General features: G+C 40.3%; 1 protein-coding gene across 1 annotated transcript; it reads left to right on the top strand.

Moving 5' to 3' along the window:
• The first annotated feature begins 28635 nt into the window (after nt 1–28635).
• On the top strand, nt 28636–64209 carry GYPC (glycophorin C (Gerbich blood group)). The gene is made up of 3 exons (XM_076342918.1): nt 28636–28817; nt 55708–55758; nt 58327–64209. Exons 1-3 carry the CDS (start codon nt 28784–28786, stop codon nt 58521–58523), a joined length of 282 nt encoding a protein of 93 aa, XP_076199033.1. The 5' UTR covers nt 28636–28783; the 3' UTR covers nt 58524–64209.
• Nucleotides 64210–72089: the final 7880 nt, after the last annotated feature.

Below are 72089 nucleotides of genomic sequence, written 5' to 3'. Positions count from 1 at the left end.
AGCAGAGAGAGATTTTCTTCCTCCTGCGCTGTTACCCATTCATGTTATTTTAGATATAAAGATGCACATCTGAGAAACCACATTTATAAAAATACAAGGCAAGAATGAGAAGGTGAAAGGAAAACAACAATAACAACCTGGCATAATACAGAGGGGACAAATAACCACACAATGTCAAGTTCCACTCATTTCTACTTTTCTGATAAGAATGGGAGCAGGGGATTACATTTGCAGGTGCACTGCTGCTACCAACAGTAGATGTGTATTCTCAAAATGAAGAAAGCTTTGAGGTTTACTCGTACAGATATCTTTAGGAAGTAGAGTAAAATCAGAACACAGTGGGAAGGGAAGGATGGTATCACCACTGCCATTCAGAACTGGGCACCCCAGAGGAGTCAAGATATACCCAGAACAACATATTTAGAAGAAAGCATTGTTGTCCAGTGGGGAAAAGAGAGCACTCAGCAGCTCTGTGCTTAAGCACTGTTCAGACTGGAGCAGGACACGGTCACCTGAAGGACCATCTGTCCTGGGAAAAGAAGCACAGGTTCAACCACAGGCACAGCAAGTCCTACGACTCAAGCACTTCCCATCCAAACGTCTGCACAGCACAGGGTCACAGCCTCTCTGCAGCCTTGGGATGAGCTGAGCATAGGGTACCTGCTGGAGGACTGGGCTGCAACATCCGCAGCTCTGCTCATTGCTGCCATAGAAGAGTTCAGGCCAGTGCTGAATCTGGAATTATATAAAACTTGTGGAAGTCTGATCTTAGGAGACAGAAGAGGCTACAGTGTTTGCTGAAATCAGAAAACTGCATTTGGCTTTTCTTCTTTCATTTTTTCCAAATTGTAGGAAGACTTAGAAAGAATGGAGGGATGAGGCATAGGCTGAAGCTCTGACCTGACTGGACTAGAAATCTCACAAACACTGTTTTGAGTCAACCAACAGCCTCTAGCTATACTATTGCACTGCCAAGCCCAAGGAGCTCTCTTTGCTGTGTGGTTTGCTGTACTAGCTTCAGTCTTGTGCTGCCAAAATGTGACAGGGGATTTGAGCCATCTCATGTCCCACCAAGAGTCTGAGAAAAGTGAGTTTACTTCACCCCATATTAGATCATTTAGACAAAAGGCAAACTATGTTAGGAGATGTAAACTGCTAGTGGCTTTTTCATGTCTCTGATAATACTATGCCAACATGGAGACTTAGTGGTTGGGAAGGAGTTTCCTTTGTTTTGTTTTGCTTTGAAAATTATTTATTTTAATGTTTCTGTTTCATTAGAGGGTAAAAATTTTTTTTCTTTTTTTTTTTTTTTTTTTTTTTTGTGGGAGAATAAGATTTTAATTGTATTAGCAAAAAGCCGGAATCTTGGTTCTTGAATAAACAAGGACAATTATTCAAAATATTTGCGTATAATAAGAAGCATATTCATGTCAAGGGGGACATAAGGCACCAGCTTACCTTTCATTATAATCATGTAATTATTTTTTCCAGACCCAACATTTTACTAAAAGATATATGACTGACAGATGAAAAAGGAACTGCCAATGTTCTGTGTTTCTTTTTCTCCAAAAGGAATAAAAAATTGATGTGAACCCATTGACTAAAATGAGTTTGGCCATTTATAGAACATTTTTTTATGAGAGTAGAGTTTCTGTTTCCTTTTGTTAAATTTGATTAAAAAAATGAGCCTTCTCTAAGTCGCACTTAAGGGTGATTTCTTTCAAATCAGCGAGATTACAGGCAGCAAATTTCATTGATTCTTTCTAGTCATTAGGTTTAGGCCTGATGAGTGCAGAGGAAACTTTTACTTGCCTGCATAGGCTTTGCAGGAACTTTTGGATCTGTTCATTCCCTTTTCTGAACACAAAAAGGCTTTCATCAGTTTTTTAACTCAGTACCACAATTTAGGCCCCTGAGTAAGGGCAACTGAGCCACACTATGCCCTGCTGTGACAGTTCTGCAGTCCTGTCTGCTGGATGCACAGCTTGGCCATCTCCCAGCTGCACACAATGACAAAATCTGATGTGTTTCATTCCCTGGATTCCTCTGGGAGGACATCCCAACATAGTCACAGAGAGAACCTGGGTGGGCTAGTCTGGATGATCGGGGGACCAGGACTACCCAAGCTGCAGTGTAGACATAGCCATGATGCCCACATAACTGCCCTCTCGCTTACATTATCTGAGTCCTAGCACCACTGAAGCATTGTCACATGGCTCCGGGCAAGAAGGTGGTGTGCATCCTTGCCATCCTAAAACACCATCTAGTAACACCCGTCAGTATAAACATGACCAAAATATCCATGACCTTGGGAGGAAGTTCCTGTGGGCACGATCTTCTCCCTGTAACTTCATAGAGGCCACAGGATCAGGTCTGAAAACTTTGTTTGTATTGCTCAATGTGGAGTCCAAACGTTCAGCACTTGCAAGGAATGCTCTCTGCAAGCAGGTCTCGAGCCTTCACATTGTGACTTTCTGAACTATCTTCTGTATGTCCTTTAATTTTTCTTTGAAGTGCAGTTTACATCACAGGCAGCAGTGGGAAGCTGAGAATTCACAGATCCCACAGATTTAGTGTTAGTTTGCTTAGGAAAGGGATGGAGCAAAAATTGCCTAAAAACTAAATAAGCACTTTCAGATTAATAAATATTAATAGCAAAGCTTTGCACTTATAGAGCAGCTTCCATCTGGAGGTCTTGCCTGGCTTCATAAATATTAACAATCCAGTTCCATCAAAATTTTTCAGAATATTTCCACTGGGAGTCTACGAAAATGGGTCTCGGTGTTGGTTTTTATTGGTGATTATTATTTTTTATCCCTTCTTCTGACTCATAGCAATCCTGTTCCTCCTTGGATCTTGTCAGGCATTGGAGTACGTGCTCTGAACAGGCCTCCCTCTGAACATCTCTCTTTGATTTGTGAGCTTAATTAACCCTGAAGTGATTCTTTTTTCAAGAGGTGGTAACTCCCCATGTGTTTGTTTTTCCTCTCCTCTACAAGCAGGAGGGAGAGCTGGTCAGAAAAGTGTTATCATCAGGAGCAAGCATATCAGCTTCATCTGGAAGTACAGGCTATTCCTGAAAGCAGGATTCAAAGCCCTTCTTCTCTTATTTCCTGAACCCCCCTACCTGTTAACTATTTCCCTGCTGCCAGCGGTCCCCTGTGTTACAGAAGGGGTCTGATCAGAAGCAACATTAACATGAACATGAAACAGATCATCATTAAGAGAGTGCTCAAAATGAGAAGGTAGAAGGTGATGTAACACCTTGAAAAGAGTCATATCTGTTGAAATTGCAGACTTTTTTTTTTTTTTTTTGCTTGACTTTGCCTGAAGGCAGCACTTCTGTGAAGAGTCAAAACCCTGCACTGCAAGTTGTCTGGATGTATGCCTCTGGGAGAGTCACAAGATCCTGGATAGTTCCAAGGCATAACCAGAGGCAGAGCTGCTGCTTCCCATGACAGAAGGTGACATTTGAGTGGTGAAGTCAGCAAGACCCCAGAGCTGCCACCTCACATAGAAGCCAAATTTGGTCAGTCAAATAACATTTGTTTTCCCATTAGGGTACTTTTTTGTTTGCTTATGCAGGTTATTTGCTTGGTTTACTCTCTTGCCTTTTTTCTTGCTTCCTCAAATATCAATTAATTGAATAATTTCTCTCAGGGTACCCACAGTGCCAAAAGAAAGACTAGCATAATTCTGTGGAGAGGGAATTTTCTGCAGTCTGGTTTGTGGTTGATGAAGCGTTTGCTTTGTTTTCGTTTCATGGATGCAACCACTGCTCCAGACTGTGACACACTGCTGGACACTCTTCTGGTTTTGCAGTTTCCAAAGGAAAATATCTGGTTTAAAAATATGTTTTAAAAGACTTTTGACTTTTTTGGTATTAATTTTAAACAATTTGTTCTTTTAATGTTTGATTTACTTTATAGAAAAATAAATATTTGAGACTGGATGTTAGCAGGAAAGACTGTTTTCCCTTCTCCCACTTCCCTCATCTCTAAATGAACAAACACATGGTCAAGTAATGAGCTCATAGGATGACGTGGCAGTTATTTTGGAAAAAAGGAAAATGATGAAGAAAGGAGTATATTTGTTAAAAACGTCAAACAAATCATGACTCGTGCATTCAGACAGGAATGTAAGATTCAACCTTGATTTAAAAGAACCACATGCAAAACAACATTGTGGAGTAGTCTGATTCATCATGCTTTTAAAACAGAAAAATTCAAAGAAATTTAATAAAAGTCTTTTCAAAAAGTAAGTTCTACACCACAAAAGTCAGAATGCTAACACTGTCTGCAAGGTATCCAAACCTATAAAGTGGAACAGAAGCCAATATCCTTGCTAATAGGGAGAGAGTGGGAGGATCATTTCAGTTGCCTTGTCCTCAGTGCTTTGTGTTACGGTTTTGTCCTGAATAAATGGTTTCACAAGTGAGCTGTTGAAGTAAATTGCCTTTAAATGACATAAAAAATTAATTGTAAACAACAGGACCTTCACAGTTTAAAGGAGAAATGTTAGGTTTAGTTCTTTCCTTATTGTATCTGAAAGCCCTGAATATCTTGTAGAACAACACACATACAGTATAAATGCTGCAGCATCTTTATTTGCTTAGAGAATTTGCAGATTGACTCAGTATAAAGGCAATCCATCCTCAACTAAAACCCTGAGCCCAGGGTTTGAAATTATGTGATAACTTTCTACAGTACCTTCCATGGCTGAGGTTTACCTTTAAAATCTAAGCATTTTACCATCAATCACCTATCAAAAACGATTCTTATATTTTATGAAGTGGTAGCTAAAACCAAGCCACTCATGGCTACCAGAACAGCACACAACCTCCAAAGAGGGGTTAAAGGCTCTGCGCTTGTTTAGTCTAGCAAAAAGGAGGCTAAGAGGCTTGCTGGCAGTGATCACTATCTGCTCCTATTACAATACCTGTGTTGTCTTTTTGAACTAGGGAAACAGCAGCACAAACGTACTGGGACCAGGGGCCAGCCCCTCAGGTAAGTGTCAGAGATCCAGAGTCACGGACAACACAACTCAACCAACTTGACTTATTCGTTCCTTCTGCTGGCTGAAACTGCCAACTTTAATTCACACCAGAGAGCAGTCAGAGCAAGGAAGTCATTGCACATAGACCGGCCATCAGCTGCTGGGCACTAACAATGCTTGATTCTTACCTGACCCAACTCATTTCCTAGATATGAAAGAGTTTGCACTTCACTGACTCTTCTGTGGGCTAGCAGGTCCTGCCTTACAATCCTGCCTAGAAATATAAATAGCTTTAAAATAACACTTTTTTTTTTTAACTGCTCAGGATTTGACCTCTGACAGTGACAACACGAGGGGAGAGGCAGCCTTACATGAAAGTAAACAGCCTGAACCTTCTGAAAAGGGAATTCACTGCTGAAATTTCACTGTTAAGTTCATACCACAAAACCCAGTTTATGTACCTCTCTCTGCTCTCAGAAAAACATTTTCCGCACCCTTCCCAGGTGCCCTGGTGATTTTATAGGGATTCCTCCACAAAGGTCACTTTTTCCTTTTTCCGTTTTTCTTTTTTCCTTCTTCTTTTTTCTTTTTTTCTCTTTTTTTTTTCAAAAGAAAGAAAAGAAAACACAAAGCAGCTGAATGGCATTCGAACTCCAGGAACTCTCCTTTAGTCCCCCACTGGGACATTTATGCTCACATTCCTCCCTGGACTTCCTTTTCCTGCACCTCTGCAGGCTCATTTTAGCCACAACCACCACCACCTGTCACAAAGTATGGATTTTCAGCCCTTTTGCTGAAGCAGCACTAGCAGCAGCCACTGGGACTAGGGATATCTCTTCTTCCCAGTCAGGGTTAGTAAGAGCGGGAGTGCTGTGTCCTTGATTAATTGTGACATAAAAATGCTCCCTAGTAAAGGAAAGAGCAAAAGAGAGGGTACCAGGATCAGGCCTTTGTTGGAATGTATTTTCCTTCCTGTAACAATCCCTTGAGACCAAGGCTTGTGGGTGTGCGATGTGTGGCATCCTCTTCCTCCGCTGTGTTTATGCAGGGCTCATTCAGCCCCATGGACATCAAAACTAAAATCTCCCCTCGCAAAGCCTTTGTTGTGAGTCACCCACCTACCTAGTGCTTAGATGTGCATCGCAGGCTACCTGAAAGTCTCCCATGTAATAGAGGTGAGTTTATCCTTCTGTTCCTGGCCTTTTGGCTGTTGAAAGGTATCTTGTGCTACAATGCAGTGTCAGAGAGACATCCCAGCGCGCTTCTGATTCATGAGAGGACAGTCTTTGCGACAGAAGCTGAGGGCTTAAGCAATCTCTTTTCCCCTGCTGGTGACTAGACCTCTTGTTCTTAATGCTGCTTGCAGATACTCGTCCTCTGCACAAAACTGTCTTATCTTGCTCCCATAAAGGAGACTGTCTGAGATGCATCTGGGAGCGCTGGAGATGAATACATGTTTATCTGAGCCTGCCTTTTTCAAGATGCCTTAGCTCAGAGATAGGGGAAGGATGTTAGACCTTTTGTTTTCTCCTGTAAAGAAAAATCAAGGCTCTGAGAGGGGTTGAGACACTTTAAACAAGAAATAAGGAGGCTTGAGGGAATACGAAGAGTTCTCACTTTTTTCTTGAGAATAAGAAAACAGGAACGGAAGAAGTGGAACCGGGTAAAAAGGAAAAGAGTAAACAGGTATGATGGGCAATGGAGGGAGGTAATGAAACAAGGCCCGAGCTAGGAATGGAGAAAAGGAAAAGGAGATAGTTTTCCAGAGAGAAAGTGCAGGTCTAAATTCTGCAAGCCATTATCTCTTTCTGAAGGAAAATATCTAAACAGCAAAAAAACCCAAAGACACTGTGATATCCCCCTCAGAATGTCTTCCAGCGGAAGGCTGTATGGGGCTGCATCAGTAACAGGTTGCTGTCCTGTGTGAGCAGGGATGTGGTTGCGCAGGAAGCCCAGTGCATGCCTAGGAAGACGGGATGACTGCCCTTCTGCTCGCCCTGGCATTTTGGCCCTGATATTGGCTGGGGTCCCAGAGCTGCACAGGGAAAAACTGGGATGACAAAATGGTAAGGACATTTTTGGCTGGCTGTCTAGCTGGTTATCCAGGCACTGCTGTCTCCTTCCTCTTGCTCTTCCTGGAAATCAAGAGCCAAGCAGTGGCTGCCGAGGATTCCTTCCTGCCTCGGCGATTGCAAAGCTCCTCTCAGTGTAGTATAAGAGGAGAGGAAGGAGCCAGTGCAAGTGTTAGGGATCCCAGGACATCATCCTGACTCCTTTCCCTTTCCTTTCCTTTCCTTTCCTTTCCTTTCCTTTCCTTTCCTTTCCTTTCCTTTTCCTTTCCTTTCCTTTCCTTTCCTTTCCTTTCCTTTCCTTTCCTTTCCTTTCCTTTCCTTTCCTTTCCTTTCCTTTCCTTTCCTTTCCTTTCCTTTCCTTTCCTTTCCTTTCCTTTCCTTTCCTCTCCTTTCCTCTCCTTTCCTCTCCTTTCCTCTCCTTTCTCCTTTCCTCTCCTTTCCTCTCCTTTCCTCTCCTTTCCTCTCCTTTCCTCTCCTTTCCTTTCCTTTCCTTTCCTTTCCTTTCCTTTCCTCTCCTCTCCTCTCCTCTCCTCTCCTCTCCTCTCCTCTCCTCTCCTCTCCTCTCCTCTCCTCTCCTCTCCTCTCCTCTCCTCTCCTCTCCTCTCCTCTCCTCTCCTCTCCTCTCCTCTCCTCTCCTCTCCTCTCCTCTCCTCTCCTTTCCTCTCCTTTCCTCTCCTTTCCTTTCCTTTCCTTTCCTTTCCTTTCCTTTCCTTTCCTTTCCTTTCCTTTCCTTTCCTTTCCTTTCCTTTTCCTTTCCTTTCCTTTCCTTTCCTTTCCTTTCCTTTCCTTTCCTTTCCTTTCCTTTCCTTTCCTTTCCTTTCCTTTCCTTTCCTTTCCTCTCCTCTCCTCTCCTCTCCTCTCCTCTCCTCTCTCTCCTCTCCTCTCCTCTCCTCTCCTCTCCTCTCCTCTCCTCTCCTCTCCTCTCCTCTCCTCTCCTCTCCTCTCCTCTCCTCTCCTCTCCTCTCCTCTCCTCTCCTCTCCTCTCCTCTCCTCTCCTCTCCTCTCCTCTCCTCTCCTCTCCTCTCCTCTCCTCTCCTTTCCTTTCCTTTCCTTTCCTTTCCTTTCCTTTCCTTTCCTTTCCTTTCCTTTCCTTTCCTTTCCTTTCCTTTCCTTTCCTTTCCTTTCCTTTCCTTTCCTTTCCTCTCCTCTCCTTTCCTCTCCTTTCCTCTCCTTTCCTCTCCTTTCCTCTCCTTTCCTCTCCTTTCCTCTCCTTTCCTCTCCTTTCCTCTCCTTTCCTTTCCTTTCCTTTCCTTTCCTTTCCTTTCCTTTCCTTTCCTTTCCTCTCCTCTCCTCTCCTCTCCTCTCCTCTCCTCTCCTCTCCTCTCCTCTCCTCTCCTCTCCTCTCCTCTCCTCTCCTCTCCTTTCCCATGGAGATGATTCCAGCTGCTGTTCTTATTCTGTTTTAGCTTCAGGCTCCTTGTATTTGGGCCTCACCATGACAAAAGTTAGGGCTTCCAGTTCAAGTACAAAGAAAAGAGAAGGAGCAAATAGTAATAATAATAATAATAATAATAATAATAATAATTTGGAAGTTGTTATATGGTGCAGAATGAGTCAGAGATAAGAGAGCAGGAGATGAAAAAAGGGCGGGAAAATATTCTGATGTGTTTTTAAATACAAAGGCCTAAGATAATCAGGCCTTTTTCCCAGGGATTTTTGCTATCTTTCTGCTTTGGGTGCATTGTGTTTTCTTCCCAGTGCAAACAGAAACCCCAGAGCTCCTACTGACATGAAGAGATTCTTCAAAATAAATGTTAATATGATCTACCTCACCTCCCAGAGACAGGGTCTCATTTTGAACACAGTTTGTGATAGTCCCCAGTGTCACCCTCCAAACCACAGAACAAACTAATGCAAGCTACAACCTAGAAAGAGAAACGCCCACTTCTAAATTAAGGCTTTAAATTACTGTCTACAAGTACTACAACACAAGATTTGTGTTATTGTCATTATTATTACTTAATACATATCCGGGGAATCTAATCTAATATGCCACCCTGCCTTGTAATGTTGAAGTCCATCAAACCAAATTAATTAACCAAGTGGAATTAATTAATTCCTTTGATACTACCCAGTTTGAGAACTGAGTGTTTGGGGTTTTTTAAACCTTCAAACTGGCAGCTGGGAGAAATTATTTCTTTTAAACAAATACGCAAATCAAAAAATGTTCATACTGAAAAGAGTATTTATTCTGTCTTGATCTAAGATTATTTAGGCTTCCTTCTCATATTGTAATTTTCCCTATTATTATCTTTTTCTCTCTCTACCATTCTAGATGTTGGGGTAGAATATAAACATTATTTCAGGCCCAAATTAAGCCAAGGCAATAAAATGTTTAGAACGGAACCTAGGTATGGAATTAGTAATGGACTAAGGAGCCCTTTTCTTCTCCATTAACACTGGCTGGTGTAATATTGGCTCTCACATCACATAGTATTGTCATCATCAAGTGACTACATAGCCCTTTAGACTGGAACTGCATTTTGGTCCTGATACTTCTTGTCTTGGCTCTGCAACCATGGAAAACAGCAGCTTTATATGCATTTGTATATTTGTGATCATTTCTCTAGTCAGGCATCTTTTCTTTAGCCCAGGGGCCTAAACCACCTTTTTTTTTTCTCCCAACATTTTATCACAGGTCATGTTTACTAGAGCAGTGATCATTCACTAGGTCTCCCCTGAACTCTCTTCAATTGCTTCATATCTTTTCTGCAGTGCAGTATAGAAAGCTACACATGGTAGTTCATCTAAAGCCTTGTCAATGCTCAGATAATTTTCTATATTTTACAGGTGATACTCCTGCTTATATGTTTGCTTTTCCCATGACATCATGAACATGGCATGACTTGTTCAACTGTTACCACTCTTCAACTGTCTGAAGAACTGCTACCTATTCTCCATCTTCTGTTTGTGCACTTGATTTTTCCTTTCTCACTTTGGTATCTCATACATTCTATTTTTATATTATGTCATCCCAGATTTTTCCCAACCATGTCTCCAACATACCAGAATTCTTATCTTCTTCCCCAGTGTCTTTGCAAGTCCCTCACAGGTTACACCTATAGTTTTAAGAAACATAATTTCTATTGCATCAGGCAGGTTATTAATGAAAAATTTAAAAGATTTGGGTGATAGGTCTGCAGACTCACGTGCAAAATATTATTCTGTTTGAAGATGGAATCACTGAATCACTACTTTTTCTCTCAGTTGATACCCACTAGATATCAGTTTCACCACATCAGCTTCCCTCCCTCAATTTTCTTTTGCTGTCTCACAGAGTCCTTGTGTATCCCTTCCCCACTAGCACATTTTTTTCACAACTGAGGACAGAAGACAGGAACAGGAAAATGACCTATGAGGTTTGACTGTTCAGTGTTCCTCAATGCCTGCCCACAAGTCTGCCAGACCCAATTTCTCCTGCTTCTTCACTTTGCTGCTAGGCTCATATAAAGTGCACAAAGCATCACCTCATTTTTCCTGGGGCCTGGGAAAATACATCTTCCTATTAAAGAACATAAATAGCTTCCTAGTATTGTCCCACCAATGATGAATCCAGTCATTTCCTTCTTCCTGGATGTACAAAAATATTTGTCCAGCCATGCCAGATTCCCCCTGTCTTGTTATTCACGGATTATGGGTATGTGCTACTTGTGGGGGGAAAAAATCAAAACAAAAAATCTAGTCCAGATATATCAATAAAACTGAGCAGAACAAAGAATCGAAGTCTAGACTACTCAAAGACACCTCATCCAGTAAAATGTTTTTATTGTAATGTGCCAGTCACTGTGATTTTATTGTGCCTAATATATTTGCGTATATATACCGGCAAATCCTAGCTAACATTTCCAGACCACGTTCAGACCACCTACCGCAGCATCTAATGTAGATTTAGTCTATACTATTATATCTATTGCCAACAAGCAATGAGCGATACAGACACAGATGGTGAGAGTCATGTCATGGATGGTGGGATGCATGTCATCTAACTTGTAAAGTCTTCAAGGTTAGCATCCATATCTAAGGAAGGTAGTCTAGACTCTTTTTATGGAGAGTGGACAGAAATAGGAATTTCTCAATTGCAATTTGTCACAGCCTAAATTACATGTTTAAAAAAGATTAGGTGAATCATGGCCTGGAAACACCTATCGCTTTCCCTTAGTCATAAAAGGAATCAACATGATTGGTATATCCATCAATATTGCACATATCAAACTTGGAAAAGAAGGATCTCAGCAGAAAGCTTGGAGCTGACATATCCCAGACAATCCACAGACAGAAACAAAAGTTGTGTCCAGGTTATTGTCATGTCTTGTCCTATTTTCTTTGCTGACCTGATGGGAGTAAACACGGCCCCTGGAAGTGCCACCATTCCCTGGGACCTGGAGGCTGTATTAAGGGCTCAAGTCCCCTCCCTTTGTGCTAAATGGCAGCAGAGGGGTGAGACCCAGCTGGACAATGAGACTATTCTAACTTCCAAAACTGGGTCACAGAGGACAAAACACTAATTACAAGTTCATATGAGTAACTTTTCTCTAAGAAGCAACCTTCTGAGTTGCTAACTTAACTTGAAGTGGTGTTACCCAGAAAGTGAAGGCATTTATCAGGCAAGGATCTTTAAGAGTACATCACTTGAAAATAACGTAATACGTGGCTTTCAAGGCATAATACGGCATCCTTGGAAGTGCAGGGGACTGGATGTGACTTACACAGACTTCAGCAGGATCTTTAATACATCACTATGCATAGGCAGGTGGCAAACAAGATCAGTGAAGGCAGAGAAAAGGACCAACGCCTTAGTATGCAGAAGTCCAAAGATGTAACATTTAAGGATTGCAAGTACACAGAAATCATTGCTGGTAAACACAGCATGAGGATCTAGAAAAACGAGGGGTCTGTCATTATTTATCCGTGCTTTTCTTAGGCTTGATTCTGAATCAGTACAATTAATGGCAGCTCTTTGGAAAAAACAGGATTTGGTCGGGACATGCAGGATCAGGCTCTCAGTTTGGAGAAGCCAAATCTTAAGTGTACTACTTGAAACAATTAAAATATCAAATAATTGCAAATGGTATTTGCTAGCTGGGGAACAACAAGCTGATGAAGAGACAGATTTCCAAGGTTTCAGAAAGCATATGGCAATACATCAGAAGAAAGCAGACAAACAAGCCCTCAATTAAGCAAAAACCCTCAGTTTCTTCTAAAGGAACTGGTGAGGCTCTGAACAAGCAATTACATAACTATGTCCTACTCAATATTTTTGTGTTACCTATATACAGAACCATTAACAGCATCCAACGCAGAGCCAGGCCTCAATATCTAACAGACAATGATAGATGAATGGATAAAGAAAGAACAGGCTTATGGTCTGAAATGGGGAAAGTCTCCAAAAAGCTCAGGGGAATAGACATATTGCATTTAGGAAGGAAACTGCTAGGTGATTTCACTCCCATTTCAGATATCTTAAGGGAAAGTGCAGCCTTTAGAGTGACCCAGCTGGTTTGTCTCTGGGAATCCACTTAAATATTGCTCTTTCCTTTCATGGATCATCTCCAAAAAAAGTACAGGAAGCACAGATCTGCTGTTTTTAAAGTTTGTCTACTTCAACAGGAAAAAACAATGAGATGGTCTCTCATTTCCAAGGACATCCTGAAAACAGGCAGCAAGCACTCAGCTTACTTCACCAAATGGACAACACATTAGAGAATCCAGAAGAAACATAAAAAAAAGCTTCGGCACTCCTTTTGTTTTGGGACATTTCCTTTGTGTATCTTTCTGACCGGATATTTAACATTGTTCCATATCAAGTGGCTGCATATTCTACTGTATTAAAGGGCACAAGGCAGAGCCTTCAGCTTTTGTAAATTTTAATGGCTATTAGCATGGTGCTAAGCTACCACAGTGCAAATGTATGGCTACAGACATGACTGATTTGCAGCCAGTCAGGTGAGATATGAGATTACATGTCAGTCTTCAGCACTTAGAGGGGTTGAACTGTATAATACATCCTAAGAGATGCTGGCTGCTCTTCTGGCCTCTAGATTATGATACCACAAGAAAGAATAAGTCTCCCAGAACTGGAACTTGGTCCCAATGTGAATGTGATGTGTCGGACCTACATACGCAGAAAAGTAGGAGAAATAGTTGGGAGACTGATGTGCATACACAACTATTCTTTTGCATGTATAAAGTGTGTAATTACATTCACGTCATTTGCATGTTATATCCTAATTGACTATTGTATCAGCAAACCTCACAGATAAGATGATGAATTTTTGCCATATTTACAGACATGATCTTACCCTCAAAGTTTTCAGTGGTTTGGGGTCTTGTTATTTATTTCTTTTGTCTTCAGAAATTTCTGCACAGACAGGAATTACAGGAATTTCTAACTGTTTGGTATAGAATTATAAAGACCCAAAAGTTTTAAAAACATGAAAAATATTTATCATAGCAAAAGGAGGAATCAAAAACCTTTCAAAAGGCAAATTATGATTCAAACTTTTTGCCAAGACAGCTTTTATTGGTACACTCAGATAAGCAATAGCATAACTATATATGAAAAACTATAACAGGTTCCTCTACATAAAGGAATAATAAAATATCTGCTCTGACCTTGACAAAATAACCTTTTTCTAGTGAAGGCATCCATCAGCAGCAGTCTGGATTCATCATTGATATTGTTGGTTTGGGAGCCTCCTTTCTGTCAAAATGCTCTCAGTGACAGTTCATCCGCATTGGTCTCCATCTTTTTCTTCATTGTCTCCCAAGGATATATTCCGCTTCTGGTGAAATGTGTACATACAACTCAGACCTTTGAAGCCTACTTGCAAATCATCACCTGCAGTATATTACAAAGAGTTTTCCAAGAGGGTGGCATTTGGTTCCAGAGCCTGCAGCCCCGTTGTGGGGCACGTGGCACCACTTTGATACAAGCTCCTTCCAGAAACTTCAGTAGAATTGCACATCATATAATTCAAACTGAGTAAATTTAGTAACAGGTGCCCTCAGCTTTGAAAACAGGTGCCTCGTAAATAGCATCCAGACGTTAGAAAACCAGAGGACTCCTGAGGACTTCACAAAGCATAAAAGGAAGCAACATTAATACATGGTTTGGAGGAAACTGGTGCCAAAAAAAAAGAAGATATTAAAAGCAAACATCAAAAAGAAATAACAGTTGTTTTGAATAGTTGCTACCGTCTTAGGCATTGGGGAGCTGTAAAACTTCCTCAGCCATTCTTGTTGCTATCATTTTCTTACATTGTCACTAATCCCAAGCTACTGTAGTAATTTAATTTTACTTTATTGCAATGCTTTTCCAGCCCTGCTAATGAGATAAACATTTCTGACAGTGTTGAAACTTGAGGTGGCAACAATTTGCAAGACAGACCAGACACAGAGTATGAACTGCACAAGTTATAAACAAAAAGGAAGAGGGAAAAAAAAAGTATATTTTGCATTCCTTGGAGGCAGACCAGAGAAGAAGGACCCCAGTTCTCACTGCTGAGAGGTATTTGAGATAGTGGGGAGTTGGCTCAGCACACGACTATCCATAAAGTTTGGCTCCAAGACAAAACTGGCTTTCTTACTACATTAAACAAGAGGATGGCTGCCTTTGTGGTTCATGTACTTGAACTGTGCTCAGGAGGATGACCAGTTTGAACCTCATGGGTGACCTTTTACAGGGGACATAGAAAATGCCTACTTTGTGCGAGGAGGGTGCCATGAAAAGCTAGTTTATTTAGTAGCGCTATGTCCAGAAGCAATACAGCTGTGGAAGTACAGACCTTTGCCAGGGCTGCTTTCCTTTCTAGAAGAGCTCCACACAGTATTGGCACACCTACCCTGCTTCCTGACACCCTGAATGACAGAGACAGACAGACGGTCTCATTCAGAGGTAGCTTGATTTACTTTATTGCACCCTTACTCTGGACAGAATAGTCATTGTGTGTCTCTGCTCCTCCTTTGCCTGTTTCTAAAAGAAAGGAGAATTTCTTTCACACTCCTTTTTCTGGAGCTCTTCCCCACTTCATCTTTGTTCTGCAATATTACCTAATTTCCTTTTGTTTACTACAATGCTACATACTACAATACTTCAACTACTATTACTTTTTACTTTTTATATTGTTACCTTTTACTGAATCACATGATTACCTCCCACTTCTCACTTTCATACACCAAACCATCCTTGACCCCTTTGTTTGCCATATGTTTTGTCAGCATAATGTTTGTTGGTAATGCCACATTCTTTTGAGAGCATTTGCAGAAAGTAACAACAAGCAGGTTATTTTCGGTAGAGCACGTTTTGTCACACCAGGGAAGAAGAGGTTACATTGCAAGGACAAATGTGTCATGATTTCCAGGGGACACCAATCTGTTTAGAAGCCATAACTGCAGGTGCAAGAGAGCTCGTGGCATCGCACTAACGTCCACAGCAAGATAGCAGAGAAAGCCTGTAGTGAATGACTCTACAGTGAGAAACTTTGATGACTTAGGCTCATGCTGAGAAAAGCAGTTGTGTTGAAGTCATGGAATAAAGTAGAAAACAATATATCCTCTTACTCAATCGTTCTCTCCACGTAGTTTTTAAGTATTCTGAACCCCAGGTCAGAATCTCTTTTATTTCCAACTGAGCTCTATCATTTTGCATCAGCGGAGAATTTGGCCCTCTCTCCTTTTCACAGGGAAGGATTATCTTAAATTTAACACCCAGTATCACTCTCAGTTACATAGTGATAAATCTGAAGTTACTCTACTCTTTTGAGCTCAAAGTACCGAGTGCAAATCCAGTAGGTTTATTCCACTTTCACAGTGAGATAACAGAAAATAAGCTGTGCTTCAGGATATTAAGACCAGAAGTAACATACAGTAAAAGGACTAACCTTGGAAATAAATTATTGGGATTGTACAAATACAAGAAATAAAAATCTCCATAGGCAAGGATAGAAGAGTTAAGACACTCTGCCTGGAATTGCAATCTATTTTCTTCTCCCAGTAGAAGCTGTCCAGGACCTGATATGCCAGTTGCTGTCTCTGATATATGTCTCCTGTCTCCCCATATGCTTCACGTATATGCTTGCATATCGCTCTGCAGTCAGCCAGCAGCTTTAAAATGTCACACTGACAGCTCGCTTGGTGACACGCCCCACCCTCTGTGCTCATGACTTAATTTGTAGGTCTCAAGTCTACTTATACACACATAAAGGCAGAACCAAGGAGGTGGTTTACAGTGAATTTCTTGAGCAGTGCTGCAACAGCGAACGCTAGAGTGAGCTAATACAGATGGTTTCATTGGCCTGTGGCCTGTAGGGACAGAAAAGACATCACAATCATGTCATCAGATACTCTGCCCTTTACAGGCCATAGATTTTTCATTGGCTGATTCAAAGATTAATATCTTCAAGGCCACTCAGGCTACAGAAAGATATTGAACTAATAACTTCTGTTTGACTCATAAATCTTCCAGCAAGGTGTGTGTAAGATTTCAAGAAATAGAAAAATTCATACTTTTTCTCAGTACTTTGTTCCAAATCTTGATTGTTAAAAAATTGTATCTTTTTTCCTCATTTGTATTGTTACAGAGTAAATGCACAATTGTTAACTCTCATTAAACTTTACTCTACTAGATTCAAAACCCATTTTAGTACCTGATTTTTCCTTCCCATGGAGATAGTTGCAAGCAATAATCGTATTACCTCTTGATCTTCTTTTTGATAAGCTCAACAGAAGTATTTCTGCAGCAAGGCCTTGGCCTTGTATGAATCACAAACCATATATACTTAAAGATATCTGTCTTTCATGCTTTCAAAATGGAAAAGAAAAAGCTCCTCCATGATGCTTCTTGTTTTCCAAAATGTTGACACGACCACAGAAGTTAGCCAAGCCACCACAGTTCTCAGAAGAGGTGAGGTCAGCCATTGGTTGTTCATCTCAGACTTTTTACAAAGATCTGCAGCTGATGAGATTTTTTTAGAAGTGAAAGGACACATTTAGTTTCAAGCAGTCAAATGGCCTTCCCAGGGAATTCAGACACTGTGTAAGGGGGCAAAAGTCCGTGTACAGTCAATGGAGGAAAATTAAATGACACCAAAAGGCAAATTAGCATGCCTAAGAGAGGTACGCCTCCTTCTCTCCTTCAATAGGTAACCTCCATTTCTCCATGGGGTGGTCAGACCCTCTCACACTGAGTGGGTTCCCACATGGAACTCACATCATAGAAAAGGTGGGGCACAGGGGAGATCCAAACGTGAACTCAAATAAGTTCTGTATAGCAAATGTTCTGCATTCACAATGACAAATGCAGTATTCAAAACAGACGCCTGATAGTGAAAAAGTAAGGAAGAACCTAAATCATTTAGTGGCCAGAGTGCCTTCTCATGTACCCGGAGTACTCCTAAGGACTTTTCACCCTGGGAGCATGAAATCAGTGATCTCACTTGTTCACAATGAGCTCTAACCATAGTGTTATGCCATGACCCCAGTGGAAGATAACTTCTCGGCAGAGCCGAGGTTAAAAAAGTCAAGAGTTATCAATGTCTATCTGTGGCAAAGACATCAGTTAAGAGTAAAGTGGACATGCAGTGACTTCTCATTGCAGTTGCGTACATTTTACAAGGAGAGACTATGTTGATATAACTTTTAGTCTGACAGATTTGTCCACATTTTTACTTTCAGAATGTAAATGACATAAGATTACCTGATTTAGGTTAAAATAATGCGACTCCTAAATGGAGAAATGCCCTTCATATCTCAATATTATAAGTGTGCTTCTCTTTCTAGATGATATTTGCACTGCAGGATGCTTTTAAATCATTTTTTCCTCAGTGATCAAAAAACTCAACATTTCCAACCTTTTCTGTCAGTACCTTGTAGGTGATCTTCTGTTCCTCTAAGGAATCCAAATAATTTTTAGCTCTCTGCCAGCAAACTGCTATTTTGCGATATCAGCAGAGTATGGAGAATTGCTAGAAACATTCAGTCTTCCTTCTGCTATTAGGATAAACCCATGAATAGAATTACTGAATCTCCCCACATACCTTCCAAAATTTGAAAGACACTGACCTGACACTGTTAAGAAGTTGACTATAACCATAAATACTTTTTTTGTGTGTGTGTATGTATGTGTGGAATTAATATCTAGGTATTGCCCATGGCCATTCAATTTGCCATTGCATTGACTACTAAGTCAATGCTGACTTTAGTGGACAATATAAAAATGTTAACTGATATGATTACAACAGGGTTAGAGTGTTCATATACATGCACAGCTAATTTGTTATGAGGTACAGCTAACTGGATGTAGCTATTAACACACTCCGTGCCTGTGCTGGACTGACAGTAGGGTAGTTGTGTTGGATCACCCATGATTTAGGGGAAGTTAGATGGGAAGATTAACAGGTCAGGGCTAGCAGCAAAAGAAGCATATGGTAACACAAGAGAAAAACAACAATGTTATTTGGTGGAGGTGTTTCTGATTTTTTTCAGGTCAATTGCACATTTTGAATACCTTAGGAGTACAAAGTATCATCATAACCACTGTGAAACACAATGGCTTATACATAGACGGTATCTGGGTATTCTATTCAGTGAGATCAGATACCAGCAAGACACTACCATTTTATTTTTCATTTTATATTTTAGCTGAGATACGCTAAGATAGATCATTTACATGGGAATTAGGCCCAGATCCTCTAGATATCTTTAAGCATTTCTTTCTCTCCTTTATTTCTGCACCTACAAAAAGTACAGAGCAATATTTGTACAGATATAAAATGTGTGATCTTGCAGCCCAAAGATTAATCATTTTAGGCTATTAGGTACAGCAAAATTCCCAAACTTTGAAGGTACTACAGAAAAAAAAAATATTATTTAATGGTAGCTAGTGAAATTTAATTTCCTTGGGGTTATTCCCAGTTCTAAACTTGAAAGAAGATGGTCTTATATCCGATATATAAACAGAGGGACAACTTGTTAAGTATTTGCAATTACTCTTCTTTAGTAGAAGATACCTGCTTAATTTGAAAAAATTCTGCTCTTTTATTAGAACTTGTATACCTCCATCTCATTATCAAAAAGCATATCTAAAGTTGTATTCTAAATGTCTACTAACACAGTACTAATACAATATTGCTGAGAAAATTTCTGAATGTGTTAAAGCTGAGAGCAACCATTCTCACTGATACGAATATTAACAAGGATTACCGTGACTAGAAAACAGTAGATGTTTTCAGAGAAAGGTCAGGATTTGAATTAATGTAAAAAAAAATTAACCGACAGTAAAAGAAACAAAATAAGTCAGAATTTATTTGGCTGTAATTACTGTACTTTTCAAGCAATTAAAGCTTTTATGGCATTATGTATAATATGCAATAACACCACTTTATTTAAATTTATTTAAACTATAAGCAAGACATTTCAGAGGGCATCTGACAATTGTTTTTTGAAGTTAAAAAAAAGAAAACAACAGACGATGATGGCAGGTGAAATTTCAAATGATGGAATATTGATACAGAGTGTTAATTAACACAGAGTGTTTATTCATGCTACATGGTGCATATAATCAGTTACACTTACTAAATGAGGATTTGATTGCCCAGTATTCCAAAGCATACCAGCACTTTTACATGGTAAAAGTAGGGACTCTGTCCATTTGTATGTGCTAAGTACAAGAGGGACGGCCTCTGTGAGGAGCATGAAATGGTACCAGAATACAAATAGCAAATTTAAATATTCCTAGAAATGCTGCAACATCCTTTATGTCTGGATATCAGCAAAGAAGGGTGGTGTTTTTTTCCTTAGGGGGGAGACAAAATTATTGGATGTGATTTAGTTCATCACACCTAATTTTAGCCATAGAGTGAATCACCTTCTGGAAACCTTTATCTCCTCCTTTAACTCCAGAGGGAATGCAGAAGACTAGAATAGATTATGTGACTAACATCTCAATCACTGAAGTTACATAAAATTACACTAACCCCTTACCTTTACAAAGCTTCTTCAATAGACTGCCTCATATTAGAGTCTAATTAGGGAATTTAATCTGAATGATGTGGTAAGAGGAAGTGTCCATATATGAATATTTATAGGAAGCCTTCAGTAATCAGGAAAATCTTTAAGCATGCTTTCAACTTGGAATGAGACCTAAGCACGTGCTTAAAATTAAGAGCATGCTCAGTGCTTTCCTAATATGGCTTTAAGCTCCCAGAGACGAATCAGCAGTGTAGCACCAGTGCTACACAGAATTTCTCCAGCTCTTATTTCAGTGTTTGAAAAAAACTGACAAGATCCAGTGATCCTAGAGATTTCTGAACTTAGATCTTTCCAAAAACTTCCTGATCTAAACCAATTCCATTCCTGACTCTCCCTGTGAAATTTAGATCTCCTTTCAGCCTGACTGCACAAGCCAAAATTCATATTAATCTACTTGGTAGAGAAAAGATATGTTTAGATTATTCAGATATTCTTCCTGTAGTTATGTTTGTTGTCCTGACTTACAACTTCCTGGGCAGCTCTTTGATTTAGTAAGAAAGAAAACTATTTCTAAATAAAGCATTGCAGATTTCACAGTGAAGTATGTATCTATCAGTAGACTTCACTTGCAGCTCATTACAAGAAAGGAGTAATCTCTACATATTCTTTTTCAGCATCTCACCTTTTCCTTGCAGTGTAATGCCTACCATGACCAACAGGAACTTAGGAACGGTAAAAAGTACATCTGCAGGAGTGTTGCAGAATCGACAGCTGAAATTTTCAACCACGTTCACACATGTCATTTAAATAAGTTTCAAGAAGTCTGTGACATTGTATCCGGAGTCTGCATTTGGTCTCTGCATTAAAACAAAACAAAACTCATTGTATAATTTAGTCAGCAAAAGCATTCATTGTGTGTCCCAGTGACTGATTAGTTGTGAGTGGTTTTGGTGAGCTGTTGCAGTTGGGCTTGTTGCCATTCCAGCATGTGCAGTTTGAGAGTTTTTTGCTTTGTTTTGTTTTTTGCAGCTGTATATTCTTCTCCTGTTGAACATCAAAAATCTTGAAGTAGTGCCAATCAGATACAGCTGAATTGCCTTTGCTGCAGTAAAAAAAATGATCAGCATGCAATTTGTTATTAGAATAGACCGTTCTAAATTTTTACTCCCATCACAGCAGACAGTTATATCCATTTTTGTATAAAAACTTACTTAGCACAAATAAAAGGAACAGCAGATTAGCTGGTTTTAGAACCATATCCTATTTTAGCTGGACTCACTGGGGAGTGGACCTCAAGGGTAGGCACACCCAGTGCATTTAGTTGCACTTTGGGAGCTCTTTCTCTCCCACTCCCTGTACAAAGCTTGTAAAACAAATTTATTATCAGTGGCTTAGGAACCTCACTTAAGTGAGATGAATATTTTACTGTTTGAGAGAACTACAAACTACCCATTAAGCAGGGGTGGGTGAATTTCCTTTAAAATTAAAAGGAAAAATAAGGCACCCACTTGTGTCTTGCTAAAAGACAGTGGGGAATCACATGTCTAATGCTTGGTCTTGGCTTTGAGAGTCCTCCCTGGAGCTCTGGTTTTACAGTCACTTTCTCATCTGCTTAATTCCTGTGAACAGTCTTTTGAAAGCAATGGGAGGAACTGTCTGCAGGATGTTAGTAAATCCAGTCACGTGACTGCACTGGGAAGACACACGTGTTCATACGGCAGGGGTCAAAAACCAAGTGGTTTTTTCCTTCCAGTACACCCGTGAGCAGATGACAAAAATTTATTTCTATACTGTAGCTGTAAGTTTACACCAGGATTTTAGCCTGGGCTCCCTGGATCCTATGTCTATTAATTTAGGAATTGTTTAGAATAAGTTTTAATTAAAAAAAAAAAAACTAAAAAAACAAAACAAAAAAAAAAACACCCAAAAAATAACACTACCAGCATAAAAGTGTTCATTGCTTTGGGAGCTTCCAGATTTCATCTTTGTGGTCCTAAGGGGTGCCCTGCATGCAGGATATGGTAACCACTTGCCATTTTGGGAATGGACTCCAAGAGCCTAAGGATTTGCAAACACTACAGCCAGGGATCAGAGGAGAACACACCCTGAGGGAGCTTGGGAGGACCCAGATCTGTGCTAACTGCTTGTAAGCCCTTTCTTCCCACTGCAGTGCTGAGTTATTGGTGCGATTTTAATGAACTCCTTTAGGATTGCTGACTACATCTTCTAGTTATTTAATTAATCACTTAACAAAGGAAGCAACTTGACTAAGTCAGTAAACACAAACATCTTCATGATTGCTCAGACAAGTTGCAGAATGAAAGAGAAAACTATGTGAGTTTAAGGTTGTTTTAAAATAAAAACAACTAAAAACACGACTCACGATAAAAATGAAGTCCAACCCTCCCTTGGGATAGGAATTTTGTGGAGTTATTTTTAAAGTAGTGATAGGAGCAGTGTTAAGCGACAGGGTCTCAGGGTCATCACATACATCCTCATGGTGCCCTAGTTTCATTCAATGTAACTATGCCTTTATCACATGCCAGCTTTGTGCTCAGATAGTGGGTTGAAACATTAAACACTTCACTGACGTATCTCTGCATTTATAATTAATCCAAGGCTATGGAAAGCAGTCTGATAACCAAAGTGAAGACTGTTACAACATCAATATGATGAGGAAGATATCTAGCACAGTTATTGTAAAGTGTCCTTGTAAAAATTACCAGGACAGCATTAATTTCGTAGGATAAGTACCTTTGAGTAAATTTAGCCTGCAATTCTGCATAGAGACTGCCAGTTGTGGACTGACCAGGAGAAGAGAAGAGAAGAGAAGAGAAGAGAAGAGAAGAGAAGAGAAGAGAAGAGAAGAGAAGAGAAGAGAAGAGAAGAGAAGAGAAGAGAAGAGAGAAGAGAAGAGAAGAGAAGAGAAGAGAAGAGAAGAGAAGAGAAGAGAAGAGAAGAGAAGAGAAGAGAAGAGAAGAGAAGCAAGAGCTTTTTGCTCTTGCACCTATAGAAGAAAGTAGTCTTAATCTGATGCCTTCTTCTGCAGAGAGTATAGTACATGCAAGCTAAAAATGAAAGCAAATACCTCAGTGTTATTATATTTCATGAAATATCATCTTCCAATCTGACTGTGTCTGTGTGGCTCCATGTTGTTGCAATGTGGGAAGCAGACTCAGGAATGGATTTAAAGCACACACACATCCAACACCTTTGTTGGCCATACCCCAGCTACTGCTTTGATCAAAGCATTCACACTGTGATTAGAAAGATCTCAACTTTGGATGTGTCCCATCCGAGCCCGATCCATCCAGACTAGAAAGGGTAGAAAAGAGGCTGAAGCCCTTGCTAAAGTACAAGAAAGCTTAGGATCCAACCTCCCAGAGAGCTCAGGCTGAGACAAGCCCATAGTTCATGTTACACAAGGACAGTCCAGGTGATGGACAAGCAACCTTTGAGAGGATTTTACCTGCACTTAACTAGCAGTGAAAGCATAATTTAACACTTGGGTAACAAAACACGCCAGGCTCCACAGGCATCAGGACTCTTGACTCGATTTTCTGGCCATTTTGGAGTTGTGCAACAACCTAGTAAAAAACAACTTATTGAAATTACGCTACAGATAATACAATTCCAACTATGTAAACAAGAATGATTGTTTTCAGTCAAACTGAAGGTCTAACTATACCAGATCCCCTAGGAACAATGACTTCCAGTGTTTAATTCTGTTTTGTGTGAGCAAGTCTTACCTTTTGTTTGTTTTAAAGTTCAGCATGATTAGCTTTATTTTATTTATCTTTTAGTTCTTTTGTTATGAGAAATCCATGTACCAAAGCCTGCTCTCAGATTTCTTGAACTCAGCAAGAGCAGATAGTATGATTCACCTCCTCTACGTCTACCCAGCTTATGTTACCATTGTCCCAAACGTGCACTATCAAACAGCATGTCAACATCCTGTTGTCTGGTATAGAGCATGAGCAGATGATGTGCTTTTCAGCAGTATCGGGTATTAGACTGGAGAGGAGGCAGGAATCAGTGGCTCTAAGGCATCCTGTCTGATCTTTGGACATGACAACATTATAGATAGTCACAGAGAATCTGCAACACTTTGTCCACTGAGCTCTTGACTTTACCTATTTTCCCTCCATGGTGTCATTAAATGAACTACAGTTCATGGAAAGCCAAGCACAGGGCTGTAGAGAAGATGTAGAGTCTCCTTATATTTCCATTTCACAGAGCGATAGCATGTTTTGAGAAGGATTTGTATTGTAGTGACACTGGAGGTTCCCCTGAGAACAGAGATACTTTACAAATGGAAAAGAACTTGTCCCAAATAAACTAACAGCCTAAGTGGGGACACCTTAAACACAAACAGGCACACTACATCCTTTAACTGCAAATAGTTGCGAGATAAGGCAAAGCGGGGGGTACACTGTTTTCCAGGGATAGGAATATATCCCAAAGGTTCAAGTAGAAGTCAGAGGGGTGGTAAAAATAAAGACGTATGCCTGAGATACAAAGTAAGAAGGAGAGTGGATCTCTTATCTCCAGAGCAAATCCTTCTCTTTTGGCCTTATGTGAGGGTTGAGAACTTGTTCAGTAACAATTACTGTCACAACTGCAGACAGAAAATTCCTGCTCTGTGCCCCAAGGATTTCACAAGCTAGTTGCACTTACAGTCACTGGCAGCATAGGCACCACATAAAACATGAGTTATGCTAGCATCATAGTTCATCCTGGGTAATAAGTCCACTTTGATCCCTTTTGCATTGTCACAAAGTTTCATTCTCCATGACATTCTCCAGACGTTGAGTTGGCTCACACAGCAGATGGGTAGTCTATGGCCAGTAATCCCTACCCTCTTAGCACAAAAATAAATGGGAAACAGGAAGGAAACAAGAGGACTGAAGTCAGGGGGGAGACCCTACCACACAAGGTAACAAATAAGTAGACTATTATTCCTTCCAGAGATGGAGAGGAAGGTAATCAGTAGAAAAAGGATTTCACAGGGTGTCCAGAGCCAAATGCTTTCCTGAAGCATCTCTCATACAAAGTATGCCTGCTTCAGGATTCAGCCTAGTTTCTGCTGCACCATAGCTGCATCTCTCCTTGACCTGCAGAAAGTCTTCAGATTTTGGGATCCATCCCAACCACACATAGCTTACCAGCCTGGCGTGTTTAAGACAGCCTGAATTGTGTAGCCAGCAGAGGAGAGAAGAAAGCCAACACCAGCTCTCACGTCAGCTGACCAGGTGACCATGGCACGTGGCCTGGTGGGACACACCACTGGCTCGTGCCAATGTGGCCATCAGTATAGGCATGAGGCCCATCTTGAACTCACAACCAGGCAAGAACCGCTTCAGCCACTGCTACATCTTCTACTAAAAGGTCCAGGTGGTGGATCCAAACACCCTCTCCGAGGCTGGGAGGCTGCATAAGGTGGACAACAAAGACTATTACTGAGAGCTTTCCGTTCAGCCTCTTTCAATCTTGCCACAATTTTACAGGCTGAGATTACAGATTTTGCATTATGTTTTGGCATGAAAATCCAGCGAAGACAGGGATTTCTAGTCCGATGTCCTATTGTTGTCAGGCATAACTTCCTGAAAAGACACTTTTTCCTTTGGCTTATTTATTTATTTTCCTTCGAGTGCAGCCTAAACCCTCCCTTCCTGTTTGGAACAACAGCTGCAGCATACGGCATCGGCTTGCCAAGCCTGAATGACTGTGAAATATCATTTATCTTGGAGCAAGATAGTATCAAAGACAACAACCGTGTGGGCCTGACTATGAATTCATTACATAGCTGTGCTTAGGAGGAGTAGGATAAATTGCAGTATCAGAGGCAAAAGAGGTCCCACTTCCGAGCTAACAATCTTGGACCTGGAATGACTGTCACATCTGAAAGCACTACTTTGACAAAAAGGGAATTTTGGTTTCCTTGCTCAGAAAAACACTCTGAGCTTTCAAAGGTTGGAGATACAAAAGTATTCATCAGGGCAGGAAACCGATACTTCTGTAGGTTAATGGGAACATGGTGGCCCCAGAAGATCACGTAATTGGCTGATGAAAGCCACACAGCTGACACACAAACTTCCCAGCATACCTGCGTTATCCCACAGATCCGGTGGATCCTGTACGAATGCCACAGCTTGTAGATAAAAAATGTTTTCAGCTACCCTTCTGTTATCTTCGCCTTTCGCCTTTTTGTGTTTTTTTTTTTTTTGCCAGAAGCAACCGCTGTATTTAAAGTTTAGGAGAGAGTTCAGACAAGCCGGAAATTAATGATTAATCACATATTTTCCCCACCACCACTCCACTCCCATCTTTTGCTCTGGGTTCCTTTCGTGCGTCCTGTCCCCCAGGGGTGGCTGGCTGAGGGTCGGGGCAGGCAGAGAGCACTGGGCTGCTCTTTGTTTTGTGCCCCGGTCTCAGGCTCCTCCGGAAGCATGCTGGGCTGCGTGGAGCTGTCGTGCTCGCTGCCCTTTTCAACCTCACATATTTCCCATTAATGATGAGTGGGAAAGGTCAGGGAGGGTCTCTTAAATGGCCTGCTTAAGGGCAAGCAACAGCCTTGGGAAATGGCTCTCTGATATCCTGGGAATCCCAGGCTTTTCAATAAGCAAAGAAAGAATTCTTAAGAAAACTGAAGATACCAAGGTGTTAGAGGGGACTTTCCCATGTGGGCTTGGTTCTGCCAGAATCCTCTTCTGTAAACTGAGGTATAACTCTTCAATTGATTTTGGTGGTAGGAGAACAGCCTTAATAAGAACAAAGAAGACAGGTGCAGGAAGTGTTGCACAGATGCAAATGTGTTAAGCACTAGGAGGTAACCGGACTCTGTTTAGGGCAGCCCACTTGGGTGTGTGTATGCCATTTTTAGTAGTCTGCCACAAAACTCCTGGGAAGGGTCTAGACCACTGGCACTAACATAATGAAGGCATCGATACCTTACATCCTTCAGTTCAGCTGCAGCAGCTGAGAAGTCTTTTCTCAACAGCAGTTCTGAAATTTCTCAGGGATCAGGATGATGAAACATTTAAATGTAATAACTTTGCATGACAACAATTCTCATGCCCCAGGACAGAAAACCCCAATTTTACCTGTGCACACTGTGCTTCAAATATAGAGGAAGAAGTAATGGATAACATGCCCATCAGTATTTTCATAGAGAAGCTATATCTGGTGTAAATCAATGTTGTGTTATAGAGTTGAAGCCAGTGGAACAACGTCAGGAGTTTTTGCTATTATTTTTCCCTCTTTGTTTTGTGCCTTGCTTTGCTCTGTCTATCACTAAATGTTCCAGGGCTCTCTATCACAAGCCCAGAGTGTGGGAAATGCTGACCAAAGTCGTTTACTGCATCCATGCTCACAAACAAGCTGTTATTTGTTGTTGGCATGTAAATAAGTCACCGTTCTTTCCATCCTATAGCTGTTAAATAAATACTGGGAACGAAGTTCGCAGCACTGATTTCTTGTAGGAGGTCACTGAGATGATTTCACAGAAATATCCTGCGACAGTTTTGCAAAACAGGATGAGTCTCAGCCTGAATTTCATGAGTCTGGTTTTTTCCACTTCCATTCTGATGGTTACTGTGTTTTTGCTGTCACAGGCAGGCAGTTAATTCATCCTGATGCACAGACACCAGGAAAAGGGAAACTTTGTCCACTCTTAGTGTCTAAGACATATGCGTTATAAATTACTTGTATTTTGGTATGACCTAGTCCTAGCCCATGTCAACCACAGACTGACTCTGTGTGCACACTTACAACAACTCTATATCGCTGATTGCAGTATAGCATGCAGATAGCCAAACAGATAGCTTTAAATGGTAGCAATATAAACGAAGGAGCTGGTAGGCTAGTCCAGGCTGAAAAACTTGCTGCGGAGTATGAGTAAATTAGCCCATGCAGACCAATAAATATATCCTATTTATAAACAACGCCTGCCTGCATATTAAAATAAAAATACCCAGACTGGGAGGAAATCAGTTGTATTATCTTTATTCTACAGATGGCAAACTGAGGCAGAGATTAAATGCTTTGCCCAAGGTGCCATAAGAAACCTGTGTCAGAGCCAGGACTGGAGTTACCTGTACTTCAGCCTGTGCCGCAGCCACAAGTTCCTCCTTGTTCTGAGCACAGTGCAGAGTCATGCTATACACTGATGTAACTACTCTGACCCAAGAAATGTAATTCTCAATTTTCACCCGTTAAAAGGACAGAATCGGTTAGACTGTGAGTGTTAAGGATGCTGCTGGGCAATGAAAACTGAAAGCCCTACTTTTAATCTTACCCACTAATGACAGGCATTTTGGGAAGGGAGTCAGCAGCAAGTTCTGCACTTAAAAGAAATAATATCAACAGTGGTGGGTAGGGGTTTGGGAAGCAAATCTAATAGGTGCGTCTAGATTTGGCTAAGAATGAAAAGAGCATTTTCTTTCCACTGGTTGCTGGCTAGTAAAAGCGAAGGGGTGGAATACATCCAACTTGCAAAACTTGAATACAGTTACTGCTATCTGCAAATGGGTGCCCCTCCCCGCTCATGTGAGCTACACAGGCAAAAGAGAATGACACATGTGCTGTTTCCTTTTCCAGTTGTAAAGGGGTCAGGAGCCAGGCAAGGAGAGCCCGAACAAGAGGAGCATTTTCCTGGGCTCTTCCAGCTGTTCTGTTCAATCCCGCCGTCGGTTCTGAGCAGGGAAGAGAGACTGTCAACACAAATAAGGCATTTTTCAAAGGCGTAAATTATGAGTTACCAAAACAATACGACATCTCAACCACGTGAGTACCCTTATCCCCCCCCCCCCCTCCTTACAATAAGAGTGTATTTATCAGTCTGCCGCTTAAGGAAAAGATTGTCTAATGCATTTCATATGCAAAAAAAAAAAGAAAAAAGAACGCCTGAGACTAATCCTGAAGAAAAAAAGTTGTGATGAAACTGTTTTCCTTTTTTATTCTTTGTGTCTGTGCGTGCGCATGTGTGTGAAGAACTGAAACGGGCTCTGCAAACTCTGACTCCTGAATAGGACCGAGCAAAGTTAGTAACGTTTCCGCCTAAACCTTGGCTTAGAAAAGTTTCATTTGAATGTTTTTCCCTCCCCCCACCTTCAGGAATGAAAATATAGAGCATTTTGAAAGCATACTGATGCTTTTCTAAGATATTAATGGTGCTGCCCAATTTGTGTTTAGAGTCTCAAGCTGTCTGTGTGTAATATGAGATGCAAGCCACAAACTGACAGTCTATATTTAAAGCCACAATGCGTTTCTGCTCCTGGAAATTTAGAAACACGGGCTTAAGGACAAGCAAATTAGTTTCTCAGCAAGAGAAGGTACAGGAGGGCAAGTCTTCTGCTGGCATAACTCTGCATATTTCAGTAAATTTGAAAAGAGGGAATTGGCCTGAACACTCAAGCGAGCACAGAGGCTCAGCTGCAACATGGTAGTGTTCATTTTGGGACAGTATTAAAAAGAAAGCAGAGGGGAAGGGGGTGGATTCTGATTTGATAAGCTGAGAAAAGTCAATGGGAAAACTCTGAGTTTTCGGTGCTGCAATAGCTCCATATCTCTTTTATGGCTTTAGTATAATCTTTCCTGTTTAAATTCAAGACAGTAGTTTTGTATTATTTTTAATAAACAAACTGCCAATAGCAGAATTGTGTATCATACCGTGGTATCAGTAATGAAGACAGAAAGTACAGACAGCACTGCTGGGAGCTGCCTGCAATTCAGGATTTGATCCAGAGATTGCTGTAAGAATATTTGTTCTGTATGGATGTTGACACTGATGATGTTTCCCAAGCTTTGAATGAGGCAGGCTGATCCAGCAGAAATGACACAGTGAACAGCATCTCTGGAATCCCGACCAGCAATTTCTATTTACCCTTTAGTCCTTTTAGCAAGTTCTAGCCAACAAGAAAGATTAGATGCTAGCTTTATATTATATTTTATTCTATTTTACTCAGAACTTTAGAATATTATAGCTTGTTTTCTATTGTTTCTATTACAGCTTGGTTTCTATTATTGATAGGAAAGAAACATGCAGGCTAATTCAGGATTCTGAGAGTTTCGGTTTGGAAAAGCTTAAGTAAATTACTGCCATTGGTGCTCTCCAAGCATGTGCAGGAGGGTGGTCATGCCTCATTGAGGTGCATTTTGCCCATTGTGCAATATCAACAAGGGTCCAGACCCAATCTTGTATCTTTAGTGACAGGCTTGGCCAGGTAGCAAGTCCAGGACCAGCTCTACAGTCCTGAATACATTACGAATCACTTCTCTGACAGACCCAGGTTGTCAGAGGACCCCACAGAAGGCCCTCGGGTGGTTCTGGATGAGGAGTTAGTACCCAGTGGGGCCTTTTGTCTGTTCATAATGAAAAAACGCTGATGCATCAGGTTCTCTTGTTTTTTCCAAAATCTAGGCAGGAATTCTCAGCTTGAATCATTTTAAGATCATATGATTGCCAGTGAAAATAAATGGCTCGCAATCTAGCTAGAAGTATTCTGACTGAAAAATAGTGACTATCTATTCTTTATTTGCCCTCATAATTTCCCTTAGTGATTCAGACAGGATGTTCCTGTATTTTGCTTCAGTCTGTCTTTCGTGGTTTTTTTTTAAAATTACATGGATCAAATTTACAGATTAAGAACAAAATTAAATTAGAGGGAAGTCTGATAGTACCATATTCCTGTATAATGCAAGTTTGGTGCATTGTTTTTATAATGGTTGAGGTTTTGGGGGTAGGTCCTGGGGAAAAGGGTCTTATTTCCTGGTAAAAATCCAGCAATTTTTGCAAGAAACAAGATATTGAAAAATCAGTGTATTGACAGGCACTGCACAGCATGGACAGCAGATGTTTGCCAGAGAGGCAGAGTAATTGGGAAAACAAATTTGCTTCATAACCATAGTGAAAATCTTTGAAATGGGTATGAAAATGCATAAAGAACCAGCAAAAACCTTTGACTACACTGAACGTATTAATTGTTTCTTGAGTACCTGCAGGTGAGACCACAGAGCAGCAGCCTACTGATGTAAACTGAACAGTGTTAAGTTACCTAATTGCTCATGTTCTTTGCTTATCTCCTTGTATTCGCTCGTGGCTGATAAGGAATTTTTATTCTTTCTATAAATGCAGTATGATCCTGGCAATTCAGGTGGGAGCAGACTACTGTTTCAGGTTTAAAATATTCAGCTCTGTGAACACTGCAAATGTATTCTGCCTCTATACAGGGATGCCACACCATCTAACCTCGGGCACTTCCCGTGCCCAGCTCAGATATCCCATCGCTCTGAGTGGGCTCTCTGTATACTCAACAGAGAGGCAAGGGAGCCAGTAATTCAGCCTGCTGATGTTAGGCAGTGCGTGTGTATTTACTCCATCATTCATTGTTAATGGACATTTGTGTGTAGCTGGAATAAAATGGAATGCCTAAGTAAAGAAGTCTGCTACCAAAGCCAAAAATGGAGTTGGGCTTGAATTTCATTGGCTCGGATTCAATACAATATTATGCTGTGAATATATCTCCCGTTCCTTCTTTTTCTCTTCTTCTTCTTCTTCCTATTATTATGATGTAAAAGGGACCCAGCCTGACTGCAGGAATGTGAACTACCTGATTTTTAAATACATCACTTTTAAATGCATCACCTTCTGGTGATGCATTTGCTTCCTCCCACCTCTGCTCAGCTGTACAGGCAGTAGCTGCCTGACTTCTTACAAAATCTGAGGAATTCCACAGGTTTGGCAATCTCTGTTCAGACTGCAGCTTCTGCCCTCTTCCTTTTAGACTGCAATGACCCAGTTCTGAGGCAATGGGACAGGTCAAGTGAGGTGAAGGACCCACGCAAATAAACATCACCGGGTTGAAGGTTCAGTCTGAGGAGCCAGTGATCTATGCAAAGCCATCTTTGGAGGTCAAAGGTGTTCATCCCCTTGGAGAAGGTGCTCTGCACCTTGCAGGATTTAATCTGTACTCGGCATGCTGGGAATGTTTTATCTGGGGCCTCATATTCCAAATGCCAGCTGTCAAAGGAATTACTGGTTAAGGAGAGCAGTGTGTGGAGGCTTCTCTTCCTCATCACCTACCAACAGATAAGGTCTTCCTTCTGGGTGGGTAGGGAAGCAGTACGGTCTGTGCTATGTAGAAGAATTGGCCCAAAAGAAAACCAGGACACAAGACTGGACCTCAGGCCGTGCCCCAGCTGCAGAGAGAGGAAGAGGGTCACGAACAGGGTGAAGCAAAGCAAGCCTTGTGATCTGTGTGCTTTCCATCTGCATTGCCAGCTCTAGTTCAACAGTAGCCCAAGTGCAAGCCCTGCTCTGCTCGGCGGGAGCAGACTCTGGTGCTGCCTCTGTCCCGCGAGCGGGATGTCTCAGCTCCATCGTGCCCAGCTTCTCCACCTGCCACAATGACAGCTAGGACTTCTGGCAAAAAGAGTCAAGTATGTGTGGGCTGTCCCCTCCAGAGAGGCTGAGAGCTTGGCAAAGGTGGCCCCTGATAAAGGCAAAGTGACTTCCAGCTGTGAATGGTGAGTCTGGTTCTGAGAACAGCCTTGTCCTATCTTTAACTCATTATGAGATATATTTTGGGGCTGCAAGCTGATCCTTTAAATGTTCCTGGCAATATGACTTACCTTTCACACAGGGCCTGTGAAAAGCCGCAAATGATCCCTGCAGACTTTTAATCATGTTATTCACTGCCTTGGCAATAGATTTGATTTCATTGCCCTTAATCAACAGAAGCGCTTGTCTGTGACAGTAACTAATAAACAGAAATGGAGACTATTGATTATGAAAATTTTGGTCTTCACTGCTAAACCTGTGAACATTTATAAGCAAGGAAACCGATAGCTTATAATAACCTCTCATTTTTAGCATGTAGGTCTCAAAACGTGTCCCACAAGCATTTATGTAAATTGAATGCCTCTGCTGGTATATTTGTCTCCCACCACTCTGCATATGAATTGGAAAATTTAGCTTTATACCCCAGGGCTCTCCCCAATGCCCTCATTGCCTGATATGTTGATGTGAAAGTCTGCAAATTGAAAGACTCAGAATGCACCTCAAATTTCAGTAATTAACGGCAGAAATGTTGGCAAACCGCTAAGCTGGAGGGAATGGGGGGGATGTCCACCCAAATAGGAGTCTGCTTTTTTAAAATACACATTTCTCAGCATTTCTGGGCGCTGCTTTTCACAAAAAAAAAAAAAAAAAAAAAAGAGAGACAAAGAAAAAAAACCCAATTATTTACACAGTAGATGTTAAAGATTCAGGTTATGTCTGGTTATGTGCTTAAGCCTATTAGTATGACAGAATTGTGCGGTGTCTGCATCTCATTGCTGATACTGCTGCACCTTTCTTTCTAGGCTCTTGTGGAATATACCCTGTGCCCATCACTGTTCAAATGACTGAGTCCAATCAGCAAAGCCTTTTGTAAAACAGGCTTTCGGGACTGCATTCTCTAATGAAAGTCTGTTTGTGTGTCTGCTCTGTGGAGTGCCTGTCTCTATTGTTGGGGAGGGATTAGTATTCCTATAGCACAGAGAAATTCAAGCCAACAGAGGGATCTGATTGTGCTAGGTGCTGTACAGGCACCCTTTCTTCAAAAGGCTGGTAGACTACATAGAGAGGACAGATTACAGGTAGGAGGGAAATGACTGCTTTCCAGGGGCACTGCTGGAGAGGCAGCTTTTGGCTATGGGAAGGCATTTATAGCAGCCAGTAGGTAGGAATTAGTATTGATTCCAGTAGATCCACTGGGGCAACAGATCTTTGCTTCCCACTCTCTAATTTTACAATACATAATTAGGAAAAAACATAGCTCAGAAGTGAGTTGCGACTGGCCTATTTGTTTCCGACAGAAAGATCAGAAAACTTTTAAACACAGTGTTTGGCGCTAGTAGGATCTTTGTTTACATTTTTTTTCTTCACATCCAAGTTGTGATAGGAAATGCATGAAAAATTGGGGGTCACCCAGATGCTGCAGTGACAAGAATACACGAACACCTTAGCTGGGCAAGTATTTGGACAGCAGATAGACTGTGTTTTACTTACTTCTGAAAGACTTAAGTTCCTAAGTCAAATGAATTTGACAGTGTTACCCCAGTAATGAGTTGATGAAAAATTCACTAGCTGCCAAGCATTCTGAAAAACTACTTGGCGAATGAAGAAAAGTGGCACCTGAGAAATCAGGTTTGGTTTGCCAACAGTTTATGAACACAAATGGAGAAAAGGACTGTCTTCTCTGGATAATTTATTTGTAACCTATAACTCAACTGCATCAAGTAACTATACTGCAATGCTGTAACAACAGGCATGCAGCTCATAATTTGTAGCTGAAATAAGATCTGTACTCCTCCGTTTCTCCAAGAGTCAGCATGATCTAATTCACACTAGATTCCTATCTCTCCAATGTTAGCATGGAAATAAAATGCACTGTCTGTGTTATGCTGCTCCCTTATTGCAGATGTACCTTGCACGTGTAGTTTCACCAATGAGACGTCTGGCTAAGTGATTTTCCTCTTAATTAATCTTCTCATCTGCAAAGGAGGCCAGTTTCTCATATCTTCTTCTCTTCTGACATATGTTTCACCACAGGGTTCTTCCTGATGAAGCAGAAAACTTCACTTAAAATTTCAATGGGTTAAACTTGTTCTGCTGCATTGAAGTTTTAAAGTGATTTTTTTTTTCCTTCCCTCTCCCTCTCTTTTTCATCTTAGGAAAAAAAAAATAATAAATTCAGTTATTTCATGAGGGTCTACCTCTTTCTTCTTCAGATAAGCCCTGAAATGGAGTTAAGCTTTTTATCAGTAAGTTGCAGGGGGGCTTTCGAACACACCCTGAGACAGCTCCACATTATCATGAGTGATAAATGCCTATTTTACTGGGAACTGCATGTTTAAAATATCTAGTTTTATAAGGCGATCCACATTATAAAGAGCATTTGTGACAAGGTCACAGCAATGCAGAATCAGACATCAAGTCTTCACATACGTGTAGGTGTTCAGATTTGCAAACAGAGACTATTTTAGTAACATCAAGCCTAGAAAATGGATTTGAATTCTTTATATATGTACATACATGCACACACAGTGTATGTATTTATAATATACTGTATATCTGTATGCACACATATACGCAGACATAGAGAGAGAGATATATACACACAGCACCCTTTTCACTACTTATACGGCTAGTCAGAATTCTGGATGTAGAGAGTTTTATTTCCCTGACCACATCTCTATTCACAGACCAATACCGACAAGCTCATGTTTCCCTTTTATATGATAGATACCTTTAAAAGTAGCAGAAAAAATGACTAGATTTTTGAAGGTTTTGCAGAGGCGTAAACTCAGTGACAAGAAAGCAAGCAAGAAGAAGGTTTGGGATATATATAAGGAGTTGGAAAATATTAAAAAATGTCCTTTGTATATGATATAGTAAAATATCAGCGAAGTGGCCTTATGCAAACTATCTCTTGCAGATGCCAGATTCAGGTGCCTCTCTGCTGACTGTATATACAGTCAGAGCCTAGCAGCTCACAATGGTATAGACACTAAATCACTCCATGATTTGAGTTTAGACATCACAGTATTTGCCTGAATCCATCTTGGAGACTATTACAGGACCCAGTCCGCATAAACAAAGATCCAGAGAAAAGCAATGATAATGACTTCAGAAACAAGAAGGAAGTAGGTGTTCCATATAGATCACACTATTTAAAAGGCCAAGTCTGCACTCTTCTTGATGCAGTGAATGGTGCAAGTTTAAACCTCAAGCAAGCAGGAGATTTGGTCAGGGTTGGGTTCCTCTAGCAGCTCATCTGTGCTGGGAGAATTTGGTAGTTGCATCTTCAGGACAGTTTTCCAGAAAAACTGAACATTTTAGCATATTCATGCTGAAATAAAAGTTATTCTTTAAAGAGTAACTACCCTCCTTTGGAAACATAATATGTATTCAGGAATCAATTCAATCATATTATGTAATTGTGTCCACCTCAAACAGTTACGGGAAAATGAAATTACACTGGAATAGCTTTCACAGAATTGTTACTCCACATTAACTTGATCCTTTTTGGTAGGCAAATTTGTTCTCTGTACACAGGAAAAATAAGCTTGTTTTCTTTGAAAAAGCATTCTTACTAGGACAAAAGCAAGATGTTTTTCATGTGCTAATTGGATATTTCAAAAATTTCAGTCACTTAACAAGGGATGAAAAAGCAGCTCCTGATGACCAACCAAATAATCCTTAGGTAAAACAAATAGCCTGCAAATCACTTAAACACAAGTGATTAAAGAGTTAATGTATAAATTAGTAGAGAGAAAAAATATTTCTAGTGGATTGTGAAGAGTTACCATAAGAATGTGGTCAACCCTTGGAAGGAAACTTGTGTATGTTTTAAAAAATTCTGAAGTATGCTTAAAATGACACTCTGGATTTTTATATTTTATTTTTATCTTCTGGGATCTATATGGGTATGTTGTTGAATTCTGTTTTCAAGGTTTTCTGAGCATGTATTAGGGCAAGAAATTTACCAATTTATTATGAAATTACATTTTCAGTAGAGTCTTATTTCCTGAGGCTTTAATAACCAGCACTCATGAGCTAGCAGAGGTTGTTCTTTTAACTGTTGATGGTTCATTCAAATGTCACAAGCACAGTCCCTGTCCTATCCAATACAGGGAGCATAAAATTAAATTCTTGATGAATCTGTGATGCAAGGATGCTCTCAGAGAGCGGACCAGTCTCTATCATTACCTCTCTCTCACACCTGACATCTCCAGTTGTCTAGTTCAGATATCCTCTGCACCTCCTAACCCTTCCTGCCTGTCCCTTTCTCAGCGCACAGGTAAGTGCTCATATCTCAACACAGGAGAGACATGCAGGTTCCAGTTGTCAAATGCCATTTCCTCCTTTCTTTCAAGGACCTTCCACAGTAGTGGCAGTGGGAAGGAAGAAAAGCACAGGCAAGGAAGACATAAATCTTCCCTTGTCATCCTCTGGGTTAAGGCCTTGTTTCCTTTGGGAGTCGCCCCCTCTTCCATCTCCTTCCCTCCTCTCTTCTCCATTGGTTTCGCCTTGCTCTCTCATCTTCAAAGCTTGCTATAAAACACCTCCCCCCTCCAGATCTTTCCTGTCATCACACCAGAATTTTTATTTACAACCTGGGACACACTTTTTACATCCTGGATCCCATGACTGGGAGAGTTTATTATTGTCTGTCTCCCTTGAATTTCCATAATTATATCAGTGTACTTTGATTTTTGGAGTCTGTTGCATACAAATCCAGGTTTCTTCTCACTGAACTCATTGGCATTTGTTTTATTTTAAAGAAGCCTGTACTACCAGTTATTAACAGCAATTAAGCCTTTGGTGGAAACAGGAGGATATACACAGGATTAGGCTGCATCTCTACAGAAAACCCTGCATAAGGTGTTGAGCAGAGCAGACCAGGAAATAAAACTGTCGTTGAGAGCCATGCTTCCGTTCCAGCTTCCCCTTTGCTTTGGGAAAAGGGGAAGTCGTGGTTTTCTTGCTCTTTTCCAAAACCACTCAGTATGCTCTGCACAGCCAGTCACTTTTCTTATTATTCTTCCTGTCCCTGCTCCAGTCGTGAAGAAGAGTGGAGTGAATGGCATCTGCTAACATCAGCATGGCCAAAAAGAATAGCACCAGGTCAGGGAGGAGAAGTGTGCTTTGTAGGTCCTTCTTGTGCAGGCTGTGTCCACCTAATGGAAAGGGACCAATTCTTGCGAAACCTTGTTGATTGCTTTTGGCACTTTCCCAGCTCCCACTGAGAGGTGCCTTCTCCTCCATACCTAGAGGTCAAGCAACAGTTAGTGTCAGGACCCTTGATTATTCTTAAAAAAATGAAAAATCACCCTCTATCTCACTTTTTGTAGAGCTGGGTGGATCTGGTCCCTCCAAACACCTCTCCCATGCTCCTTACTTGCCCACCTACCTCATCATATCTCCCCAGTTTATGTTCCCTCCTTCTCAGGTTAACCATCCCACATCCTGACCCAAGAACTCAGCTCTCATTTCTACTTACTTGCTGTACAGGGGACAATTTGAGATGACTTCAAGTCCAAGCCATTACCACAAAGGCAGTGATGCATGGTGACTCCGTGTGGTGCGAGGTGAAAAAAATGGTCTTGTACCATCCCAGAAAGAAGCTGGTTTGCTCATAGCCTGGGTTAGCCAAGTCTTTCCTCTGTTTCCAGCTCTCCAATCAATGTCTCCTTCCTACTCATGATTAAAAGTAAGCTTTTACCATCTTTCCTCTCACATCCTTCCCATTCCTTCTTAACAAAATGCAGTCTTCTCTGTTGCATAAACGTATACTTTTTGTTTTGCTTTGTTTAGTCTGTAAATTCTTCATGACAGAAATCATCTCTCCTTCCATCTCCTTTCTAAACAAAAATCACCAAACAATTATTTGCTACTTCAGTGCTCATGATAAGGGGCACTGACCACATCCGTCTTCCCAACTTGCCTCATCAAGTTGCTCATTCTGGGCAGAGATCTAGGCCTTCTGAAGCATAAAGATAAAATGCAAAAAACAGCCTTAGGTATGACATCACCTGGCAAAGCATATCAAGTTGGAAGGACTTAAGGGTTTTCTCCTTGAAAATGTTTTTCCCCTAAACATATTCATTTGTATTCTCTGAGATAGTCTCTAGACTATGGAGATCAAAGCAAACTGGAAATCCAGCAGAGTTTTTAAGTGCATTAAAGGTAGAGTGTTTCAAAGCCACATGCCTGAACATTTAAGCACCATGGAAAAAATGAAGTAGCAGGTGGTAATACATGTAAACATGATTGTTCTAATCTTCATTCTTTTTGACTTGTCAAAGCCTAACTCTGTGACACAACGTTTGACAAAGAGCAAAAATAAGGGATGCTATGTGCATACACATACACACAGGAGAGCATAAAACCCAAGGACACCAGCCAGCTTTGGATTTTCTCTTTTAGCTACATTTCGGATCTTGTAAGTCATTTACAGCAATAAGGATGTGGATTTACCAGACTTATATGGAACCTGGCAAATCTGGGCATGAAGTGAGTGCTTCTTGGGAGATTTGAATATAGAAATGTAGCTCTCTGCTGCACATTTTTTCGCCAAGGTAAAGAGTATAAAATGCCATCCACTACAGACTAGTGGCATTTTGTAAATGTCTGCGTATTGTGAATAGAGATAACCAGTTTTTAATGTTCCTCACTTAGCAACTGAAGCATTGCAAAAATGTTTTCAGGTGGTTTCAGAGAGTCTAAGTGAGGAAAATAAGACTGTTTCCCTTTTTATTACCCCTAAAGAAATGATAACTTAATAACAAGAGGTGTCCGCCAGATCTGCCCCCTTTCCTACTAACTTTTGGTGCATGTTTTCTGATCAGCTCGAGCTGCAAACACACAGCTTCATCACCTGAGGCCCTGGCATGTAAACAAATACTTGACCATTTCTGTCTCTTTTACGTTTCTGCAGAGCTTCTCAGGAAATGCCTTACTCACTGCAAGTTATCATTGCATTGCTGAAGTCAGTGGTGTTGAGATACTTGTACCCTGGAATTTGAGATTGCTTGTATTGATTTCATTGGACTTTGGATGAGAATTTGCTGATTTCAGAACTTCACTTTTTAATATTACTCTGCTTCAAATACCTTCATTTAGCTCACAGCAGCCTCATCTACTATCACCACAGATTTTCATGAAGGCAAAGTGTTTTATCAGTGGTAACTAGAGCTCTGGTAGGAACCACCATTGAAGGCAGGGTGTAGTGGGGAGCAAATAAACTGATCCTGTATGCTCCCAAAGAAGAAAACTTCCTGCTGATTCAAGTTCTTACACATTAGGAAAAGCTGTCTATGGCTTCTGAGCTCATTCTCCCTGTGGATTAATGATCCATTAGGGACTCCTTGTACCAAGGAGGAGTAAATCACCCCTCCTGCTTTTGGCAGGCAAGAATATGACTGGGGAGATAAATGCTTTTGCATTTCTCTGAACTTTGCTGTTGCTCCTCAGTAAAAGATTTCCCCTTCTGGAATCCATTAAAATCTGTGAATCTCAGACAAAGACTCTTCTTCCTCCTCCCACGTTCTGTGTGAGATGCTTAATCTCTGCATCCTGGGGACATAACCATTTGTAAGCTGGAAATTGAGCATGAGCCAAGCCCTTCTTCTCTAAGTTACCTCTGCTGATTTCATTTGCTTGCGATGAATGAAACCTTTCATTTCAACAGCATCTGACTCATATCAGAAGGCTCATGACTGGCTGGAGCAACAATGGGGTGGCAGAGGTGGATGAAACTGTTTAAAAAGTGTCATCACTTAAATAAGTAAGAAGCAGCTTTAAACACAGGGGGAGAAAGCAAGAGGAGGTACAACTGCATGACACTCTTTTTAAGACAAAATGCAGCCTGGACTTTCTCCCCCTACTCCTCTTCATCACTTGCATTTCCTTTAAGGAAAAGGTCATGCCTTCTTTCCTGGGCTGCTACAAGCCTTCCCCAGGCAGGAAGCATATCCTGTGTCCTGTTGTCTCCAGAGGCCAGTAGCGGAGCTGATGGGAGCATGACTTCCACGTCACTGCTTCCACTGTGCGGTTTTCAAGTGACCTGAGTACCGAAGCACTGGGTAAATCTCCCTCCCTTTCAAGTGTGGATCAGCCCAGCCCCAGAACTTTGCAGAGTCTGGCAGCTGCTGGAGGTGGCCAGAGGGGGAAATACAAGCTACTCCCTTTGGAGGTCTGGGTGCCTATTTTTGTCCGATATGAAATTGCAGCAGTCATTGGCAGGGGGGAGCACATGTCCTGTAGTTAAAGACTGTGTCTGTGATTCATTTGAGATGAGAGGGGTGTATTTTCCTCATTGAATGAGGAAAATAGGCTTGGAAACTAGAACACTGCCTGTGAAAGTGTTGTAGTGACCATGGAGCTGATGGTCCGTCTTCCCTGTTAGAGCCAGTAGCAGATGCCTAATGGAGAGTTAAAGCACAGGGCAACCATCTAGGGATCTGAGGCATGGGAAATGCTTGAGCCAGTCAGTATTTCAGTGTTTAAAGGGTTGCCTTGGAGTATAAAAGCTTTTGCATTTACCAGTTTCTCATATGAAATACTTTAACCTCCTGCTCACATTCAGACTCGGCGCTTGGCAAGACAGCCTTACCTCCCCCTCTTCCCTCTTCTTGAATGAGCTCTTTTAACTTGTAGTTGAAGGAATTCATACCTGGGAGCTCAGCATTACTGAAGGCACAGCTCGTGTCAGGGAGCAAGGCACTCCTCTGCTTTGTCCTCCCAGGTAACCACAGTGCCTCCAGGAGCCATGCAGAAATGCATGTGGTCATGACTTTATCCTTTTGCCCCATCTAACAGCCAGCTGTGTAGGAGGAGCCAGCCCCAGCAACGATAAAGGCTGTTGACTGAAGTTATCCATGCAACTCAGCGCAGCACAAGGGTGCCATCATGCCTAGCCCCTGTCTGGGAATGGAAGCAGGATAGGGAAAGTCTCTGACACTCCTTCTTCCCTCCTCATTCAACTGAGCTCCTACTTGTCAGACAAAAATGTTCAGTGGAAGGCTTTAAGGAAGTAAAGCCAGACTGCTGTGTATGTCCCTTCTTTATAAACCATGTGCATATCCTAGGGAACACTTCTTGCTGACTGTCTCCTAAAGGGACTCCCAAGAGCAAAGAAGCTAGAAAGACAAGCCTTAGAGCTTCTGCCTGTGTGTTTAACTCTTGTGGGGGTGGCAGGGGCATAGGAAAAGGCTACCATATCTCATGAAAGTAGCTTAGTGAATTTAGAAACACAGGCATTCAGGTCTTGTAGAAGAAGATTTGACAGACAGGCCCTGTAAAAGTGCGGGCTGTTTTATCCACTTATTTCAGTTTTCTATTCCATCTATGCAGAGGGAACCAAAAATGCAAAAGGGATGTGGGCTTTACTCCTCTCTGACTTGTAACAGATACATACTTGTGTCCAAGCCTTGCCCTGACATGAAGTACAACACAACTCCCCCTGAAATGAACTGCAGCTCACACATATCTCAGGGTGGAACTTGGCTCTTAAACAAAGTTTAATGGGAGTCTGCTCTGGCTGAACTCTACTTATGACTTCATATTTTCCAGGGCTGTGCTAGTGCTGTTGGTTTGTTCATTTTTCTTTTTTTTTTTTTTTTCATTCTCTTTATAGTAATAGGTGTTTCAGTGGGATAACTTGACCTTATGATACTGTTCCAAAGCAGTCTTCTCTGGAGGCAATGGTAAATAATTTGGGTGTGTTATGAAAGGGCTTTGAGAAATTTGCAGGCTCTCTCATGACTGCTTGAGAAGGCAGATTTTTGCAGCTTGTTAGGCAGCATCAACTGGTGAATTAAACTGGGAAGCTGGAAAACAGAGAGGATGGACAGAGGCTATATATGGTGACCTTGACGATGAATCCTTGGATGTATCATGTTTCTAATATTTGTAAAATAGGGGTTTTAAAAGCTGTCACCATTGTCCCAGCTGAGCAGTTGGAATGCGTGGGAGGTCTGCCACCAACTTCAAAGGGAGCAGAAACAGTTTAACAGAGAGAGCTTTTGCAAATCCCACCTTGTATGTATACCGCTTGGTATTTCACTTTGTGTGTTGGAACAGTGCCCTGCTTTGATACAAGCGTAAATGGGATCGCAGTGACTGCTGCTGCTGCAGAGCGTGATTGCTGCTGATTCAGCTATGGAAGAACAGCATCCCTTCAGGCAGGGAGGGAGGTACAGAGTAACAGCTCTGCCCTAGGGTCCCTATTTTGACAGCTGAGAGAGGGCCCTTACTTCTTAATGCATTCCAATAAATTCTTACACACGGAATACCAAGCCAAACTTTTTCCATGGCCTTCTAGAGCCCCTGTATTTCAAAGGAGTCATTTGGCTTCGATAATCTGGAGTTTTCTGTTCTGTTCAGACCAATCTAGCAAGGAAATCTCCAGCTTTATCCAGCTGCTTTTCTCCTTATGCTTCTCTTTTGATGGACCTGTTTTTTCTGAGTGCAGATTTGTAATGTAATTCACCTGCCCGAAAGAACATTCCTGCTTTTTGCACTCTCTGTTTGCACCTGGCAAACCCCTTCCTGTTAACAGATCGACTGACAGTCAGACTGTGCTGGTTTTGGCTGGGGTAGAGTTAATTTTCTTCATAGTAGCTAGTACGGAGCTATGTTTTGGATTTGTCCTGGAAACAGTGTTTATAACACAGGGATGTTTTTGTTACTGCTGAGCAGTGCTTACACACAGTCAAGGCCTTTTCTGCTTCTCACCCCACCCCACCAGCGAGTAAACTGGAGGGGCACAAGAAGGTGGGAGGGGACACGGCTGGGACAGCTGACCCCAACTGACCAGAGGGATATTCCACACCATATGACGTCATGCTCAGCATATCAAGCTGGGGGAAGAAGAAGGAAGGGGGGGACGTTCGGAGTGATGGCATTTGTCTTCCCAAGTGACCGTTAAGCGTGATGGAGCCCTGCTTTCCTGGAGATGGCTGAGCACCTGCCTGCCGATGGGAAGTAGTGAAAGAATTCCTTGTTTTGCTTTGCTTGCGTGCGCAGCTTTTGCTTTACCTATTAAACTGTCTGTATCTCAACCCACAAGTTTTCTCACTTTTACCCTTCTGATTCTCTCCCCCATCCCATTGTGGGGGGAGTGAGTGAGCGGCTGCGTGGTGCTTAGCTGCCTGCTGGGTTAAATCGCAACACAGACCACATGATGACTTGGATCAATTTGCCAATAAGTCAATACCTCCCACCTCTTTCCTTTTGGTGGGCTGGATCAGCTTAAAAGGAAAAGGGTTAGCAACGAGAATGTCCCTTTCTGCTGGAATGTAGCAGCCAGCTCAGATCACAACAATTCACTCTGAGCTTTCCTGCATGTATATTTCATACATTTAGGCAAGGAGCAACCCAAAGACTTTACAGTAAGTCAAAAATATGTTGATCAGAGAAGTGCCATAGCAAGCATTTGTTGCTATTGAAAAGTAATAGACCATATTTCTTTGCTTAATGACACACATTAGTCCTCCATTGAAATTGCAGGGCTGTCCAAGCTGACTCTGGCTTTAAAGGTTTAAAATATAGTCCAAACTATAAAAATGTAGCATTCTGACCAAAAAAGGAGCTGAAAAAAGTCTCAGCAATGTCCCTTTGGTTTTTCCTTTGCTGTTAAAACCACTAAGAACATGGTCTACAAGCTTCAAAATTGTTGCAAAAAAATGGCATTTTTTAAATTGGAGACCGAAATATGAATATTATCCAAGTACCCACTGCTACTTCTGTTTTCAGTCCAGTTTCCTAATGAAACGAGTCTTATGTGTTCCTGCTGTCTATCTGTCTGCTTAATCGTCTGTTCATCCATCTGTCACTTCCCATCAAGAACTTTTGGATCCACTGACCAGTTTCAAATGGATTTGAAAGAGAAGCAGAAGCCTCAGAAATTATTATTATTCTCCAAGTTGTATGAAAGTCAACATTTGTCTACAGAGAGCCATTCAAGTGACCAGTAACACAAAAAGGACTCCTTATTAGGAGACTAAACTAAATGGAGTTCTTTTGTAGTTAGGAATGTAATAGCATCAAATTTTGGCACAATGTGGTTGCTTGCATAAACATGACTGCAACTTAACAGGCAAAAGCAGAGTGTAAGACACTATTTAAGCACCTGTAGGAGAGATCTAGCCCTTCTGACCAGTGCATGTTGAAAACTGCAAAAAAGGCTCTGACTACCTTATAGAAAGGCTAAGTCCTCAGCACAGGCTTTGGAAAGGGATGGCTGAACAATGCTAACAGTAATGGTCGGGATGTGTTTTCCCTGATTATAGACTCCAGAAGGCTAGGCTTCTAATCTAAGCTAGTCTTCTAGATTTGCTGCTTGCTTGATGGGAAGAGAAATTCCCACCCTATCCCCCAGGATTCATCACACCTCTATTGGAGCTGAATGGATCTCCTTGCAAGAAGACATATCAGAATGGAATAGAATAGAATAGAATAGAATAGAATAGAATAGAATAGAATAGAATAGTTCCAGCTGGAAGGGATCTACAACAATCATCTAGTCCAACTGCCAACTAGTGTCCTCTCTGCAGCACCTGTGGAGACAGTTTAGATCACATCGACTCCTTTCCAGCAGTCAAACATCTCGCCAGGCTGGTTATTTTCTCTCCACCTACATAGTACTTACCGTTCAGGTTTCATTAGGAGAGAGGAACATTAGTAATGAGTTGTTAATGAATCTCACAACAATATAAGTCCCGCACTGAAAAACATTCAGTATATGGCTTCAATGAAGGCTTTTTCATGCTCAGCTCTGTTAATGTGTTTAATATGTTATTTGTCAAATAATGCCAGACAACTGTCCAAAAATAATAGACAAGCAAGATTTTTTCTTTATTTTTTTCCCCTTTTTAACAATGATTGCACAATCTGTCTAGAATTGCTCAGTTGAATGATAGATGGTAAAGAAGTTTTGCTAAAATTGCTCAACTCAATTCAGACAGCTTGGACTGATACATAAATGTTTTTCAGATAATAAAACAGGTTTTGTCTTTTTAAATGGAGCAGATATGCAAAAGAAATCTGCATATTCATTGCAGAATCCTTGGAAAATGAAAAATGTTGTTGCCCTGAGCTATTACTTGCCTTGCAAGTTTCTAAGGTGTTTCAATATGTTTTATTTTCTTTGTTTAATATGCTCAATATTTAAAGCATTTGGAAGATTGTTTCCACTACAGATATCTCCATTAATAATATTAACCTCGTCAGTGCTCCAGGAAAGATCTCTGTGTCCCTAAAGAGCATATGCTAAACATCCTGACATTTCCACTTGCAATAGTTAGTAGACAGTGCCTTAGGCAACCACTGGTGCATGATCTGGATGTAGCTGAATACAATTCATATCAAATAAGCTAGGGGACGGAGCACAGAGAGCTCCTGTTTCCAAGAATTGTCACTTGTCGGACTGCTTTGCTACAAAATATTGGTGGTGGGAATGAGACATAGAGGGAGAAACCTGCCCATGTTGGGAAAATGATTATACTTTTCTAAGGATAGTAGCCTGGCACTACATACTTGGAATTGTCAGGATAATATCATTGTACATAACTGCAGGCTTTCACCAGGTTCCAGGTGATTTCTAGATGCATCACCTATAATTTGATCATATCACTTGTAATTTAAGGACAAGGTCAAGCTTCTTCATCTCAAAACAAGAAATAGACTTAATAGAATAATGGCCACGTTTCTTTCCTTGCATGTTAGTGTTCATTGAAACAAGTTTTCTGCCAGCAACAGAACCAGTGAAGCGCTCTTGCTTTTGGATTTATGTTTCTGCCCCTAGATCCCACCCCCAGCATACACTGGCTCCCTCCCACAGCAGCTCCCCATGGGGAGGGGAAGGACCTTGCTGCAGCTCCTCTGGATCTATGTGCACGATGACTGGAAAGCACATGGTGACCGGAGAACCGGCTGCTGCTAAACAGAGCTTAAAATCATTGAGTCCTTGCTGCCTTTCCTTTACTGCTGGACTACTCTAGTCTACCTTTTCTCTCCAGCCTACAGTTTTCATGAAAATTGAGGCAAAGTGCTTATCTTTGCCTGCTCTTCTTTTAAAAACAGTTGGAATTGAATAATGGAGTCAAAACTTGTAAAGGTTACAAGGACAGTCAGGCACACAGCAGGAACAGAGAAAATCAATGCAAAGACGCTGCCAAACATATTCGATGGAAATATTTCAAATACTAACAAACAGTTCAGTCTGTCTTAGTTAGGGGGACTAATTTTAACTAATGTTTGTCTTGAATAGTGCCACATCCATAAAAAGGGTATGTTTCAAATGTAAACTAAAACCTAATCTTAAGAAGTTATTAAGGTCATAAAATCAAGCACAGCAACATTAAGAAACACAGAGATCACCTTATCCTCTGATGACACGGTCAGAAGGCCGGAGAGTCAGGACTGAGGCTGGTAGACCTGTTAGGTACAAATTAAAAGCACATTTTGGTAAATAATTACAAGCAGTTTAGCAGTTAAATTGTCTTACTACGTCATATAACCATTTACGCAAGGGGTTGGGAAGGAATTATCATATCCTCCAAGACTTCTTGGCCTCTGACTTTCCACTGAAAGGTTCTGGCTCAAATTTTTATGCTTATGTTTCGAACATGCAAAGTTCAGGTCAGCGAGGTGTGCTTCTTTCATGCACTGTTTCTCAAAAATTACAAGTTAAGTATCTGTTACAGGTTGTCAGACGGGCTTTCACTATATCCATAGTCAGCTCCTTTGATTACCTATGATCATTTGCAACATTTGCAGTGGTTAATCAATTAAGCCAGTGACTCCTTTCCATTCAGCTTTGATCTCAGTGAATGAGCAAACAGCTGTTTTGTTCCCATTTTGATTCAGCAAATATGACTAGAGCTTGAAATTGTTGACTTTGGAGGAAAGTCAGGCAGAAATTATTTGGCAGATTCACTGGATATTTAGTGTTTCTTTCAAAACCTTCCCAATTAAAAAGCCGTCAAAAGGAGTACACTATTCCGATGAAGAGGGGGGAGGGGGGAGGAGGGACACATGCGGGAAAACATCCTGATCATGGACTGTACTTTATGGATTGATTCATACCCCATTTGTCACTCCTTCTTTAATGAAGCAATATCAGGCCAATTTATCTTCCCCAGCAAGATGTTGTACATTTGGAGCGTGAGCCGACTTTGATGGTTGTGGGGGAAAAATGTAAATAATGGCCTGGTTACATTAACATATTTCGATGGAAAAGTAAGGAACTTTTTCCAGTGATATCAAGCAGCTTTCCCACAGGAGCACAGCAAAAACCAGCCACTATACATGAGCAACAAGACAACCACTGGGTAGACTTTGGTGGCTTCCCACATCCCATCTCTAAAGACAAGATTTCTACAGCATCCTTCTGTGAGCTTCATTGCCTGCTTGCTAAGGAGCTCCAGTGCTAGTGGAGGCAGCTTCTTTCTCTAACTTCTCCTCTGCTCTGGGTTTCTTCTGCCAACCCTGAAACCTTCTCGTCCTTCCTGATGTTATAAGCAGCAGACAGATCCATCTGAATTTCTCTGTCAATTTTTTACTGTATATATACATCAGTGTGAATACACAGGACACATTAAATATCTGCTACCAGAGGGGACATGGGCCTACAATAAGCTCTCTCTCAATTACTGTGCTGTATGGGAGCTTTAAGTTTGTAACATTTATAGTACTTCTAAGGGGGGGATGGCCATTTTAATGCTCTTACTTAATGCACTTTGCTTAATTGCCATCAGAATTGGTGGTTGGTATTCAGCTACCCTGAGCTAAGGAGCTAAAGTACTTTAATGTATGTCTCTAGTAAGTGCAAATAAAAAAAAAAAGAGTATGTGGTTCAAACTGAAAGGGGAATTTGGGGGGGGTCGGATCTTTTGGGAGATAAACAGAAAAGTTTGATTTAACTAAAAAAATCTGTAGGTTTTTTTATTATGTAACCCTTTAAAACACAATTTTCTTCTCTTTTTTTAATTTATTTAATTTTTTTATTTCAAAATATAGAATATCTGTTCAGTTTTAAAAGTTCCTTATTATTTTTCACCTAAAATAATTTCCCAAATTTCATGAACATTTTCTCCTTGTCCCTCTTATCATTAAGGGATATCACAGGATTTTTTTTTGGCAAGCTGACTTTTAATGTATCTCTCCAGCTCAGATATTCCCCAAGACCCAAGTGCAATTCAGCTTGACAAAAGAAGAAACTGTGTGAGTGAAGCCATTACTTCCGCAAACATTGGAAAACATATTTCTCTAATTTACTTTGTAACATTCTAGAACAGTACAAAAATATTTTGCTGACACTGTATACCAGAATCAAATGTGAACTGCTAAAATTATGTGGCAATACAATCCTAATCTAATTAAACTAATTTGATAATGTCCTTTTATCCTCACTGTATCACAAAGTGTGAAAAGTCTTGAACAGACCTTTATTTTAATTAAATGAGACAGGATTTTGTCTTCTCAGAATTGATGACAAAGTACTTGCTAGCTAGGATAGCAAGAGGATTGGGTCCAGTGCATTTAAATTTTGTAGATACTTTTAATCTGCATGATTTACCTTACATTTGGAGCACAGTCCGTTTACTCACCCAAAAGATCATGTGGTTGTTGTTGTATGTCATCATTACTGTCCTTATAGTAATTTAGTACATAAATGGAAGCCAAATTATTCTGTCTCTTGTCCAGATTGACAGATGAGAAACTGTTCCTTAATTTTGAAAGAACAGCCTTGATGTGTTTCATTATCTAATGGGAGCTGGTGATGGCTTTTTCAGCAGAATGTGTCAAATTGATGGGTTCAGGCTGATGACCCTTCGGAATAAGAGATGCCAGCTCTGGCAGGGCGCTGCCCACTAACTGGCAAATATTAAAATAGGTAATGACATTTTTTTTTAATCCAGAAAGGCCTCAGTGCAATGCATCTGATATTGTAACACAGGCCAGAGAGCAGCTTGAGCAATTAACATATTTTTAACATGAAGTTTTCAGAAGTTGGTTCAACTCATTTTTACACATGCAGCTGCAGTGAACCAGTTCTAACTATAGCTTGTAAATTAAATCGATATGCTAAGGTTAATAGATTAATGATTTTCTCATGAATGCAATGTGTTGGCAAGGCACAAACATAAACCAAAGGGCGAGGAGGACATACCACAGTTGCATAAGCAATGGAGATGTTAAGACTTCATTAGTTCTTCCATACTAAATGCGTGGTAAGAAAAGTCTTGCATCAGTGATGACAATAGGGACACATTAAGACCTGCTTTTACAGTTGAGAGGAATGATGACCGCAGAAGAGCATACAAAGAACAAAAAGAGCCCCTGGGAAAGGAAGAGTTATAATAAATACATTTTTATATACTTAATATTAAAAAATAAAAAGTTGCAAAAATTATAGTAAAGGTTTTTAACAATTACAAAAGCTTCCTGGTGGACTCTCTATATTCCTCAATACTTTCAGAAGTTTATAATGTCTTGCTGAACCCAATCAAATACCTTAGTATCATCTTCAGTGGAAGCAATTACATCAGTGATGAGTGTTGTTGAAACCCCACCTAAATTCTTTACATAAAAAGTCAGTCTCCCTTTAAAATTACAACCTTTTTAAAACAAGCCAAAATTTGTATGATATGTTGTGTTAGGTCAATTGATACAACCAAAAAATAGACAATAATTTACTAGACTTTGTATTACTGAGTAAACTATATTTCATTAGTCTCCAGTTATACTTAAAGCTCTCTTTCAAATGTATGAACGTATGAAAGAACAATCAATAAGAGGCAATATCCTTCTCTGAATTACATTTATATCTGGCCTGAATCATGAACTGGATGTGATTCAGTTTGAAAGTCTCCCTTGTTTACTGGAAATCTACAGAGAGATAGCACTAATATTTAAGACAAAACTATTAAACATTTAATAGTTGAATCCTAAAGACACATTTCAGCCTACAGACTGCTTACACACAGCTTGCTGCAACAACACAGTCAATATTTGGGGTGGTTCTGCAAAGCACGTCCATGGATATACCAAGATAAGGTTGGGTTGTTCCTCACCTGGAAAAATCCCACTAACAGCAGTGTTTTTCATAAGGTGGTTAGGTGAGCTGATTAAAGATGAAATCTTACAGTGCGTTTCCTAGTCTGTACGCCTAGGAAAGCCCTAAGAAGGAAACAACTGCCCTAAGGAGCTCCACTCACCATTCACAGGGATTGAATGTATTTCAAACACTTCTTACGCAATGAACAGGCACATCAAGAGAGAAAATGGGTTGCCCAAGAAAGCACTTAGAGACCTACTTGAGTGTAATTTAGCAGCCAAGGCTTCATCTGAGATTGTAACCAGTAGCAGGCAGCAATGGACCATCATGCTAAGGGATGGCATAAGTTGCTAAGAATCAAACGCACAAGCTCGTGTGTAGGAAAATCCTGAAAGGCAGGAGCAGGAGCAGTGCTGCCTGACTGGTGTCGAGTGGCTTTGAAAACTGTGTTGTAAAAGCTGCTTATCACACATAGATATCTGTATACTCACTCAGCTTGACTCACCCACTCCAAAACAGCAGTATCACCCACAGCTGCAAAGAAATCATGACAAAGTGAGCTGTAATCTTGGGCTTTTCTTTCTATATTCAACATTACTTAGCAGTAAGCACTTGTCCAGCTTTAGTTTGGAGCTTTATCTTAGGAAATGAGAGAGACACTGAGAAGTTTGGGGTAAGATCTATGTTATCCCATCAAATTGCCCTTGTGGATTACACAGCAGAGATTTGGTAGTTTGCACCAGTAGATTAGATCTGTCCTGTAGGATGATTCCCATGCATTCATGTCAAATGTGCCAAATGGGGATCCCTTTGCAGGTACAGTTTTCCTTTCATGCCTTTTTCATGTGTAAATCCGTAACAAGCAAACATGTAGGTACTTAAATTGCTAACTACAATGCTGACTGCAAAACCTCTAAGGGTGCAAGTACCGGATTTTTTTCTGGAAACTCCTTTAGCAGGTGAAAACAATGCCTGAAAAATTAGAAAACTTGAACCTCTCTGCAAGTTTATGCCACATGTCACTGACAGTAGCCACAGAAGCACATTAAGGTATTGTTTTCTGCAAATAGCAGCATCTAAAATCTGTGCTTTCTATGCTGGACAGGAGAAAGTATTTTGGGATTGAATATGCCCCTTCCTGTCACCTTGTAAGTTGAATGGCTTGTCAGTTTGGATGTCTTAACGCGGTTACACTTCTAAAGTAGCTCACTGGCAAGTCTTGCATCTTTATCAGGATTCTCATAATACTTTGTGTTTTCCTTAAGGACCTGTTTCCCAGTGTCACAAAATCCTGCCAAAACTTCAGTTTTCATCTACAAAGTGCATTTTCTCTTTGGTATTGTAGAGAAGGGCTGGAAAGTAAGACTGGAATGAAGCTCAGGTATGAAAGAAAGGGCAAATAAAAAAAGTTTTAAATTATTTTAAAGCCAGTGTCATAATTTTTGAGCAGGAAGTGACTTATGGCTTTTAGTCATTCAGATTTGTAATTTAAAGAACAAAAGAAACCATTACAACTGCCAGAAGAGCATAGCAAACCAAGGAGAGTACTGAACCTCAAACAAACATTTTCACTGCTGAACCCGCCTCCTTCAAACAAGTGCTTCTCAGCCAAAATGGGATGGGATCAGTTTAAACTAGAAAATAACTATCAAAATTAATAAAAGTCAAGTTTTATTGGAAAATCACACCTGGAGGAGATGGTTTAACAAACTTACTGACAAATTTAGCAGGAAAAACTCGCCACTGGCTACATCAACATAAAAGCTAATTGTACTGGCTTTTCACCTTTGAAGCGCAAAGCCAGAGATCTGCTTGCAGTATTTAAGTCAGGAATATTCCTGGAGCTTTCAGATGCTGCTGCCTTCTCAACACGATTTGACTGATGAGAACAAGACAGGTAGCAATTGTGGTTCTATTGCAAAATTCTTTATCTGTAAGTTTATGGGCAGAACTGGAATTTGATGAATTTCAGGTCATGACACAAAGGCATGTCTTTCCCTTCATTCTGGCTTTTAGAAACATACTGTCCAACAACAGGCAATTTGATTTGTATGTTCTATTCTTGATTTAGCCAACTCATTCTGACGGCCAGAGATTTTATGAAAAACAAGTTTTCCCACAATCTTTTGATTTCTGTGTGTCATGGTAACCAATGGCACTAAATAACAACACTGTCTAAACACTTTTGGGACCAGCTTGTAGCTATGGACAAGGGCCAACATAACAGTGAGAGGAAGTTTTGCAAGGACAATTTAGCAACAGATAACACAAAAGATGTCCTTGAAACAAAGGAAAATAACCAAAACAGGTGCAACAGCAGTTACTGAAACACAGACCTCTGAGTGCTCTGCATGCAAAGAAGAGCAGAATAAAGAAGGTACAAGAAGGCCAAAGCCTACAGGCATTGCTCAGCTAAAAATTGCTCCAGTAAGTTGGATATCTTTTCTGCCTCAGAAAGTGAAGATTCAGTCCTACAGTAATGCAGTGTATTTCTCACATAGACTGAGCTGAAGTTAAAGAGAACATGTTGAGGTTCCTGGCCAAGCATGGGTTCCCGTCTGGATAGCGGCTGTTGTCTCACCCCTGCTCTGGGAAGACGGCCTTATTTCATGAGCACATGCCTTGAATTTTCCTTAGTCATGTTTCATGAAGGGTGATACTGCTTGAATCTTGAATGACACTGATACTTTCCCCCCCTGCCTAGCAATATTGTGATATTGGTATGAATTACATAGCTATTTTTGGACAAAGTGAAATTTCAGGACTGTGAGACAGGCATTGAGGGTCCCTCTCTCCCCTCCATCATCCTTGCTCCAAAACTGATCTGGGGAACAGACCCTGGAAACTTCTGGCCACTGGTGGTAGCTGCAGCGTCCTGGCACTCCGGATGATGCAGCAAAAGCCAACAAGTGCCATCTGGGAGGACAGCAAGCACTTTCCGTGGTCAAAAGTTGACACACAAAGGAGAAGTCAGACTCTTGTTTTTGCAGTAAAATGGGAACTGTGGTGAGTGAAGCCACATCACGGTGTTAGCTGGTGGCTGAACAGCACAGCATCGTCAGCTTAACAGGTCAGTGCCAACTACACAATAGCTCAAAACAGGTCCAGCATTTTTCTGAAAATTTAGAAAGTAAAGTATGGAAATGAAAACTTTTCTGCAAAGTGATGATACTGTAATCCATTATCAAAAAGCACTTTGGTGGCAAGTACTAGAGATAAGGCACCTGCTTGTTATCTGAATCTGAGAGGCACCTGGGAACGACAGGAAAGAGCAGAGAGTTACTCGCATACCTTTTTATAATTAAAGGGATAATGATTTGATCTGGAATTAATGTTTGGAAGCAAGTTGTGTGGCTAGGGAAACACTTTAGAATTCACACCTTCAAGTACTTGATTGCTGTAGAGGAGCCTGCTTTTTTGGCATGCAGCATATATTTCGTGTATAAAGAAATACAGAACAGTTTGACCTTGAAGCAATTAATCTCTTCTGAGGCACACGGGTTTTGAATGGACGTAGACATAATTAGAGTTTTTAAATTACACAAGGCATGCTCAATCTTTCCATCAGTGTATAGCTGGAAGAAAATGTAGGAAGGATCTCTGGGGGAGAGGAAAGGACTCCTACTTTCCAGAAAAAGTATATCCCATGTTTGGGAAGAGGGGGATCCTTTGAATCTCAGCTCTCCTCAGTTTATTGCAATTTGATATAAGACACTGGACATGAGTAAGGAGAAAGCTGCTGATAGTGTCTTATTCTTGCATCACCTATCGCAGATTTAGCAAAAGGAGAGCTAGATATCAGCCATAGTGCCACTGTTGAATTTATAGAAGGATTTGGAATTAGCATCTTTACCTTTTCCAGAGAATTTTTCTATCCACTGTATTTACCAAAGGGAAATTAAAAAATACCTCACATAAAGCTATTTGCCTTGTTCAGAAACCAATATCATTTAGAATTGTATAACTAGTACAATAATAACCAAAGAAAGGAGCGTCCTGTCATAAACCTAGCATGGAAAAACTCCAGGAGTTCATCACCTTCTCAGACATCCACATAATTCAGGACTAAGTAGGCTGATACTAATGGCATGAAATAAGGAGCAGAAAACAAGATCAGAATTGTACCCTGATGAACTACAGAGAAGCTAGTGAAGAAATGCTTGTCTATATGAATTTACTTTCACTTAATGTCAGATAATAAGAAGAGAAAAATCCTCACCATTTTTTAGGATTTTTTTTCCTCTCCCCCTTAAAACACCTTGGCTGTTCATTAGTTATTTTGGATATTTTTAGTAAGTGTTATAATTAATATCAAAATGTAATTCAAATTCTAACTGCTCTTTCAGCAGCTTACAACTTTTCAGACCAATTTCTTACTTCTTAAAAGGACATGGTCAGGTACTTCTCTTTGGCATTTAAATTGCAAAGTTATCTTTTTTTACGGATTATAATCCAGTAAAGAATGTAATTTGATTTATCAGCACTGAATTCAGACTTACTCTAAGTGGGGACTGTGTTTTATACCACACACATAACAGGCTTGCCTTGATTCCAAATGCAGGTTTAAAATAAAATAAATGCTAAGATTAAAAACAGGATATTGCAGATAAATAAATACTAATTGAAATCAATAGAGCCAGATTAATTTTCATCAAATCAAGATCCAGACCATACTCTGAAGAGCCATAAATGGGAAAATAAATAGGCACCAACATTTTCTCCCCAAAACTACCTTTCTGAGAGTAATCACAGTACCTGAACGCCCTTAATCTAATCATTCACTGGAGGTAAGTGCTCATAATAAACAGTAGGTGTTTCCCTGAGGGCCATGATAGTTTGCATAATGTGCTAGCTATTTATTTTCCAGTGTTATGGTGACAGAAAACTGTAACAGTACAGTTAATTCTAATTTCATAAATGTCTTTTGCTAACGAGAGATTTTGTTTAAGTTCTGAGTTTCAGAGGTTAAAAAAATACAGCACCACCAGTACAGTCACTGCTGTTACATATGATCCAATTCCTTTTTCTTTAATTAACTTTTGTATGTTCTAATCTACTTACAGATGGAGACACCGAGAGCCCCACAGCTGGAGCAGATGTGGCTGTTATTGGAGGTAAGTAGCAGACCATACTAAGCAGCACCATTAGAATTAAAACAGCGGGTTGGTTGATTTCTTGCATTTTGCAAAACCCCTACTTTGCTGACAAGACAACAGGAGTGGCACAATTAGAGTTAATTAGGCCAGTGGGAAATCTGCTCCCAGAGGGGCTATTGGCAAGATAACAAGATGAGATAATGAGCATAAACCATATAGTGAGCAGCACCACCCCCATCCGTTCCTCATTTTAGGACAAAATACCTAAGAGTCCAGCAGCAAAGTCAACCTCTGATATTCTTTATTATTCATTGGGCCATGATTGTCATTTAATACAAAACTGGTGTAGCACCCTTGATTTGAGCCATGCTAGCTCATACCAGCTGACCCTTTATTTTTACAGAATATATCACGGTGCATTTCCTGGTGTTCCATTAAAGCTCTCTCATGCATTTAAACTAAATACAGTTGTCAGAATAAATGAGCAAAGCTATGTTCACGGAGAGAACCTGTCTTTTTATTTTTATTGTGTTTGTTCATTTCCATGATAACGCACTAATTTCAGTCATTCACTAGGGGGTATACCAATCATTAGTGCAAATTGGTGAGGTTCTGCTATATTTCCCTCAGGTCCCATCCCCCGTAACTTTAATTTCAGCTTTCTATGAACAAGTAGCAGGTGAATTGATTTGTACTTAGTCCCTTGGGCTTATTAATATTGTGCTACATCCAAAGCCTATTAAAGCCTCTTGTGTCAAGGGAAACCAGTGAGGTCCTAAAAATTGATGAAGCCCCCACTGCAACTAACATATTATTGTAAATCTGAAGTTCTTTGTATAAGCAATTTCATTTCTGCTAGCAGTAACTTCACTTTCCAGAACCAGGCACCATAAAAACTGCAGGATAACGTTGCAGGCATATTTTTCAAGACAGAGTTATCATTTTTATTTAACCTGCTAATGTCTGTCCATTCCCCTGTTTTCATGTCAACAGAGGATCCCCACTCAGTTTACTGATGCTGATAAATCTAAAGCTTTGGAGATACCCACTCCTGCCACATATCTTGAACACAGGGGACAGAAGAGACATACTTTCTACATACCCCTCATTGTCTCTGCAGAATAGTAGGCATTTCCAGGGAGCGATTCATCTGACCAAACGTAGGAATTCAGTTCTAGAAGAGAAATCACCCACCCACACACCATCCACTGATGGTAGAGGAATCATAGAATCATACAATACCAGGTTGGCAGGGACCTCAAGGATCATCTGGTCCAACCTTTCTTGGGAGAAACATGATCTAGACAAGATGGCCCAGCACCCTGTCCAGCTGAATCTTAAAAGCATCCAATGTTGGGGAAAGCCCAAGGGGAGTAACTCAGATGGAGCCTCCTGAGCTGTAGATGCCTACAATGAGTCAGATTAATTCCTACCTATTGCATCCTCACAGCAGCTTCACACTCCACATATGGGATTTTCCTAGGAATGTCCTTTTCTGGTGCTTGTTATTGTGTACTTCTTTAATGTTTGGTTTACTCCTGGAATCATGTGAATATAGAATCAGCTCAGTACCATGTACTTGTACAGAATCACAGCTAAAGAGTTTATAAGCACATCCCAGATGTATCCAAAATGTGTTAAAAAAATAAAAATCACACAAGTTGAATAAACTTCAAAATACTTCATTTATTTTCAGGATTCTTAAGTGAACAATTTCATCTGGAGGGAAGGGGATACAGCTTGTAATTTTTTAACAATGGACTTGTCAGGGGTGCCTCTCTTTTATGGACTTCTACCTTTCACGGTAGAAAAGGAAAAAAAGGAAAGGGCTTTGGGAAGCAAGGACACACAGTGTTCTCTGCACAACCACCCCTGGAACTTGGATTTATTTTCCTTCACCCAGAGTGCTTCCACTCACCATTTAGTCCTATGCACATTTGGGTTACCTACAGAAGTTTTTCTCCAGTGAACACATTGCCAGCAATTAGCCTTAGTCCAGGAGACAGGAAAGATCTACCCAGAATCCCTTCCTCCTCCCAGGTGTCACTTCCACATTCATTACAATCAGACTTTCTTAATTAGAACACAGCATGAAATGGCAGCTTGCAAATATAGAGCAATACTGCAGTCACCCGGCTCCTGCTATTTGTTGAATGTCTCCTAAGAAATATTCAGTGCCCTGTACTCCTGAAATTGAGTACACTCACAGAGGCAGGGTCGGGTTGCCTGCAAACTCCCCTGGGTATATGTTACCAGAAGGATGAAAGAAAGCTATTGGTTTTCCTTTATGTTCTCTTATTTCTCCTCATTTTGAAATGAACTTTTAGCTCCAATGAGTTCAACAAAATCAAGCCATTGATTTGAAAGAAAGCTAGTGAGACTTTGACCTGCATTCTTGCAGTATCTATATCCCATATTGTCTTTTGCAGTGTCAGACTCTGTTCTGACCCTGGCCGCTGCAACATGTGAACATTTTATGATACATAGACTTTTCCCTATCAAGTAATTCAAGTTGTGATGCCTGGCTGTGAGATACTGCTTGTATTTTATTACTGACAGTACATTTAACTGGTCTCTTTCCTCTAGGTGTGATTGCTGCAGTGGTATTTGTCCTCATTTGCCTGCTGGTGGTGATGGTCCGGTACATGTACAGGCATAAGGGCACCTACCACACCAATGAGGCAAAAGGAACTGAGTTTGCTGAAAGCGCAGATGCTGCTTTGAAAAATGACCCCGCTCTCCAGGAAGCAGTGGATGAGAGCAAAAAGGAATATTTCATCTGAGAGGCAAGGATTTCCATGGAGACTTCCCCAAGGGAATCAATCAGAAATGCTACATCAACAGAAGTGCTAAGAGATGGGTAATATGAGGATACAGGCAAGCATCCTAATTGAAAAGTATCACTTTACTTTTTTTGTCACTGGGTTGTTTCTTTTCCTCTACCGGTGAAGAACTAAATGCCAGATACTTGCCTGTTGATTTTGTTAGCAACACAGCTGGTCACAGTTGAAACCAATATCAGATAAGAAGAAACAAAATCTCAGTATGAGTGATACACCAAAACCAGATAAAGATAGCAAATGTCAAGCCTTGACATTTGGTGAAAATAGCAGATGCCAATGGAAAACATCCTCTTAGAGTTAATGATGCATCCTATGCTGATATGATACAGAACTACCTGAAATTGAATTTCAGACAGTCACAGAACAAACATTAAACTACATAAAGCTGATGTAGCTGGAACAAAAATAGCTTTGTAGCCCGGGTACCTGCCCCCTCCCCTAAATGTGCAATTTTGCTGGCACAGGGGAGTTCGTTTTGTTTGTTTGGGGATTTGGATTGGGATTTTTTTTATTTTTTTGAATGTTATATATATAGAAGTCAAAGACATTTCAAAGAAATAACACTGTTGGAAAACATGGAAAATGTAAGAATGAAGGATTTATTTCTAACTTGCTCTGCATGGCAGCTTGAGAACTGCAAAATGTTGGAATTTACAATGTAGTATATGATAGTCAGTAGACTTACAAATATGATTCCAATTAGTTGGTAGGTTCCTTGCATGCATGCATAAATAGATAGCTATTAAAAGGTAAATCATCTTGGTTTGAGCAGGCTTTTTGGGATAGGAAGGAGCTCAGCTAGATTTTTTCATGTAAGATATTTTTGCCTGAGTATTTATTTATTTATTTTGCATTGGAAAATTCTCTTGAATGCCTGCCAGCAGGACTTTGGATTTTTGCAGGGAGAGGAATTCAGGTCTGGTGCAGATACTGATAAACCATAAGACTGCCATTGTAAAGAAGCTTGTTCATCTGCAGCCATGGGCATGTATTGATGTCTTCCTCTGTATGGCCTCTGTATAGCCTTTGCATTGTGCTAGGTAAGAGAATTACACAACCATCGATGTTTTATTATAAATAAATAAATAGATTAGTCATGGTGGGTCACATGAAAAGATCTTATTCCTTGCCGAAGAATTGACAGTGATGAGTTTCTTTACCCAAGTAAGCTGGCTTCCTAATTGAAACCCACAATTAGCTCCGGAAATAGGATAATTGTTCTCTGCACCTGCTCATCCCCAGCTGCGATGGTGCCCTGGACTACTGAAAATAGAGGGGGAGAAATACATGATAACAATTAAGACACTGATGAGCTCTGCTCAACTCAATATGTTTTTTCCTGTGTTTTGATCTATATATGTGTGTACATATATATAAAGTCATCTACAACCGTGCTTTCAAGACATTTTTGCTGATCACTTGTGCGCACTTCTTGGCACCAAAGCTTGGAAAGCTCCTGGACTCCAGTGTTCATTATCAACATTGGCCACAAAAATGCTGTAAGACAAGACAGATCTGAACAAGAAAAGACTCTGAGACCCAAGAAAAGACCCAAGTGGAGAAATGGGATATTTTTGTCTTTTCAATCACAATCTCAGTCTTTTCTCAGTATCTGAAGGAGATGGACTCTGAGTTATTCTTAGAAGCCCGATAGCTTTGATTTTGAATCTTAAATCCCCACATGTTTGCATTTTAACCAAAGAATATCAAAATCATGCCAAATTTACTAAATGTTTAAGATATTTTTTGTAACGTACCATTGCACAACCACATTGTATTCTGTGGCTAGTGCAGCATAAAATGCACAAAACCCAGCACTAGCAGAGCTCAAATATTTTTATATTATGCACCTGACTGTTTCCTTCTAAGATACATTACTATTTTAATCTTTTTACTACTTTTGAAAAACAAAACTGGTTTTATTTTTCTAGGACAAGTGTTGGAGAAATTCACTAATCTTAGCTGTAAGACTGAGTTTGTAAAACTGAAGACCCCTGACCCTCCAGTTCAATGAAAATGTAAATATTTCCTCTGAGGAAAGGGTAAATGGGGTGACTTGAGCTCTGCTGCATCTCTCACACAAGGCGCGGAAACACCAAAAAACTTTCCTCCAGTGCTAGCAGGACCTATAGAGGACTACCAGCCTTTTGTCCCCTTTCATATACTCAGAACCATGTAATGTAAGTTTGGCTGTTAAAGAAAATTGACTTTAGAGGAAGGCGTGAGGGACATGGGGAATAAATTCCTGCCTCCCTCCCCTGTCATGAAATTCTGTTTTTTGCAACTTGAGCCTGCTGATTATAATTAGACAACTGTCATATCTGATACACAGGAGAACCTGAATTAGTGTCTCTTTTGGAGTGTGTGTGAGGTTTTTAATTATGAGGTGGACTGAGAGAGACTAGCTGTCCACATTGGAACTATAGGCCAGATTTTCTGGTGGTACAACATGAGTTCAGTGGAGCTCAGCCAATTCTTACCAGTTAAGTCAACACCAGACTTTGTGTCATTGCTTCCCCTAAATCTGAACTGAATGCAACTACTGGTCTTTGACTATATCCCGTCTTTGTAACTTAATTAAATCTCTGTATCCCATTTTCCTATTCATCTAGGCTGACAGTCCAGGCATACAGCAACAGCTTCCCTATTGGTAATGGGCCGCTTTGAATATTTGCAGAGCAGTGACCCTGGCAAGAGCTATGGTTTCAGTTAGTTCATTTTTTTACAGTGTCCATTTGGATTTCAGGGCTTTGTGTATTTAGAAATTACTCAAGCACACTGAAGAGAGAGAAGAGATGGTTTGTGGAGATTTTCTGTTTGTTTTTTTCAGGACAAATTTTGCTTTGTAATGAAGAAAGCTCATGACATCTCATGACTGGCAGACTCTAATGGCCTGATCCTGCTATTTTTTACTCATACAATAACTCTACTGTCTCGAGTCATTCAATTTAGTTGTAAAAAGAGTGCATTACAAACTTCCTAAAACTTTTAGGACTAATTAGCCAAACATCCTTTTGCAAGCAACATGCTGTGCTAAAACAAACATTATGTACAATGCTGAGACGTCTTGGTTGGCCACCATAGCTTTTCATCACTGACGATTAAATGATTTTTATAATTTGCTTCCTGAACAGGAGAATTAAGGAAACAGTTTCTTTTTCCCCCACATACTTTTATCCCAGGTCCCTTCACTGCTGTGGCCTGTTGTTCTGCAGCTTTCTGGTGCCCCATCTCCCCAACTGTGACTGCCATTCTTGCTTGCAGTCCCCCAGGCTCCCTTCTGGATCCCTACTGCCTTCCCTATGGCAAAGGATTGGCCATTTACTTATGTATTTATTTATTTTTATCAGTGAAGATACTCTGTCCCTCTCTGCCAGCCAAGAACCAATTTTCACAAAGGTTTTAGCTTTGGACTTCCAATCCTGTGTCAAATTTGATCAAACCTGACCAACCTGACCTGAGACTGATTTACAAAGTGATCACATATGCCACGTTTTCACAGAAAACAAGTCTAAAAATAGTACTGCAAGCTCTCTAGTTAGTTAAATTTAGTGCTATAAATCTCTAGTGTTCACTAAACATGGGAGCAGAATGACGATCCCTCAAGCAACTCAGTTTTGTCCTGATGACTTAATGCCCTGTGAAAGCTTGTTGAATCCCACTTTGCACAGAAAGCCACTGGCCCATGTTTAGAAGCATAAGTCATTTTCAATGATGTACGGGAAAGCTGTGCATCAAAATGACCAATATTTGCTGGAGTTGGAAGAGAGAGGATAAATATGGTCTTGTAGGAACACAAGACATTTTTTAAGGATATATGGGAATGGCAAGAGTTAAACATAATATTTCTGATTACATTGGTGAGCTTTAAGAGTGCATCCACAGAGCTTTCAAATTCTCAATGAAAAAAATAATTGTTTGCAAAAAGAAACGAATCTCCTTTTAAACCATCTCTTCTTGTCAAGCTTTGAACACAGGCTTCACAGATTCAATATTCTACCATTCTGCCTTAATATCTGGAACTCAATTTCTTCTAATTTTTGGAGGATACCTGTACAGTCCTTCCCTGCACAAAAATGACTGCTTGCCAGTGTCAGCCCCTGTAGTAGCATTACAGCTCAAGCAAAGTAATTCTATCCAAAAGCAGTCAGTCCCAAATGTGTATCTGGCCACCCATTACTGGAACTGGTGCGCATTTTTTTCTGGGGCTTGGCCTCTATCACTCCAGGTTTTCCTGAGGTCCAATGTGCCATTGCACATTAATGCAGTTCCAAGGAATATTTAATCAGCCACTAGTCAAGATAACTATATTTTTTTTTTTCTTTTTAGGACAACAGGACCAAATCTCTTTGGGGGGGCTATTAAAAATAGTACCATAGGATCCCTCAGAATATCAACATCGATTTTTCTCTTAAATCAAATCTAGGGATCATTGGGGGAACACCAGGACAGGAAAATAAAAAAGACTGTTCCCTTTCAGCAAGGAATGCAGACAACGTGCTGAAACATTTATAGCTGCAGGATAAGTAGGATGGCAACACTAGCTACAGCCTGCAAGGATTCCTCACAGAATACAGAAAATGCTCAGACAAGATGTAAATCAGTAAAAAGATACAGAGCGGGAGAAGGTAATTAGATGCCAATAGAGATGGAGGGCAGTTTTTCATCAAATAAAATAGATATTGCCATTTGGAGAAATCAAAGTGTATTTGCTGAAGGTAACTGCTGCCAACAAATTTCTTTGAATTATATGAGGTGTTTGAATTCCTTGCATGTGCCAGTCCAATCAAAAAATGCTGGTAAATACACACCAAAAGAGTACTCACATTAAATGTATTAAGAGCTGTTTATTGCATTTTCCGAAATCTCTCAGTTCTTCACATAAAAAAACTTTGTGTGTTTAGAAAATGCAGAAGCTTCACAGCAGCAGTTCATATATGACAGAAAACTAAAGAACCACTGAACAAGCAATGAACACACATCTGATATCTAGAAATTCAGGTAGTTAATAAAGGAAGCTAATGATATCAAAGAAAAACATATATGGTGAGTAAAAATTTCAACCATATTACAAAGAAATGAAAAAGTTGTAGTAGTAGAAGTCCTTCTCCAGTTCAAGAAGGTAATATTGTCAGTGACTGGAAATAAGGAACCTTTATTCTACACAACTGTTTCCTGTGTGGTGGGATAAAATCCCCCTGAATTCAGTGGGACAAGAATTTCACTGACTATATTTATCCTTTCTGCAAAAAATTGTATTCTCACCCATTTCAGAAAGAAACACACTAAATTAAAGTAGAAATCTTTAGAAGGGCTGATCTTTCAGCATAACCTCGTGTCTTCACACCATTTTTCTGTTGTTTCAAATTGTAGGTATGGTGGAAAGTATCTGATATGTTGTATTAAAGTCTATTTGAATTGCATCATTGCTATGACAAGAATAGAGAATACAGAGCATTTAAAGCTCACTGTTGATTGTATGTTAAAGCTGACTATAATGTTTGAATTTACCAAATCTATTAATACACTGCTGGTGTAAATCTACTATATTTTGAATTGGGGGGGGGGGGAAGCTAAAATATGAAGAAACAAATAACTTTATAATTAAAGTTGTCATTTTCAGCATTTAAAAGACTGTTCTCGGATTTTTGTTCTCTTTTACAATACCATGAACTTTCAGAATTGCCAATTATGTTGTTTTCATAAGAACATAGATCAAAAAGGAATAGTAGGCTAGAATCTTTCTTAATAGAGCGTGCAAACCCTAAAAGATATACTGCTAGTGTTTACATTAAAAAAGCAAGAGAAGCTTTTGATAGATCTAAGAAGGAGTCAAACTTCAAATAAGAAATCAAACAATAATTCTCTCTGAAGGAACATTACCCTGTGGATGCCAGTGTGGACCTGTACACTGTTCTATTGTCTAATGCACAGTATTCTTAAAAATTCTATGCAGGCTTATAAATATCTAATGGGTATTTACTGATGGATGGCCTGCCTTCCACCCAACTGCTACCAAATGTGAATATTTCTGCTTTGTTCTTCATGCTTCCCATACAATTTCTCTTTTACCTTAATATATCCCTAGTTAAAGAATAATTAGAGGTTATGCCTAGTATAATATGTATTGTAATCTTGCCTCTGCCACCTCTTTTTTCAAAGATCATTGGTGTCAGTGGAAAATAAAACAGTAGGTCTTTAACTGATACGTTATTGTGTCAAAATGATGCCTCAAAATGGTGAAAACCTGGAGGGTACCAGAAGGACAGTGGACCATCTAAGTTTTAATATCCATAAGTGGAGAAGTTGTGGTAAGAACAACTCTTCCAACGGGCCTTTCATGTGCCATAGGACTTTGATGCGTAGGACTGTTAGGAGGCCAGCAATATCCAAATGGTTCATTAGCAATGTTCTTACTGGGATGGCAAGCAGAGAGGTAAGACTACTGAGGACTAGGCACTGAATCCTCCATTATTAGCCAGCACATTATGGAAATTTGACCTTGACTTCATACCACATCTGACAATGGGATTCAGTGTTATTGGAGGTGCTTCAGCAGCCCAAATTGTGATGGCTTGTACTGTGGCACTGCATGATATTTAATTCCATGGAGACTGGCCATAGGCTGTTTGCCAAGAAATAATGAAAGTCTGTTGGGACCAAATTCATTCTTTACAGATGACCAGCAGTTGACAAGCTTACAGCAGAAACAAAGAGGAAAAAAGGAAAAAAATACAAAAAAAAAGGGAAGTACATGAAAATAAGAGTTTTCAGTAATATGTGCAATGACATAGCAACATCTTACACATACATATGATTCGCTTCACACCTCTTGTATCATTGGTACTGGACCTAAAGCCTCACTACAGGATATTTTTACTACACTGAGAAAGAAAAGGGTCCAGACCTTGCAGTAATGAACCTGCTTCCCAGCAAAGATTTTGATTAACATTTCTATTTCAGCTTAAAAAAAAAGGTGTAACGCCTAAACCTTTTGCAGCCAGCCTTGCTAGGGCTGCACATAGAGAGGTTTCTTAATTTCTGATGTTTGGCTAATGACCAGGGAGACCTGAGCCATTGGAAGACTCAGTTTCCCGTATCTTGGAAAGAAAGTGTTTAATCTCCCAGAGGGATTGCTAGCAGATTCACTTGAAAGCCCTTCTCAATGTGACATATGGATATGCTGATAAAATGCAACTCAACACCACATTTTTGGTTACAGGGAACAATCATCTTTATTCATTCTAACACCTAATGGAGTGATCAATAGTATTTTAATAAAGCCCACTGTAACTCATATTTAACTCAAATAAGATTTTATATTGTATTTCGATTAAATTACACTTTCTGCCATGCTTTACTGTCAATTTCTGCTTTCCTCTCCATTCATAAATTTTTGTTTCACAAATGCATGTGTGACCCTCAGGGCTCTCCATACCTTTTCTAATATTCCTGTGATGTTATGCATAAATACAGCCTTGTGCTCAGAAATTCTTCTATAGAGCTGAAATATCTCCATTTCCTTCTGTTCAGCAGCAGCACAACTTACTTACCAGAACAGAAATGGAAGAATCAGAGAGATTATTACATCTCTCAGTTTTCTGGTAAAGGGATGAAGACCATTGTTCCATGAAGGGAGCTCAGGACTCTCTCAGTCTTTCTTATTGCATGACATGAGTGATGCTTCTGACACCGGGACGTAAGAAAGCAGAATGAAAAATGAAAGGCACGGCGCAGAATCAAGAACAAGCTGATTCCCCTGAACGGCAAGGTGCTGAACACTTGCCAAAAGTTAAACCACAAGAATTTGTCATAGAGACTTCTGCCCAGCCCCCAAAGAATTATTTTTCTTAGTCTTCGCATTCAATGCCTCTCTCCCCTTCTTCCCCCCCAAAAAAACATCTGGCAGCTGTGTTTAAGTTTAACCAGATCTCTCAAGCCTGCAGCTTTACTGACTGCAGTGAAAAATGAATTACAGGCCCAAGGAAAAGAGCAAATAGTTCAGGATCAGATTACTTTAAACCTTATCCGACCTACCAAGTCAGCTTACTCACTGTCCCACTTGGAGATATAAGTTACATGGAATTTGAAAGCCTGTCCCAATTTTTTCATTTTGCCCCAGCCCTCCAGTCCAGGAGGTTTCTTATTAGGTTCTGGCTGACCTTTTCATAGATCCAGTCTTCAGGGGAGGGAAGGGATTGTTGTCGGTTGTGGCGGGGGGTGGGGGGGTGTCCGTACAAAAAAACTTATACTTTGACAAAACAGTTCTGTCAAACCCCCAAAACAGTGGCATTTTGGTAAGGAAGCTAATGGCATAGTCGTGAATGAAGGTCACATTACCAAAGAAGGTCAGCATCCCTACACGAAAGAGGGGGACACTGAAGATTTGAAAGAAAGCATTACCAGAATATTGTTCTGACATGGACCAAACAATACCTTTTCTATAAATCAATTTCTTGGCCAAAGTTGAATTGCTTTTGAAAAAACGTCACCTCTTAACTCCTCATAATTGTCTCCTTTCTGCAATAAAGAATAAATAAATAACCAGTGTGATGAAAAAGCATTTTTAATCAAACAGATGAATAAGAGGTCATTATTCACTAAAAGTATTTCTTTTCCAATGGTTCTGTGCTGTATAGTAAAATTTGTTAACATTGTACAAAGGCAAAATAATATTTTTGTTTCATCTTCCCTCTGCAGTAACATTCGTGGAATATGTTTGTGTCATTTTATCTAATAATCATTTTTCTTGTGCAGTGTCTTCCCAGGTCTTGCCCTCTCTCTCTATGTGCATTGGGTTAAGGTAGAGCTGGGAAAATATATATAATCATTCATAGCCTAGCTCTGAGTCCAGGCAGGAGTTCACACCTTCCAAGGGCTCTGTTTTGTTTTATTGGTATTATTATGGAAAATTAAACCCCTGAGAAAATGCTATACAGTTTCTTAAAATTGTATATTTAACATATGTATCTCTGTAGTCGCTATCCAGAGGTTCTGCAAGAACGTATCCTTGTTTTTTATTTGGTGACAATCTTCCAACATTTTCCAACATTGTCTTCTCTACCTTGTTGCTGTGAGTGCAAGTTTAAGACTGTATTTCTTCAGTCTTAACTCTCAGACAGTATTCTTCCAGAAAGCCTGAGAGAATTACAGCACTGTCTATCAGTACAAGGCTGCATAAGGATGCAGTTGGGTCACAGTACATTCTGTTGCTGGTAGTAGGTTTGTAGGATGTTCATTTCATTTTAGTTGGCATCGTCAAAGCTCACTTTGGTTTCCTAACTAAAGCTGGTTCTGAAGAAAACCAGAAACCCCTTTGGACTCTGCAAGTAAACCAAAAATCTGTATCTCAGGTAAAGCTCAGTGATTCCTAACCATAACAAGTTTGGTGCTCTATTGTCTTCCACAAAGGTGAAGACTTCTGCAGTTATACATGCTGGTTCCTTAAAAGCCATTGGTCATAAAGAGAACTGAAACCATGACTGTTACAGCTAAAAGCAGAAGCTTCTCCAGGTTTAGCTAAGCAACTAAAAGCTCCCAGCTGAGACTAGTGCCTCTCTCACATCCTTAGTTGTTCAAGAACACTTAATACACAAGCGGTGTACTGGTATAAGCATGCAGTGGGATAGCTTATAAAAAATACAAGTGACTTCCTGCACGTCTTGGTCCACTAAAACATGATATATACTCAGCGAGTATCCCCTTTCAGTAAAACACAAATTGTAGTTCTCTCTGCCCCAACAACAAACGGGCATGAATACTTTGTCCCGTTGCAGCTAGAAAATAATTTTTTAGGAGGCTCCCTTCAGCTGTACAATATCTTATAGACAATATAGGGGCACCACAAGCCTTCTATGAGTTAAAGAACAGAAAAATTACTTCCTCGAAAGAGCAGTTACGTTTGCCCATTACAGTTTATTTGCTTAGCAAAGACCGTCAGAATAAAAATGATGCATTTCCTGAGAATTATAAAGAAAAGAACGAGTATTTGAAAGATCCATTTGCAGCAAATTAACGATAAAATAGTTAAGTGTTGGCTTATTTTTCTAGCGGTTTCTGGAGTAACAAGGAGCCAGCACTCCTATTAAAAGTATTTCCCACATGAAAAATCCGCTATTAGTTAAAAGCAGTTGACATGCATTGTCAGCACTGCAGAGCTCGGGAGATAAGGCCTTTTGCCAAGGTGAACAACTTTCTAAAGGTATCAGCTGGTAAACACTTGGGGCCATAAGATCTACTGACTTTCAAACAAATTGGGATTGTTGTGATTTCCCATGTTCTTCCAGTTAAGGACACTGGAATGGGGAAAGTCTGTAAAGAAATCAAAGACAAAAGCAATCAGCCGGCCCAAGAAGTCTATGAGGTGAGATATCCAAGGTGGCTTGGCCAAGTTGGCATTCCCAGCCAAAAAGGCAACTGAGTCTACAATGAACTGGGAGAGCAGGAATGAGGGACTCCATTAGTTCGACAAGCAAGGCCTCTAAGCGTGCCCAGATTTGCACTGGGAGTTTATTAAAGTGGGGGTTTTTTTGGTTTTTTTTTGGGGGGTTATCAGCAGTATAGCTTAGCTGGTGAAATTTCTGATAGGAGCAAAATAAAATAATCGCTCCAAAGATACACAGCCTTCTGCTCCAGAAGGGTATACACAGCTGCTGGGATGCAGAACATTTACATGTCCATTCAGTTGTCATGTCAGTGGCTGCTGTGGCTGCTGAACTACTCTAATCCAAATAGTATTTCTACCTACAGGCAACACCTGAATGTAAAAAAGAAGAAATAAAAAGATCTCCATACCTTGGGAGACATCCAGTCTCTGCCTGTACATTTCTGCCTGTGTTTTCTAGGTTCTTGAGGTTGGTGAGTGAAACAGCAATACATTTCACATTTACTCTGAACGACATATCCTGGCTGCACAGAACCTCACTGAAACAACCTTGCAAACTACAGAATTTCATATTCCAGCTAACAGGACAAGATAGCAATACAAATTGTACTTCTTAAGGTGTTTTGCTAAGCCCATATAGAGAATGTTAAGCTTTGCACCACTGTACCCATTAACACCAGTGGGAACAAAATAGGTGAATCATTTGTGTCCCCAGGTGTGTATGTCCTAATTTTGGAGGGATCATTTGATAGAGATACAAGCAAATGCCTCGCTTAGCTTCATAAAAAGAAGAAGCATCTAGAGTCACTCTGGACGCCCCAGACTTGCACAGCTTTTTGTGGCTGTGGCTTTGTTTCAGAGCAGCTGCTTCATCCCACCGTCACCACAAGGAGATCCGCTGTCTCATGTCTCTCAGATCTGCGTGCAACCTCAATGATCTCCACATCAACATCTGCCACCAGCTTGTGAGGGCCATCAGCTACAGACAAAAGGCTTTCCAGAGGGTCTTATCACCTCTGAATGAACCAGCAAAAATGGACTTTGCAATAACTTTAAAATGGTTGAAAGAGCCTACAGATGCTGGGCAGAGTCCATAACTCGCAACAACAGCTGGATCATATGCTGTAAAACCAGAGCGACCTGTGGGCTAGAAATGCTGTGTTGGTGGGTGAAAACACAAACATGTGGACCTGGGAAGACAGATGAACTCTACCGTGATACCTTGGGAAATATGGAAAGTGAACTCATATTGCCTAGCACCTGCGCTGTGTAAATACAGCTATATAGTTGTGATTCAAGAGCAGCCTGGCCACGAAGACAGGGTGAATTAACCCAGCGCCTATCTTGGTTGTTCAAACTCAGTTACAACATAGTCAGACAGAAATCTCTTCTGGCAGCTGAGTCAGATAGGAGTAGGAATTGAAGGTAGTCACTCACTATGAAGATCAAGCTGTGGATCTCACAAATACTTTACTGCCATATAGCACAGAAAACCTCTCCTTGAAATTCTCTGCACCTGCACACTGATAGGCAAAGTCCAGACAGGATCTCCCTGTAAAAGGCTGTTTTCTTGTTGTTTGGATCCAGGGTTTCAGCTCAGCCCTCAGGCAGCTGGTATAAATTAACAGAAATCCCTTGACTTCAGTGTAGCTTCTTTGACTTAAAAAAACCTAAGCAATGTAAATTTGTCAAGGATCTGATACATGAACATGTTGAAAATTGAGATCTAGATGAAGAATAGTTATGAAAAGGCTTGAATCCAAGACTTAAGACTGAGTATATTTTTTGTTAGGTTTCCAACAGCAATTCATGTTGCAATAGGTAAATGGGAGAATTAAAATGACCTCAAACAGAGAAAACAAACAGTATCTTTGAAATCAGAGGGATCTGATCCTTTCTAAATTATATTGGCAAAGTCTTAATTTTGCAGAACTGATGGCTTTTGGTTTATCTCCTCAGCACAGTTAATCTGACAATGTGCTACTGTAATTATAAGCCAAGGCAAACTTGCATACATTCTAGGCAGAGTATTATTTTAACAGAAAAAAAGAAGAAATATGCTATTGTGCATTAATGACTTCATTAAACAAATTTCTTAGGATTTTGGGAGGGGGACTGAAATGATAGGCAAGAATTATCTTCTTCAAACATCTGGGAGCAGAGCACAGCTGGCTCTCTATTGGAGCTTGGCACTCAGCGTGCTATGAGACATACTTGAGTACGTAAGAGAGGCTCTTATAAAGCTGAATCATTTGGGCAATTAACACTCAAAGTAATTTTCACACAAGCCCTTGATATATGAAATTTGAGTTTTCCATAAGTGACAGGCAGGCTTCTGTCTGCAGACAGCTCCAGCTTTGCCGTAGCACTTCAAGGTTTATGAAGGGGAAAATGCTTTCAAAGATGGAAGGTGCTTTAAACAAGTTTTTCTGCTCATTTGAAAAAGAAGACTTACTGACAATGTTTTACTATTATGGACCTGTCCAAAGTTAGTTACCTCACAGGAGATCAAAGGGAAAAGTTTGAAAGTTCTACATTGCAAGCATATAATGTCTTAGAGGACTAAAAAAATAACTTTTAATTGATTTTCACCTCTTGCATAAGGTCCACCCAATTACATTGGGTGTAAGCTGGAGATTCTCTCTTAAGAAGGCACAGGGTTTTGCTCACATTTTCTGCAGACAACAACAGCTTAAGGTAATGGCAAGAAATTGAAATAGACGAGAAAAAAATATGAATTTGAGAAGTGTAATTACTTTGGATCAAAATTCCTGGAAAGTCATTGATTTTTAAAAAATATATATTAAAAACCCAACAAAATTTAAGTTGCCTATTAATGTTAAAAGGCCACTTAACTAGGATAATATGCAAGGCAAAGTCCTGATGGATACCTAACAGACTTGAGCCCAAAGTTCATCTTATCTTGGATGGACTTGCTTATGGAATCCAGATAAATTGGTGGCAGGAATCTCTGCTAACACAAAGCAGCTGCAGACTGGAGACAGGATAAATTCTAGTCATGGAGGTGGCATATTTCACACTAGCTGACAGCATGGAAACATTACCAGTATGTTTCACCTACACGTCACTCTCCAGTTTCTTTTCACAATCATAATGCTATT

Source organism: Aptenodytes patagonicus, chromosome 6 (assembly GCF_965638725.1).
Source record: "Aptenodytes patagonicus chromosome 6, bAptPat1.pri.cur, whole genome shotgun sequence".
Lineage (NCBI taxonomy): Eukaryota > Metazoa > Chordata > Aves > Sphenisciformes > Spheniscidae > Aptenodytes > Aptenodytes patagonicus.
This window is presented reverse-complemented; position numbering and strand designations above follow the sequence as displayed.

Bases quoted from the DNA above. Each gene is read 5' to 3' on its own strand.
- GYPC (XM_076342918.1), top strand. From the start codon at position 28,784: ATGAGTTACCAAAACAATACGACATCTCAACCAC. The intron at 28,818-55,707 runs GTGAGTACCCTT...ATCTACTTACAG, and splicing joins CAATACGACATCTCAACCAC to ATGGAGACACCGAGAGCCCC. The intron at 55,759-58,326 runs GTAAGTAGCAGA...TCTTTCCTCTAG, and splicing joins AGATGTGGCTGTTATTGGAG to GTGTGATTGCTGCAGTGGTA.